This window comes from Ictalurus punctatus, chromosome 13 (genome assembly GCF_001660625.3).
Source record: "Ictalurus punctatus breed USDA103 chromosome 13, Coco_2.0, whole genome shotgun sequence".
Lineage (NCBI taxonomy): Eukaryota > Metazoa > Chordata > Actinopteri > Siluriformes > Ictaluridae > Ictalurus > Ictalurus punctatus.
Window position 1 is genome coordinate 9,411,978 of NC_030428.2, and position 65,523 is coordinate 9,477,500.

A 65,523-nucleotide genomic window follows, 5' to 3' on the forward strand; every position below is an offset into this window, starting at 1 on the left:
TGCAGATTGTGACACACTACTGTGTTTGCATGATGGCCCAGCTGCTCGCATTAGGTCCGCACTCAGCAGCTGTGCTGTCATAATCTGCTGGCTTGTGCAATACTGCACCAGCTATTCATCAGCAGTGCTGATCTCCCAATTGTCTTTATTCAGTATTAATTCCTCCAGATGTAGAGAAAATGAGGCAAGTTTAGCTTCTCAAGTACACTGCTCTGCTCTTTCGAAAGACCTTTGTTTAGCTGAAGGGGTCTGCGACTGTTTGTGGATTAAACAAAATATTTTTAAAAATGATCCAGAACAGCCGCTGCCATCAAGATTTTCAGAGCAGGCGCAAATTTATTAATAATAATAATAAAAAAATTCACTTTAAAACCATCAAAAGAGTCCAAATCCCATACTCAGACTGTTATTAAAAGCCACCTATCAGCCGGATTTAGCCATGCCAGTGAAAGTGCAACTTCACCACGATGGCTTGGCTTGTGCAAGAGCAAAAGTATGTTTTCTAATGAAGAGCCTGCGCGGAGTGGAAGGCATTCAGCGAGTACTGACTCGCAGAACCACAGGAAAACCGCCAGGCAGGAAAAATAAGCTCATGGGGAATGCCAGATGTATTTTGCACAAAAATAGCCAAGACTTTAACAAGGCCAGTAAATCTATCAAGGAGCATTTGAGGCCCAGGGAATATGACATTCATGCTGCAAATTGCTTTTTTTTGGTTTTCCCCTTCTCATAAAAATGATAAATGTTGCCTTTATTTGGCGTTTATGCTACAGTATGTGATAAGACTGACTTTGAACAGGCATTGTGAAATCAAAAGAAATACGCCCGTTGTCTTCTATCGGTGAAGTGTATATTGTAACTGTATATATTTCTGGATATTGCTTGCATATTTTGAAATCACAGCCAATCACACTCTACATCTATTATTATCGGCAGTACTAAGGCCTGTGTTCAGGTTTGTGATACACTCTTGTGGTGTGCTCATCACCAGCATCGCTTCTGTCCTGCATGAGTGCAGTACATAACGTATTTATCCAGATGTTACATGTGCAGGGGGTCTGTGCAGCTGGGCACAGTAGTAAGCCAGATCCCATAACCTTGAGATATCCTAAAAGTCAATACTTTCTGTTCTTCCTGCCTCACTGTGCCAACATAAGTATGTGCTACGTAGTAGAGGTTGGTGTTTATAGAGCTGGGCTGTTGACTCTGTGATGGCGGGGTCTTTCCTTGGGGATGTGACCTCAATCTTCATGAGCTCACTGTTTGGGTCAGACACCAACCTGAGCCTAGCATAGGCAGAGGAGAATGTGATGTATGAACTCATGCTGAACTAGAACAATACCAAAAGGCTTTCTGGTACAAGAAGAAGCAAAACAACCTGGAGGGAAATGAAAGTATCGGTAGCAGAGATCTGCAGATAAACAGAAAAGTGCAGCAGTATGTGTGTATATATAGCTGCTGTACCTGGAAGTGGTAGAACGGTGTAAGAGTGCGCTGTATTTCCTGTGTTAAGAAGCAGAACGTAGCTGTTATGTAAAATGTTTTTTTTGACTGCATGCCAAATGCCCTTATAGCTCCCCTTGATAACTCAGTGTGGTAGAGAATAAGTGTGAGTTCTTGGTCAAGGGCATAGTCAGAGAGTCACTGTGCAGCAAAATAATATTAATAGCCTCCAGTCTCTGACGCCTTGTCCTCGCTTTAATGCAGCAAATTTGCTAACAAAGTACAAACAGATTAGATTTGGCTCACCTTGGTGCAGTAGAAGAAAAAACTAAATCTCGCATACCTTGTCTTCTATCTGTACTCATTTTAGATCCTTATATAGTATTTCTTTCACGTTCTCATTTAAAGCGCACCTATTATGGTTTTGAAACGTGCCTAATTTTGTTTTAAAGGTCTCATACAATAGATTTGCACGCATCCGGGGTCAAAAAACACTTTAACGTGCTCATAATTTAAACTGCAGTGTTACCTTTTTTCCGCCAGTGTCACAAACGACTCCGTTCTAAAGGATTCATTCTAAACTCCACCTTTCAGAGATCATACCCTGCTCTGATTGGTCAGATGTCCTAGTCTGTTGTGATTGGTCTACTGCTGTCAGCGAGCAGCTGATGAAGATCAGAAGTGGGTTTTTTGTTACACACCTACGTAGGTTAGTACAGGAAGTGAGTCTGGAATCACTAACGAATCATTTCAGCTGTTCAGAATCGATTCCTTCTTTTGCGAGTCAATAACTCCGTTTGTCCGACACTTTGATTTTTGAAACTTTGCAGACGTTTTTACATTCACAAGGAGCTCTATAACACACTACATGAAAGGTAATATCTGAAAAATCATAATAGGTGCATTTTAACACAGAGTATTAATTTCAGGTCCAAGGTGTAAGAATTAGCGTACCACTGTGATCATGTAATCATTTGATGAATATTTGGATACGCTACGTTTTCTTTAAAAGCACCTGTGTGTTAATGCTGATGTGTTAATCAGTGCATTAGTACTCCGTTTCAGGAGCTGAGGACAATTAATGTCTGTTAGACAAATATGTGTTTTGGTTTCACACACCGATCACAGGGCACTGAACGCTGTAGATGGGTCAATTGTATTCTGCGTTATTGAACGCAGCTGCATTCAGAGCACGTCTGATTCGTATTATTGCTCCTGCTATATCAGTGCGCACACTCAGAGAGTCATTCTGCACCATTTGATACAGGCAAAGGAAATAATCTCGGTCTAATGCACCAAATTCCATGCCAAATTTACAAACAGATTTGTTAGTAAGTGATACCGCAGTCAGTGTACTGAGGGAAAAAATTCAAAAAGGATCTGATAATAATTGTATAGTATTTACTATATTTAGGGTTTTTTTTTTATTGATACTACATGTCTGCAGTAAATTTACCGATAAAGAGATTACACTCAAGTTGCTAGAAGACATAGATAACTGCAGCATATTTAACATACACAGACGGATATTTACATAACAGGTTCGTTCAAGAATTTAATGTTCCTTGGTCTTGGGCAGTCATTCAAACTGCAGGACCAAGAACACTGTCCGATTTAACCACCCGTAACCACGTTCGCCTCGCACCTCTAGGGTCGGGGGTTCGATTCCCGCAGTGGCCCTCCTCCGGGTACTCTGGTTTCCTCCCCCAGTCCAAAGACGTGCATGTTAGGCTGATTGGCGTGTCCGTAGTATGAATGGGTGTGTGCGTGTGCCCTGTGATGGATTGGCACCCCGTCCAGGGTGTACCCCGCCTTGTGCCCGATGCTCCCTGGGATAGCCTCCAGGTTCCCCGTGACCCTGAAAAGGAGTAAGGATGGATGTATGTCAGAAATCTCATGTACCTTTCTGGGCTGTTTCAAATGCTCTGCTGTTATACTGTAGTATCGCCTTTATCTGTTCGTTTAGCTGTGGACTGTTCAGTGTTCTTTCCAAACACTGCACAAACATGATCTGCATGGAAGAGTCATCAGAAGGAAACCTTACCTGTGAGATCATTACAAAAGTGGACGTCTGATATATGCAAAACAATTTCTTTTGAAACATGCGCTGTGGACTGATTACATAAACAATTGCGTTTATCCTTCCGTTAAGTGAGTCATAACATGTGATGATGTTTGCTTCAGTGTATTACAGTATTTGATTTCAGTGTATTCTTCAAATAAATGCTTATTTGTGGTAAATTATTAAGTAAGTCATTCCTTCTTCTCCTTCTTCTTTTCAACAGAATTTCCTTTGAAGTACAAGTGCTTCAGCTTCCTCTTTCCTCTGTTGCTCCATTTTCTGCTCAATAATTCTGTCTGGATGCACGCTCCTCTACTTCAGCATCCCACATTATGTACCTAATGCTTTTAACAGTTGAGTCATCAAGGAAAAATGGAAAATATCATTTTATATGTTTGTTTTCCCCCCCCGCCTGCTATATGTAGTGTGAGATCGGAATGGTGATATGTGGGATGGGCGGTCCGAATCCCTGCCAAACTGATAAACGGTTTGATAATTCAATCACCGGTGTTGACTCAAGGTGTTGGCAACGAATCTTTTGTAAACGTACCTTTGAATTAAATCTTGACTGGATCAACCAGTGCTTTTGGATACACACACAAACACACACACTAAAAGAATTTAGGCTTATATATTATAATCTTTATTCATCTCAGTCATATAATAAGCACTCATGTGTGTAACCTCAAAGCTTAGAAAGCTAACAGACTGAATGATAAAATGTTAAATAGAGCTATTGAACTGTCTTCAGTACAAGATTCTACCATCTGGTTCCACTTCAGAAATGATATGAAACTACAAATGGGGTGCGAGTGACATTTAAAAGTCAAACACTGCAATGTAACGTGGGAATGGAAGCTGCTTCTAATACAGGTTTACAGACTGCAGCAGGCTGATCGCACCAGATAAAAACGATGTTTCCCCTCCTTACAAGCTGCCCAATCCTTATAAAGTGTATTCCGACGCTCTGTAAAAGAAAAATGTACTGTTGTTGTAAAGTTTTCCATGCAGTAATGTGGACTGACATATGGAACCAATCATGAGGAATCCCAAAGGGCCACTGGGTGGAGGAAGGAGGGGGAGGAGGGAGGAGTGTGTGTGTGTGGGGGGGGCATCTCATAATCTAAAAGACTGAAACAAAGGCACTGTATCGCAGTTCTGGGATGGACTGCGAGGAAACTCGAGACTGGGAAATGTGTTGGAATGGATTGTGGTATTCTGGAAGCATAAATAACGTCACACCCCACTTCTGCTTTTGAAACATTATCCCAAAACCCTCTAAATGCAGCTTTTCGTCAGTCAGGGACGTCCCAATGGAGAACATCGTGAAATTAGAGTCACTGGTCATAAAGGGTATTATAGGCTGTACACACACACACACACACAGTTGACTTATTATCCTTGTGAGAACCTTCTACTGACATAATTATTAATGTAGTTAATTACACCTAAATCTAATCCTAACTATAACCTCAGTAAAAGGAAACATGTGAGCTCTTTTAGTTTTTTTGTTTGTGTGTTTTTAAATAAAAGCTTCAGTTTTTGTCATGGGGACCAGCCACAAGATCAACACTGTCAGATATTCCTATCCCTGGTCCCCTCCATGACACACACACACACACACACACACACAGACAGACACACTGCATAGACTCAGCTGCCTCATTTTCCTGTCTACTGTCATATTATCTAAAACACAGCACTGAATTATCCGAACGTTTCTTGCTGTCAACCCGTCATCTAAATCATTTTAAGTATTACATATTCTGTATGCGCTCTATCAATACATGGCCCATTCTGCAGAGTTATGTCATTCCACTTCACTGCAGTCTGCCAGCATGAACGTAGCGGTAGGATATTAAACACAGCACGCAGCAGTCATGCTGTAAGGCATTGTTCACTATACACTTGCCATTGACAGCATTATTAGACGTAAACATGTGGAACAATTCGAATAAAATGCTCGTATGTGGACTCAGAAGAAGAAGAAGAAAAAAAAGAACAGTGTGCAATTACTGTTATTTGTGTAATTCCCCTTAAGGGCTTGGGCTTTGGCTCTTGGATCTGATGCATGTGGTCTGGAAAGCGTTCTCCGTTCACTCCCTCGAATTCATGGAAAAAAAGTCAAGCAGCCAAAAACACTTATTCTTTGTTATTACCTCGCCTTTCATCCAGGCGTCTGTTTGCCCCCCTCCCCCAACCCCACAAAAAAATTCCCTGTTCTTTATTAGTGACTGCGGGAACAAGGGAAATGATTTACCATTATTTTGTCGGATTTTCAGGTGACCCTGTGCATGAGCTTCACTTTGGTTATTGAGTTTGTTTTGGCTCTCCGGATAATTAGATCAAGCTCTGTTAGACACATGTTTCAAGCTTGGACTATTATTTGTCTTGTGTCGGTGTGTATTATGGCTTGTGGGGCTTGTGGTTCACTGGAAATGAAAACGCCATCATTCCACTTATTAGTATGTATTAGGACTGTTCTTTTTCTCAAATATTTTCAAAGCCGGTGTATGACTGGATTGATTTGTTTTTCTGCTACCCACTCGTATGTATGTGCAGGTAAAGCCGGTCGTTTGAAGTGAGCCAGTAAGCGGAAATGGAAAAAAAAAAAAAAAAACCACACACACACACACACACACACACCCACACACAAAAAAAAAACAACAACATTGAGTCATGGCCCGGCTCTTTTACAAGCTGCTCATTCAGCAGCACCGGACGTGAAGTGTTTTCCCACACTGTACATCACAATGCCATCTATTATCACGCCTCCCTTTGAGCATTGGGTAGATAGACGCACAGACAGCTAAGGTACACCCCCCCCCCCCCCCCCCCCCAACACCACCCCACCACCATCCTTTCTCAATGTTCCTGTACCTTTTAAAGAGGGTCACTTTCAAAGATTTAGATTTCTAAAAACTTTCAGGAGAGTGGCCGTAGTGTCACGTATTCAGCTTCTTTTTTTTTTTTTTTTTTTTTGCTTTTTTTTTTTTAAATAGATTTGAACAGAAAAGAGAGCAGAATGAGAGGGGAAGAAGGTCCTTGTGTACAGTTGAATATAACAGAAATGGCATTGAACAAGGCCTGTTGGAAATGTCATGAATTAATGAATGTGTTGTTAGTTTGTGCTCTTTCATATTGGCTTGGCCGGACATCTGAGGAGGCCGCAGCACCATCTGAGCCTTTCTGTCTTTGCTTACTCCACAATACTGAATGGGTGTTGGAATAAATAGCACTCTTTAGCTCTGTGCACCGATGACCCCCCCCCCCCCCCCCCCCAAACTCATTTTGCCCTCTGCTTCACTCAAAAGCCTTTTTAGATATGATCAGAAGCCTATAGGATGGTAGCAGAAGGTTAAGAGTTCAAACCCCAGGAGTGTCACTATTGAATCCTTGATATTCTTTTCTTCTTCCTAGAATTGGATTCGCTTTTTTTTTTTTTTTTTTTTTAATAATCTGATTGAAATGCCTGATGATGATGATGATAAGACGAGGCCAACCTGATCCAAGCTCCAAGTTTCCAACTTAAATTCCTAAATTGTTCACAAATGTGAACATTTCCTTTCCGCTAAGCACAAACATCTAGCAGATGTTCATCTCCCCAGTGGTATGGCCTGCTCCAATATCACTTAAACGCGCTATCCAAACAGAAAACTTAAGACAGAATCCATGAAACATTATAGCTCTGCGCTCTCTAAATCCATGATTTATTAGACCCTGAAGGCTCACGGCTGTGGGTTTGAGGGCGGTGTTGGTAGGCAGGCTGCGGGTATCTCGTATGGACTCCATCAGGTTCCCACAGTACTTAAACAAACCACAAAGTACAGATATACTCACAGCTCCGTGGACGAGGCGATGGCTTTTCACAGCACCGCCACAGGAATGTCCCACTTTAACACCAGCGATCCCTATTAACGTAAACCGGCTTATTTTAAATCATTTTCTATTGACACTGAGGAAAGTGAATTTGGCAGTTCTTTTGATGATATTACTTGTTAACATGTGCTGTGAGTGTCGACCTATGGATTGATTCTTTCACATTTGTCATTTTAAAGATCCTGTGAATAATACAGTAACCAGGATGTGAAAGTGCGACTGAACAGGTTATGACTCGTGTTCTCGGCTGCCTGGGGTGCGGTGGCATAAATCACTTCATTTCACTGTTCATATAATTAGGATTGAAGCTGTGTTGGCAGGTCACGCTGCCAACGCTGTGTGTCGCATCACTGAACGCGTCATTGCTCAGGCATATGCGGATGGGTGTGTCTCTTATTTAATGCCATTTGACCTACTTACATAATTCACTTACTGACAAAAAAACATCCACAACCTTTTATTATGTTTTGAGCTGCTTCCAATAGTGCATTCAGCGGCATGTTCCAGGATTAGATATTCATATTTACAGTGTTTATGGTACATGACCCATGAACTCAATATAAGAATCATTACTCCTTATGGGAACAGTGAGTGCCTTCTTCTTGGCACTAAAAAAGCTATAAAAAAAAAAGATCTGAGCAATCTGTCGAGGTTAGATAACCAAAACAAGGTGTGTATGGGCTGAATGATAGCATCCTGTTAGCGTTTAACAACTGATTGCAGTCGGATTGTAATAACATGTTTGTAATCTTGTATGAATAAAATGGCTTAAATGATTTGTGATGTGCGATACACACTACCCATGTGGTGAGTGACTCCGGAAAAATGGATTCGATTCAACTCGATTCATGTGTCCTTATGATCAACAACACATTGCCTTCTATGATAAGTTACGTCTGTATATAATCTGATTTATTTTCTCCTCAAATGGCCATAATAATAATAATAATAATAATAATAATAATAATAATAATAATAATAATAATAATAATAATAATAAAGCATTAATTGATATACACAATAACATCTAGATTTTCTTTTTTTTGAACAAACCAGTAGATGTCACTATAAGTACATTAAATTCAGCTAGACATACAGGCAAAGTAAATCAAGTTTTAATTGCAGGCTTAGTACTATTCCATTATGTCCATAGTCCATAGTCTCACAATCTAACATGTCATGTCATGTCATGTCATAGCTACACTCTTACAACCGTAAGGCTGCTTCATTTGCCCCATTATTAGGGGAGTCCTTAAAAGTTATAAATCTGTATAACAGAGTGTTTCAATGTTAGAAATGGAACCAAGGGAAACTAAACGGAAACATTTTTTTGCAAACTAAGCACTATTGGAACCCCCCAAATAAATAAACAAATAAATAAATAAATAAAAATGTAGGGCATTTGGGAATGTTGGGGAAACACTGATCTAAGCATCACCACACTGCTTCTGTTTGGTTGGTCAGTCCTTGTCATGAAGTGCAACACTCAGAAAGCCTTTTATTATTACATTTGTTTTGTTCTTTAAATCTATGGTGCTCAAACTGGGATGCAGAGACCCCCTCCAGGGGTTCATGAAACATAGCCAGGAACCACAGCACAACCGTTCTCAAAGATATTCAACTTTATTAAAGATAATAAACAAATAACATCTGGAATCTAGTGATCATTTTCATCCAAAAAAAAAAAAAAAAAAAAAAAATTCCAAAGAGTCCTTTATGTAGAAAAATCTGCAAACATTTAGATAATATTTTTCCATTTAATAATTAAATGGGAAAATATATGTGCACATACAGTGTGAGTGATGCGGTTGGCTGGAAATGAATTTCAAATATTCGGTGAACTTTTCACCACTGTGAACACATTTCGCACCACTGTGTTTATTATTATTTATTCTTTTTTCTCGTGGACACATTCTAATGACAGTCACCTTATGATCATCACCTGCACTACAACCTCTTTACTTACTTTTGCTGCTACTCTGCATCTTACTTTATTCTTAATGAATTTGTTTCCTAAATATGGGTACTGTAATTTGTGTTCTCTATGCATATGTATTTCCCTTAGGGATCAATAAAGTGCTCTATCTGTCTGTCTGTCTGTCTCTCTATCTGTCTGTCTGTCTACTGAGGGGGTCTATGATTTTTAAGGCGACCCAGACTATTAAAAAAAGTTAGAGAACTGCTGCTTTAAATCATATTAAATACAATCGAAAAATCTTGTCTTGCATCAAACTGATGTACCTATACAGTATGTTGTTTCAGACAAAAGGACAAGTCAACCTTCAGTCCTGAACTGGCAAACCCTTCGAGTGTTATCAGAATGCATGCATTAAACTAAGCTCTAGACTCGACCTGATAAGTGCTGCTGAGGGAGCGATCAGGCTAATGGGACAGTCACCGTGAATAACCTTGATACACAAAGCCTGTGAGCTTATCTGCTGCTCATGAAGGCACAAGGGTGCCGTCTTCTTTTGGTCCATTACTGAGGAGTGGGAGGTGGGAGTGAAACAAAAGGAGACGGTAAAGGTGCCATTATCCTGGTATGGATCGTAGTGAATCCAGAGACTATCCCAGGAAAACTCTGTGTGAGGTGGGAATACATCTTGAATCACAGGACACCATGCAAACACACTCAATTCACACTTAGTCACCAGTCCACCTCTTGGGATGTTTTGGAGAGGTAGAAGGAAACCAGAGAACCCAGACGAAGATAAAGACAAACAAAAAAAGAGAAAAGATTTTGTTCCCACTGTCTTTGATGAACTCTGATATGAGTAGTGACCAAATAAAATAGAACTTGCTTGTATAGGTGTGTTTTCTGTTGCTGTACTGTTACTCATTAGGGTCAATGTGTGTATGAGTGTCATTTAGCAAGTTGGCAAATTCCACAAATGAATCATTGGACTTGAAATGAATCGTATGACTCTTCAAGAATTTACTTTTTTTTTTCTTTTCCTTTTCAGCAAATCATCAATAAGAAGGGTTGCTTAACTTTCACAAAATGCTTTTTTGTTTTTGTTTTGTTTTGTTTTTACCACAGGATTTCAAATCTTGTAACTATTTTCAGGTCATCTTAAATTCTTTATTATATATATATAAAAAAAATATCTGTATTTGTTGCTCTCTAGCAAGACATATACAATATCATGGAATCTTATACTGAAACTGAGTTAAGATTCTAAAACTGTTTTTCCCTCATGTTTTATATTATATTTATATTTGACCTACATTAAAATAAATAAATAAATAAAGATAAAAAAATATAACAATAAAATAACAATACAATTTTTGTATATTGTAATCAATTTTATAACAAGAGAATGAATAAATATAACTAATTCTTGGTATTAATATTAGATTAGGTTCATGGTATAAGGATATTAATGTATAAAATATAGATGGGGCTCTTACCATGAGTACGGTAATAAATGTCATAATTTAATCAAATTCAATAAATATTTTGTTAATAATATTGATATTAGCTCATTTAAATGGACAAAAATGAGTTTAGCAGCCCTACTTTGCAACTATAAAGTTTTCCCTCTTAATAATAATAAATTTGGTAGCATGGTGCCTTGCAATGGACTGGCGTTCCAATCCAGGGTGGATCCAATCCTGCCTTCCTGTCCAGTGTTCCTGGGGTATGCTCCAGATCCACCACAACCCTGACCAGGATAAAGCAGTTGCTGAAGATGAATGGATGAATAAATAAAATGATATGAGGGTTAAACTCTTGAGTCGAGTAAATACTTTCCACAATGGAGATTCTATATAAATACATGGCATGGAATAAGATTACTGATTTGGTCTGTCACGCAAAAAAAGATTCTGAACTTCCTTTTTTATAGCCACTTCCTCTTTATAAAATATTCAGTGCTCATTTTTTGTAAATAGTGTTTTGGAAACATCTTGAGCAGGGTGGGCTGTGTTGTTCACAACGGTGTGACTGTCATGGTTACTGAGGTTACTCTTGTTTATCTCTAATCTCACTGTGCTGATAGACCAGCTGTGTACCTTTAGCTTAAATATAGCAAAGAGAACGTTTGGTGTGTATATTTGTGTTACCAGTTTGAAACAATTTTGCAGTGTGGCAGGGTGCATAATCCTGCTGAAAGAGGCCACTGAAAGAGTACTTGGTCTGCAACAATGTTTAGGTAGGTGGTACGTGTCAAAGTAACATCTACATGAAAGCCCAAAGTTTCACAGTCTCATTTCTGTCATAGACAGCGCTAACCGTTTCAGCTCTTCTGTGAGATTGAACCAGACGAGCTAGCCTTCGCTCCCCATGAGCATCAATAATCCTTGTGCGCATCATGACCCTGTCGCCGGTTCACCTGTTATCCTTCCCTGGACCACTTTTGGTAGGTACTAAGCACTGCATACCGGGAACACCCTACAAGACCTGCCCTTTTGGAGAAGCTCTGATGCAGTCGTCTAGCCATCACAATCTGGCCCTTGTTAAAGTCACTCAGATCCTTACACTTGTCCATTTTTCCTGCTTCCAACACATCAACTTCGAGAACTGACTGTTCACTTGCTGCCTAATCTATCCCGCCTCTTTACAGGTACCACTGTACCATGATAATCAACATTATTCACTTCACCTGTCAGTGGTTTTAATGTTATGGCTGATCGGTGTATCTAACAAAGATAAATCAGCTACTATCACTCACCAGCTTCCCAACCAATTAGAAAACAAATAAATGCCTCAAGTGTTCAGCAAGAAAGTCCTTTTTCCTTTAAGAGTATAATATCGGACTCTTTCACTCCTGTTTGCTGTTCACACCATCATCCTATCACTCTTTCTCTCCGCTTGTGTGATCGCCAGCTTTCGTCTCTTACCATCGAATCAGATTTCTTTCATGATCTACAATTTAGACGGTAACGATTATTGATGTATCTGAACTGGCATATGACGTCTACTCGCAAATTTCCCCCAGTTCTGAAATGACACAGCACTGACTGTGAGTTTCTATTACAGGGGTGTCAGGGGGACTCACCGCAGCTCTGGAACATTGCATTAAATTATAAAGTATTTATTTGTGTCATAAGTTATTTGAATCATTTTAACAACTAATTCTGTGTACTGTACATAACCCAATAACATTTTATTGGAGTCACATCAATAATTTGACAGTACCTAGATTCTAACTACGCAGGGACTAGTTATTCTAAAGTGTCATTTGGTACTGTGCAAAATGTGTGCTTATTATAATATGCTAACACAACAGAATCAACATCCCTCATAATGTAGGTAATCCCACATATCCTGGTCTTATTTGATCAGGGTACACTTAGGAAATGTACTGGTGTTAATGCACACGTCTTTTGTGAGATGCACTGCTGTGAGCAATCTAAAAATGGCATATTCTCAGTAGTTATGTTATAGTTGCATGCATAATTGTTAATGTAACTGCATAGATATTAGAGACATTAATATAAAATAGGATTAAGTGAATTGTTGAATGGAAGACGATTGATGATTGTAATAATAATGCTATTAAAATATTATTACTCTCATTCCTGGGTTATTCGTTTCAGTGTTTTGAAACAAGATAGGCCTACAGTAAGGATAAGGCTCTGGGTTACTGATTAGAAGGTTATACCGTGACACTGCATACTGTCACTGTGAGGGTCTTGAGCAAGACCGTTAACCCTGTGTGCTCCACCGGTATCGCTATCAATCTAATATGTGCAGAGAAATGAATTCCAAATGCATATGTGACAAAAAAAAAAAAGCTGTCTTTTATTTTTCCTACTAAGGAAAGCCAGACTTTTCACTGTGTATAAAAGCTGTCCCATGTCTCAAACATTTCATTCATGCATTCATTCATCTTTATTTAATGCTTTATCGTGGTCAGGGTCATGGTGGATCTGAAGCTAATCCCAGGAACACTGGCCGTGAGGCAGGAATACACCCCGGATGGGATCCCAGTCCATCGCAGGGCACCATGCACGCACACATTAACACCCTCGTTCACACCTCGGAGAAATTTTGTGTAGACAATTCACCTACCTGTGTGTTTCTGGGAGGTGGAGGAAATCGGAAAACCCAGGTTAAACCCAGCCGGGGTACGAGGAGAACATGCACAGAACTCAGGATAGAAAACCCTGGAGCTGTGAGGCGGCAGTGTTGCACCGTTGCACCCCAGTGCCGCCATCTTATGTGTTTCATAGAGCAAAACTCTCTACTTATTAGTCTAACAGTTATTAGAAAATAGTAAACTGCACAGTCATTAACGTCTATGACTTTATAAAAGCATAAAATATAATAAGTGAGAGTTTCTCATTTCTCAAAGGGCTGATTTATAATAGTAAAATAGTATAGACAATAGTATAGGCATATAATAAGTGAATAATCTACTATAATATCTCTGCGGTCTCTCTGTTAATACAAACGTTTGGTAATTCAGAGTTTGGACCAGAAGGTGGCACTACTTGATAACATTATGAATAAAAATTCAGCTGTGCCGCTTCAAATACAAAAGTTTTCAGCACCTATTGCTTTTGCGCTGTACTACACATTGGATAAACTATATTTTAATGCCTTATTAATTACAGTCATTTAAAACAAAATGAATGACAATTTTATACTAAAATATTTAGTGTGCTACATTTCACAGATGTTAATTATTGATGTCATAAATGAAATGCTGAAATCAAATGGTGAAATGTTAAAATGTTGATAATGAAAACAAAAACAAACAAACAAACAATATGATAGATTAAAATCGTGCATTTCTCGTTCTGAAGGTGATATATTCATTCATATAATCTTATAACATGCATGGACAGCCTTTGCCTTTATAGCCACCTGCAAAATGTTTGTATCCCCAGAAAAGCTTTCAATTCTCTCAGCTTTAATGTTTGCTCCCAAATCTCTGCCTTCCTCCAATCAGGTCTGGAGACTGAAAAGGTCATGGAACAACTTTGTTATTTCATTCGTCTTCAGTAACTGCATTCTCCTGGTCCGTGTGACAGTGGGTCCAGGAACACTGGGCACAAGGTGGAGTCACACCAACAATAAGAGTCCAGTCCATCACAGGGCACCACACATACACACACACCTAAGGACAATTTAGAAGCAGTCTTTATTTGTCACATATACTTTACAGCACAGTGAAATTTTCGCATATCCCAGTTTGTTAGGAAGCTGGGGTCAGAGCCCTGATATGGGGCCCCTGGAGCAGGTAGGGGCAAGGGCCTTGCTCAACAGCCCAACAGTGGCAGCTTTGTAGTGCTTGGGCTTGAATCCACAACCTTCTGATCAGTAACCCAGAGAGAGAGCGTTAACCATTGAGCCACCACTCTGTTACACCCCATTTTTCCATTTTACTGCCCACCACTCACTTTACAATGAAACTATCCACCTACAAGCATGTTTTTTTGTAGGAGATGGGAGGAAACTGATTACTTTACCTGAGATTGTGGTCTCTGTTGCCCCCGGCTTATTGAGAACGTGCTTGAGTACCAGCTTCACTAAGTCCTGTTCCAAATGGGACTTCAACCTTCTGCAATGGAATAAATCAGATAAATACTATAAAGCAACAAGCTAGAGAAGGCCCTGTACATCCTACTGAGGTCAGTCTCCCTCATTTGCGAAAACATACATGAAATAAGGTATGTTAATAGACAAGCTCTTGCGTTCTCTACACAGTGTATAGATCTCACATGTTAATGGCAGGCCCCTTAGTTTGTTAGCCTGTCATTAACCTCGCTAGTCCTTCACGGCAGAGTGTGAGCCGAACAAGCAGGCTTACAGATCAGTCGAATTTCCTGCACAAGAGCTCTCTGCAAGGCATACACTGTTCTCAGAACTGTCCTTAACTCCCTTTGAGGGCTCTGTGTCAAGCACACACTCCTACGAAGGCCCATTGTGAGCTCATGTTTTCGGTTAGGAAACCGAACGCACCCATCTCATCTCTGAAGAGGCCCTCAGATAATTAGCACTAGCATGGCTAACTGAAGCCTAGTGAAAAGGACAGGCGTTCATCAAGATCTGGGACAATGTCTGACGTACACACTGATCCTTGAGAGAAGACCAGCAGTATCAAGTCTTCATAGCACTGTGCTAATGAGGCACACGTTTGATGAGCACCTGAATCAACCAGGCAGCTGTAGCTTTGTCTGCCTTTCCAGCTTAGATGGCCAATTAGAGTGGATGTAAATTCTTGTGATCAGTATCCATGGGACTTTTGAGCAGTTGTCACATATACCAGAGCTTATATCACTTTTCAACAGCATTCATTACCAGGGCTGTAATCAGGATCAATATTTTAGTGAGGTTCTCACACTGCAGAAATGTGAGCACTGCAACTGTTCATTTCTAATCTCTGTTATGTTATACGTCCATTCCTCCATAAACTGCTCTGGCTTCATTTTTATTGAGTGAAATACACACATTAAATCATACATTTAAAAGATGCCATGTACATCAGCTAATATTACTGCGATCAGCTAACATTACTGCAGTCAGCTAGCATTACTATGATCAGCTAGCATTGCTATGATCAGCTAGCACTGCTATGATTACCTAACATTACTACAGTCATCTAGCATTACTATGACGAGCTAACATCACAGCAGTCAGCTAGCATTACTGTGATCAGCTAACATTACTGCAGTCAGCTAGCATTACTATGCTCAGCTAACATTACTGCAGTCAGCTAGCATTACTGTGATCAGCTAACATTACTGCAATCAGATAGCATTACTATGCTCAGCTAACATTACTGCAGTCAGCTAGCATTACTGTGATCAGCTAACATTACTGCAATCAGATAGCATTACTATGCTCAGCTAACATTACTGCAGTCAGCTAGCATTACTTTTATCAGCTAGCATTACTATGATGAGCTAACATCACAGCAGTCATCTATCATTACTGCGATCAGCTACATTACTGCGATCAGCTACATTAGTGCAATCACAGGTGATTGCTTTAAGACTACTATCAGAGCAAATTAATCAACAACTTCTGACCAATCAGATTTGAGAAGTCAGCAGCTATACTAAATATACTACCTAAATGTTCTGACTTTTTTTTCTCTCCATAAAATATTACAATCCAAAAACCCAGGAGCTCATATTCTCAACCCGCAATGCCTTCAATCAACTACTGTAACCGCCACAATGTTGACCCCCCCCCCCCCCCCCCCCCAATGCATACAATTCTGCATTTTACTCTAAAAAAAGAAAAAAAAAGAAAGAAAAAAAGCATTAACAATTAATAGATAGTCTGTAATTTGTTCGCTTTAAAACATCTGCTTTGTTTGACCCTGAAAGTGGACTGGCAGTCGCATGGATGTTTCAGTCGTGAGAACTCGGATGATTAAGTGCTGGGATATGGTTCAGTCTAAACAGTTGTAAATACACTTTTTAAATAAAAAAGGAGCCTGTGGGCCTGCAGTCTCTGCTGGCAGCAGTTTCCTGTGTACTTACCCTGGAGGAAAGCCAGTATAGTAAAGTTAAAGCACAGTAAACAGTCAAACAGTTTCATTTTCAGTGTATTTGCATAAAACACATCACTACTGCTATTAACTTGAACTTAAAATGGATTTAATTGTTAAACATTACTAAAAGCTCATTGCAACTCTGCTAAAAACACATTTTCATAATTATTCTCGCTATTTGTTTTGTTTTTTTCTATTGTCACTTACCAAATCCCACTGACTGGCCAGCTCTATTCATACAACAGCTACCAAACAGGAAGGGTTCAAGCTAACAGGGAGACACCTGAAGCCAGCCAGCTACATCTTTTAAAACGGCACACTCAGAGGAAAGAACTGTCTGCCCTCTTCTACATACATGAGCTCACAGACACCCACAATCGCCTAGTGTCACTGTGATTGACACGGGATAGAAGGTATACCATCCCTCTCACCCAGAGACTATGGCCAGTTTTGCTCCCTCGTCTCCCTGCCACGGATGACTGTGGCATTGTTGGGGTTGGAACGATAATGATTCTCTTTCTATTCTTCTTCTTAGCTGGGCTGGACGAATGGATCATGGATGGATCACCTAGCCCTCTGGACAAGTGAAAGCTGCCTAGTCCCATGCTTTGGTTACTTCATTGACTAAGGCTGAGAATGGGAGCGAACATAATGTTATAATGTATTGCAAGCTAGTTAGCATTATACATTTCGGCTATGAGAATGGTCTCCAGTCCGCTCAATGCATTCGAAATGTATTATTTTAATCTGACCGGCATTTTCTCTCAACATGTTTAAACTGCCTGTGCTGATGTCATTTCCGTTGAAAAAGGGAGTCAGGGTGTGACATATCGACTGGCCCCTTCCCCTTTTTTAAATAGCCAATAGCGTTTAGCTTACCTCACAGACAGGACCTATACAACTGTTGGGGACACTTCAGATTCTAGAGAGCATTTGTTTGGACAAAAAGTTGACGAGAAGCTGAAGTGCAGAATGATGTATATATATATATATATATATATATATATATATATATATATATATATATATATATATATATATATATAAAACAGATTTATGCGGCTGTTTATGTTGCTTGGTTTCATCAGTATTTTAAAATGCATGTCTCCATATCATCCATGCATGTTATCTCTTTTTACTAGGAGCCAAAATATAGAATTTCCGCCTATTTTGGAAGTTCCTGTGTTCAGAATTGAATTTATTTGTGATGTCACACTGTATAGTAATGGCTCTAATATTTATTGTCAAAAAAGCTTTTAGCAGTGTTGTCTGTCTTTCTCTCTGTACCAGTGTTGTTGTGGAGAGGTTTGAATTGTTTGCCCAGTGGGGGCTCATTCTCTTCCTTTTTTCCATTACTCTGCTCATCCACCAGCAGCTTGAGTCATGATACTCTACACACAGAAACCCAACAGTGTCCTGATTAATCTTATGACAGACTTGTGGTGATAAAATAATTCAGTGTTTATACTCATTGAAGTCAATTTCCATTCCACCAGAGGAACGGAACCCCAGTGTACTGCAAGAAAGGGCTAATTAATCCACCTACTAAAAACCATTCTCCTGCCAACTGGATCGCACATCAGATAACGTATTGGAATAGGTTTGGGGAATCAGTACATGTAGCACGAGCTATAGTTCAGCATCAAGTTGCATCACACACCATGAAGTGCAATTTCTTTCAAAATACATACTAAATGAAAACTTTTGTTTTGGGAAAGTCAATAAGGATTAGGGTTGTTTTTTTCTTTGTCTAGCTGTTGTGCAAAGAAATAAAAAATAAAAACCCAGACACGAAATCTGCTTGTCCAAGGCACCTGAGCTATTGACTTGTCCAGCCCTGTTTTTGTAACATGCACAGTATAAGACAAAGTGTTATGGAAAATATCTTGCTGCTTTGTTGGCATCAATCAAAGTATTTAAGCTGTTGCTGTGTTATTGTATACAGACTTACAGTACACATATTACAGTTGTATAAGGATGCTCGGACAGTTACATTTAATCACTGTTTACCTTTGAGTGACCATTAATAAACATCCATACTGTATAAACAGCGCAAAGGGATCAAATTGGAGGGTAAAAGTGTTTCAGGGACTTCGCAAAGAGATAGGTTTCTGAGCCAGGGTAAATAAACCGACTGAGATATGAACTGCTTTCCAACACTATGACCTGGAAAGGCCTTGCTCCTTAGTAGAATAGACAGACATAAAAGACAGACAGATCAGAAACGCAAATATTTTCAACATTCATATGAGACATTGCAGCCTTGGTGACACGTAAAAACCAAAACAGCCCCTCTAACTTTTGTGGTTTCTTCGATGTTGGTTTGTAACATTGACCTGAGATCAGTTCCTGTGGCCTAAACTCTCCTGCAGAACTTAGACAGGTGAAAAAGACCTGAGTCCTTTACTGCTGAGGACTCAGTGTACTTGCATGCTGTGTGGGCATCACTGTGACGTTCTGTCTAACACTGAAAAGTTCAAAGCGTAGGAACAACAGTAGAAAGTCGTTTGAGCATTAGAAATCTGCGTGACCATCAACAGGATGCTGAAGGGAAAAAACAAGCTAGGCATGCTAACAGATTCTCTCCACTTCTCTGTTATTAGAACATAATGTCATTCAGGTGATTTCCGTGGTTATTATTGCTTTTTACCATAAATAAAACACTAAGCAACATGATGTGAGAAAGGCAAATAAGTGATTGTGAGGGTGGAAAAATCACTTTGGGGACACCAGAGCATGAACGCATGAGTTCTGAAGCAACTCTGCTTCCTGCATATACCCAGTGGAGCTATCTGTCTCAGCCTGGGACAATGCACTCTCTTACACTGCATGCTAAAATGCACGATATGCATCTTAAACTGACATCCCTGATGATTTTAAAGCATTTTTTTCCCGTTTAGAGATCATTTAAAATTTACTCAAAGAAATATTAAGATAAATATCTCAGTGTCCTCTGCTCAGGTTAGTTTCTGTGTAGAGTTTCTGTGCATGTTCTCCCTGTGTTCACATGGGTTTCCTCCAGGTTTCCAGTTTCTTCCCACTGTCCACATACATGCTAATAGGTGGATTGGTCATGTTAAATTTCCCCTACGTGTGAATGAGTGTGCGAAAGCGGTGCCTCGTGATGGACTGGCTTCCAGTAGGCTCTGGATCCACTGTGACCCTGATCAGGTAAAAGTGTTCACTGAAGATGATGAATTATCCATGCATCCAACCATCCATCCATGCATCCATGCATCCATGTTCCATAGCGCTTATCCTACACAGGGTCACGGGGAGCCTGGAGTCTATCCCTGGGAACTCGGAGCACAAGGCACGGGACACCCTGCACACATATTCACACACCCATTCACACACTATGGACAATTTGGGAATGCAAATCAGCCTACAACACACGTCTTTGGACTGGAGTACCCGGAGGAAACCCCCCGAAGCACGGGGAGAACTTGAAAACTCCGCACATACAGGGCGGAGGTGGGGGAATCGAACCCCCAATCTCGGAGGTGTGAGGCAAACATGCTAAATAATAAGCCACCATTTTATTATTATTATTATTATTATTATTATTATTATTATTGGTCATCATTCATTTTCCACTTGAATTGATTCAAAAGTGTATTTCGAAGTGCTGAAATGTATATTTGCCCACATTACATTGCTGATGCTTGCCTACAAACCCAGAAATAGACGTCAGAGGTAGGATGTAAGTAATGTACAGTTATTTTGTCATTGTCCTTAAGTCTGGTTTTTTAAGTATCTGTACTTTACTTGAGTTTTTAATTCGCCTAATACTTCTGACTTTTAATTTCAAAAGAAAAATCTCTACTCTAATCGTATATTTGTGAAGTCATAAGGTGACTAGCATCAGACAGCATGAAGGAGTCAATCGAACGAATCTAAACTTTAACAGATGTGACAGCAAAGATACCTAACCAATCAAATCTATTATAATAATTACTGTCATCTCTCAGCCCACCTGGCACCAACAACCATGCCACAGTACTGAGATAATATTTTTTCCCATTCTGATGTTGTGAAAAAAAATATGCTGTTAGACAGATATAAGCTGATGTCCCATGGGACATCCCAGGAAGTAACATCAGTGTGTGGTTTGTGTCAGGTGTCCTGTATCAGGTCTTTTTTTTTTATTTTTTTTATAATTTTACTTTCATACTTGTAGTCAGTTTAAGAGTTTATACATTTCTACTTTAACTTTAGTGAAGACTTTGAAACTGTATGTAAGATTCTACTGGAGTATTTATTCAGATGAGTAACTGTACTTTTACTTGATTAAATAACAATAAAGTAAATACCTTGCTGAAAAAAAACAATAGAATCCCTCATAGAAATTGTAATGGTTTTAATGGAAACTGTAATGGTCCCTGTGGGTCTCTGCTGGTAATTTGTTGCCTTCTATTGGTACCAGGTTATGTGTAGTGGATACCATTAAGGATCTACATCCTTAATATGTATTACCATGTAATGGAAACCTTTACCAAAAGGTTAACAGCTGATGGTTTGTAATGGTATTTGTAATGGAAACCATTAGAATTTCTGTGATGGATTATATTGGGTTGCTTTTCAGCAGGGTAATTATAATCATTATTTCAGTTATCACCTCTGCTATACACTGAGCTATACATTTGAGCCATGAGTACAGCTCAGCTTGACACACCATAAAACCCCCCATCTGTCCAAACGATTGAGTCTCATACTGTCTTTGAACATAAAGACCCAGAATAATCATGCATAACATTAAAATAATAATTATTACTATTTATTACTTGTTTCCTTGTGTATCAGGACTGACTTCTCTGTCTGATAGAAGTGAGGATTAGTACACAAACAGACAACAAACCATTTCCAAAACACAATATCAACCAAGTGCCGTAAATATAATTGTAAAAATGAATGGATGTTCAGAGCAGGACATAACATAAACATTCTCCAATCTGTAACTTATAATGTTACCTGAGTTAGCAGTTCTATAACAGCCAGTTTGAATAGAAATTATTGTTATTTTTGTCAGAAGATCACATCTCATTGAGATATATGTCCACTAAGACAGGGAAGGGGCGCTCAAAGAGTCTCAGAAGACTCAAGAAAACAACACTCATACATCAGAAGCATTCTCGGGGGAGGATCAAACCATTTTGTCACGGAAAAGAAAGTCTGTACTCCCCCCCCTCTCTTCACCCACCTCAGCAGTGCTGTAAACTTGCCCTGATGAATTGGGCCACTTTCTCTGTAGTAGCAGTTTGAGGTAGAATGATCACTCATTTCACTATGATGACCAAACTCCATCAGAGACTGGAGTGTACTGAGATGAATCTCAAAGTCGACCTCACAGCGCACAGTTTCCACCTCACTGACCCGGAGCACAGCGTAGCTTTGAATGAAGGCAGGCCAATGCACTAAATGTGGGAAGTTAACATATTACTCTGTACTATTTATAGCTCACATGTCTGTACGGAAGCATTACTACACAGTACTAAGGAAATGTAACAATTCCACGTTATGGTGGGTCTTCAGATCATAATAAAAATCTTGCTTATTTCCCTTTTAGTCATTTATTACTTGCATATTCATTCCAGATAAACCAAAAGAAGTGCTTTATATGGACTTGATGGTGGAAAACTAAGTGATTGGCTTTGTTAAAATGGGTGTACTATATACAACATCATACACCATCCATATATATATATATATATATATATATATATATATATATATATATATATATATATATATATATATATATAGAGGGCCATTTCAAGTGAGGAAAAGAAGTGATCAATTCTGGCTTTACTGGCAGAGTAAGCGTCGTATTGCTTCAATCCTTAAAATTTCAAAGATGGTGGCTCATAAGAACAAGGTCAAGCAGCAGACATTGGGGACGACAAAGCTAAGACCGGCAGAGAGGTCGAAAACGACTCTCCACTGACCAGGGTGTCACTCAACAACCAGGATGACATCAAGTGACCTACAAAAAAAAAATGGCAAACAGCAGCTGGGGTGAAATGAACGGCAAGGACGGTTCGAAATAGGCTCCTAGGGGCAGGGTGGAAGTTGTGCAAAGCTAGAAAAAAAGCCCTTCATCAATGAAAAGCAAAGAAGCACCAGGCTGAGGTTTGCAAAAGACCATAAGGATTGGACTGTAGAGGACTTCTTCTTTGATGAGTCCAATGTTCAGCTTTGCCCAACACCTGGTCATCTAATGGTTAGCCGGAGACCTGGAGAGGCCTACAAGCCACAGTGTCTCGAACACACTGTGACATTTGATGGAGGATCGGTGATGATCTGAGGGTGCTTCAGCAAGGCTGGAATCGGGCAGATTCGTCTTTGTGAAGGACGCATGAATCAAGCCACGTACAAGGTTGTCCTAGAAGAAAACTTGCTTCCTTCTGCTCTGACAATGTTCCCCAACTCTGAGGATTGCTTTTTCCAGCAGGACATTGCTGCATGCCACACAGCCAGGTCAATCAAGGTGTAGATGATGGACCACCAGATCAAGACCCTATCATTGCCAGCCCAATCTCCAGACCTGAACTCCATTGAAAACCTCTGTAATGTGATCAAGAGGAAGATGGATGGTCACAAGCCATCAAATAAAGCCAAGCTGCTTGAATTTTTGCGCCTAGAGTGGCATAAAGTCACTGTGACTGGTGGAGAGCATGCCAAGACACATGAAAGCTGTGATTGAAAATCAGGGTTATCCCCCCCACACACACACACACGCACGCATATATATATCTATATATGGAACATCAGAGGATTATGATACATATGTGAGTATATAAACGCACTGGCCACTTTAATAGTAACACAGAGTGGTGAAAAACTGAAAAACATCCAGTGAGTGGCGTGGCAGTTCTGTGGGTGAAAAGGCCCTGTCCACTATCGTTGTGTTGGCGGTTCGATTCCCGGCCCATATGACTCCATATGCTGACGTGTCCTTAGGCAAGACACTGAACTTCGAGTTGCTCCCGATGGCAAGTTAGTGCCTTGCATGGCAGGTCTGCTACCATTGGTGTGTGTGAATGGGTAACTGAGACGCAGTGTGAATAGCTTTGGAACTGCTAAGGTTTAAAAAACAAAAAAACAAATGCACTATATAAGTGCAGACCATTTACCATCTAATTTACATTGTATGGAATTTGGCAGACGCCCCTTATACAGAGCAACTTACAGTACATTTATCTTATTTTTATACAACTGATTAGTTGAGGGTTAAGGGCCTTGATCAAGGGCCCAGCAGTGGCAGCTTGGCAATTGTGACCTCACGACCTTCTGATCAGAAGTCCAATGTCTTAAGTACTCAGCTACCACTCAATAACCACTCTTTTCAACCATGGCGAGCAGAAAAGCATTTCAGGAAGCACAAGGCAGATGGCCTACAGCCTCAAAAGACCACTTCAGGTTCCAGTCCAGTCAGCCAAGATCAGGAATCTGAGGTGAACCTGAGACCAGGCTCACTGAAATTGGATAGTTGAAGATTGGAAAAAGACCAACTGATGTTTTTCAATTCGTCAAGTATCCCATTTTGCACCATTCTGTGCAAAGTCTAGCGACTGTTATAAATCACGAATATCCCAGGAGAGCTGCGGTTTCTGAAATACTCAAACCAGCCCACCTGGCACGAACAACCATGCCGCAGTAAAAGTCACTGAGATAATATTTTTCCCATTCTGATGTTTGTTGTGAAAAAAACTTGCTGTTTGACAGATATAGGCTAATGTTCCACTGATTTGCTCACCTTTATATTTGCTCACATGTAGCTCTGTAGAGTTATAATATTGCTAGTGGTCAAAAAATGGGACCCACAACAAGCACTAATAGAGACTCACTGGAAGAGGAATCATGCTGCTCCATGCTATGACATATGGAGAAGGAGCAGTGGGCAGGAAGTTTATTGACAGGATTGACAGTTTCATGGTTTCTGCACCAAATTGAGTTTCATTTATAATTGATATTTATTTGCACCAAATTGATATTTCATTTAAAAAATATGTAATAGCAAATAAGTAAATTAATGATAATAATTTCCATAAACTAAGTCAGAATGTATGATGTATCAAACCATTTCTTCTGCAAAGATTTGGAGGGGGAAATGGGGATTATAGAGTGGTTAAGGTCCGTATTATTCTAAATGTATGTGTATTACGGTGACCTTGTTTCTCCACACAAAAGGCTGATGCTTGAAAAAAAATTTTTTGGCATTGATTCAGGTCTTTTTTATGGTTATTAAAATGTACTTGGACTGAAAATTTTCTGGCAACCTTCTGTCCGGCGAAGGAAAACACACCAGCTGTATGAAATACAATCCCAATTCTGAAAAAGCCGGGTCGCTGTGTAAAATGTAAATAAAAACAGAATGCAATGACTTGCACATCTCATAAACCCATATGTTTATTTTCTTACAACAGAACATAGAAAAGATGTCAAATATTTAAACTGAGGAAGTGTACCATTTTAAGGAAAAAATAAGGTAATTTTGAATTTGATGGCCGAAAATAAGGGGCAACAAAAGGCTGGAAAAGTAAGTGTTACTAAAAAGAAACAGCTGGAAGTTAATTGGTAACAGGTCAGTGACATGATTGAGTATAAAAAAAAGTATCTTGGAGAGCCTTAGAGAGTCTTTCAGAAGTGAAGATGAGCAGAGGTTCAGGCATGATTCTGTAATGGAAATCACTGCATGGGCTCAGCAACACCTCCAGAACTCAGTGTCTGTGAACACAGTTTGCCGTGCCATCCACAAATGCTGGGTAAAGCTCTATCATGCAAAGAATAAGCCATATGTGAACATGATCCAGAAACGCTGCCGTCTTCTCAAAGCTCATTTAAAATGGACTGAGGCAAAGTGGAAAACTGTTCTGTGGTCAGACGAATCGAAATTTGAAATTCTTTTTGGAAACCATGGACGCCGCGTCCTCTAAAGTATAGAGGACTAAAGAGGAGAGGGACCATCCGGCTTTTATCAGCATTCAGTTCAAAAGCCTGCATGTCTGATAGTATGGGGGTGCATTAGTGCCTATGAAATGGGCAGCTTGCACATCTGGAAAGGGATCATCAATTCTGAAAGGTCTATACAACTTTTAGAGCAAAATCTGCTTCCATCCAGATTACAAACAGTTGTTTTCAAAGTGGGGGCAACAGCCCCCTTGAGGGCCGCCAGGGGGCGCCCGGGGGGCCTCAACAATTTGGTGTGAAAAATAAATAAATACATGATTTTTTTCATGTGATTAAAGGCACAGGAGGAACTGATTGACATGACAAATTCATGGGATTTAAAAATGAAATTTGAGTCTGTTTTCCTTCCTAACTACTGGCTGCATGTAAGAAAACACTATCCTGCCCTCGCTGAGAGGGCTCTGAAATGTCTTTTCCCTTATGCAACAACTTACTTGTGTGTGTCTGGCTTTTCCACTTAAAACAAAACACAGAGCACGTCTACATGTGGACGATGACATGCGTATGACACTGACAGACATAGAGCCCAGGCTTGACAAACTGTGTCGGAGCTACCAAGCTCATCCCTCCCACTAGTATGTTTTCTCTTTCTCACTCTCAGACAACCACACACACACACACACACACACACACACACACACACACACACACACACACACACACACACACACACACACACAATCAATTCCTAATGTAATGTAATGTAAAGATGTAAGATGTAATTATTAATATAAAAAAAGGGGGATATATTCAGAAGTCTGTATTTTTAATGTGTTTTAAAGACATCTTGCAAAAGGAGGGCCTCGGTCAAATGTTAATGCCATTTGGGGGGCCTTGCCCTGGAAAACTTTCGGAACCCCTGCTTTAAGATACTTTTTTTTATACCCAATCATGGTACTGACCTGTTGCCAATTAACCTCATCAGTTGCAAAATGCTCCTCCAGCTGTTTCTCTTTAGTAACACTTACTTTTCTAACCTTTTGTTGCCCCCATCCCAACTTTTTTGAGACGTGTTGCAATCATCAAATCCTAAATTACCTTATTTTTTCCTTAAAATAGTACATTTCCTCAGTTTAAACATTTAATATGTTTTCTATGTTCTGTTGTGAATAACATATGGGTTTATGAGATCTCCAAATCATTGCATTCTGTTTTGATTTGCCTTTTACACACCGTCCCAACTTTTTTGGAATTGCGTTTGTACAGTTGAACAAAGCAGAACAAAGCAAGAGTGTACGTTAGATGACTGTGTGTCATATGAGATCTTTGGCAACATATTCTCATGAAGAAAAAAGAAGAATGGTTATACAATAAATTAATATAAACATAATCCCCGGTAGTTATGGTAGAGAACCTGTAATATTATATGGGGCTTTTTTTCCCCCACCAAAGACCTTGGAAACTTTTATACTTCTCAGTTATCTCAGAAAGGTTTTTACAGCCACAAAATACAAATGACATATCAGAAGATATATTAAAAATATAACATAATGTTACAATTAAATGCCACATGATGTTACATACTGTCACAATAAAGACACAAATGTAATCTATGTGCCATATATAGATTCCTGTTTTCATTTTAGAAATCATATTCTTTTCATCATGTCTTTTAATTTTACAATAATATTACATTTCCATTGTTTGCTTTGCAATCATGACAGCATTTTTTGCTTTGTTTTTTTTTTTTTTTTTAAACCATGGTGCAGTTAGTCATATTTGTCATAATCATAATTTTAGCAACATGTGCAGCTTCAGAAACAGCCTTAAAAGGGCAGCTTTTGACCTTTTGCGCTGAGAGTTCTGCCTGGCGGGTTTCAGATCCTTGTTTAGAGGCCTGTGGATTCCCCCTGACTGCTACGTGCCCTTCTGCTCTTTACTTGATTCCCTGCCCCCGCATTACCTCTTTGGGGCACTGAAAGATGCACCAAAATCCATGTTTGTATTGGTAGGTATATATATATATATATATATATATATATATATATATATATATATATATATATATATATATATATATATATTCTCTTCTTTACTCTCGTCTCTACTTTCTTTCTCTTTCTTTTTCTACCTGTGCTTTTGTGATCTTTCCCCGGCAATAAGCTCCTGAAAATCTTCTCTTTGATAAACGCTATTGTTGTTGTTGTTGTTTTTGCGCAGCTCCTAACACTTCAGCCTTGATCCGCCTTTTTATGTGATAGGACACTTCCTGTGAATAACTTGAAAGAAGTGAAAAAAGATTCTTTGTGCCACAGACAAAAGTGAAACTGATATGTCTGATTTGAATCTTTCAGGGAAGTAAAGAGCTGCTACAGTTAATATGAAAAGGGAACATAGGGAAAAAAAAAAATTGTGGACTTATGCCAAGTCAATTAAAATGTCAGAGCTTTAAGCAGCCTCATCAATTCAGCATTTAGGGAATTGCTCCATACCTCAGATTTCATCCCAACATTATTGCGTTAACGTTTACATACATCAATAATTTACCATAATTCACTTTTATCTGTATAGCAGTAATTACAGTGCTTTGTGGTTGAATATTATGTTAATATCCTGTTGGGCTTCCATCATACAAGTCATGAAACCTGATCACAGGATGTGCTTGGTGAAATGATGGACAAATTGTTCAGATGATCCTGGGACAATATAGAAGTATAAACCATGACTAATGAGAAGAGAACTAGTCAGTTTCATGTGAGGAGAACATATAAAAGCCAAAAGTGGGTGGCTGGATAGATAGTGCTGAACGGATGGATATGGTATTGCGCAACCAATTTCTCCATTTTTGGTTGTTTTTCTTATTATTGCTCCAGTAGTGGTACAATAAGGAAGTGTAAAAGTAGGGGAAGCTGTTAGAGACAGGTAATGAGCACTAGCTATCTTCTCGTGGACCGTTAGAAAACATTTACCTCACACAATATTAATACACAAACACACACACACACCTCCAGTGACAAAAAAATCAGTCGAATAAGCACATTGCCTACTCTGATATGATGACAGGAAATGATTCATCAGCTCACTGCTTTTCATACATATCTTATTCATGCATTTGTCCTGCCACTATTATATTTTTCTCTCTTTTTCCCTTAGCACACTGTTTGATTAGAGTCACGAAACATAGGAGACTACATTGTTCCAAGTTCGAATCTGGTTTCTGGTAAACATCTATTATTCTTCGACAGTTGCTCACGTTCAGTCTCGCATGAAGGCACTTATTATCACAAAAGCACACATACATGTATGCACAGAGTCTGACATGTTCTGCCTCATCAGTTGAAGGAAGTGAAAGCCCCTCGTGGGCAGCTGTAGCTGTCACTGTGTGCTATGCATCCTGTCGCAAGACTTCCAAACCTGGGATGGGAAAGCAATGCAGGGGAAAATGCCAGGAATGCTTCTGAGTGGCACAGAGGCATCAAGGGCCCACCGGTAGCCCTGTGAGCTGTCACTTACGGTGGCCGTGGATGGAAGGCCACCGGTCAGGGCAGCGTGCCCAGCAGACGGCAGCCGCCAGCTGGATGAGGTCCTTCATACGAAGGGTCCATTTCCATCTTGATCCCTGACAATAACCGGGAGACAGGACAAGGCCATCAGTCTCCATTACGGGGACAGTGTTTTCTCTCGCATCGGCCCTCTCTGTCGTGTTCTCCTCGAGATCTAAAGGAGATGCTGTCTCGTACATCATTTTCCTCACAAAGCTTGAAAGCCCCCTGTAGTGGCGAGATGGCTCCTTCCTGCCCACCAGCCCCTCCCTGCAACGTCGGTCCACCTTGACAGGGGCAGCTTCCGCTGACAAGGGGGAAATTAGCATAGCAATGGGGACCTCCTTAGGCCTGACAGGGACGGACATTGTAAGTGACACTGCAGCCCAGGCCACATCCAACAACAGTCCTTCCATCCAGTCAAGCCTCCACGCAATCAAACAGCCTCTGTAATGGCATCCAGGTACAGATACTTAATACAATCATGTTTATAAATCCTTAAGCATAATTCTTATTTCATAACAGCATTCATCACATAAAACATTACTGGTAGATGTTTGGAGCTACTCGAGTTCCTCAGCTGATGTTTTGCTGTTACGTATTTAATTATGCAACACGTCTGTACCGATATAGTTCAAATAAACCCAGAATGAACCTGCCAAATCTATCAAATTTGGAAATATTAGTGGAATAAAATGTTTTACCTTAGACCCATGTTCACTAAAAACAAAACTCTGGACCTCACATTCTCTCAGTACTTATGGAGGGGGCTGTATCACTCAGCCGTGGCCCAGCCTTAATAGTTGTCGTGGTTCTGCTCTGCAGATTGATTCGATAACATGTCTGTCTTCATCCAAAAATGATCGGTCCACATTGAATCTGGAGGCAAGACATTCACCAAGACTCATCCCTCTCACAGTGCTACTGTCAACACTGTGGCCCACTAAGTGATAAGAAAACCACCTACTACACCTTCCTCAGCTGGCAGATCGTCAGCCCTCATTCTTTTTAATTCAGGCCTGTGTAAGGCCTGTTCCAGTTCAGAGACCAAGCACAAAAGGTTGTAAGATCCTCGTTGGGTGATAGATAGCCGGTTACTGGTGTTGTCAGCGCCTGTTGCTTAAAGCATGTAGTCTTTTACAAGTTCATCATCCATATACATGTCAAGAATCTGGTAGGCATCTGGTTTTCTTTATAGCAAAGGCAGCTGCTCAAGCAAGAGTGTAAAAATCTTGTTCTTATTCATTTTCTCAATACTCAGTAACCAATCCCAGGACTGGCAGAGAGTTGATACTTATAACCCTAAATATTTCAGCTCTGTGCTTAAAATGGCCTAGACAGCAGCATACAATGATACACACAACATGTTATTTATACACGTGTACATCCACATGGCAAAGTAGCTTAAAGTTTAAAGCTTAAAGTTAAGACAAGGAGCCTGCCAAATTAATCTATGTAAATGTGATCATACTATAAAAACAACAACAACAACAACAAAACTTGCCTTTCATTTACCTGAGCAAAAGCGTATTTTCAATTGTACTTATACTGTAAATCAATGGAGATCCAAATTTTCAAAAGTTCAGCAGCATTATACTACGCAAGTTTAATATCTCTGTTGCAGGCTGTAGGAATATCTGGTGTCAAATCCTCTGGGGGAAATAAGGATACTGTCTTTAGAGCTTGAGACTTTCTTGGTGTCTGTTTTCAACATTAAACCCCAATGACGTTTGAAGGTCGTTGGAAGTGAGCAATTTGTGACCCAGATTTCTTTAATGCTGATATAAAAAATGTAGGGAAATGATTCAGAGAGACCAGATATCATTTTATTACACAAAAGATATATCCATATAAATATAAATCTGTTTGGGTCCAAAACACCCTTTTTTAAACAGTGTAATAAAGCAAAAAGTGCTCTTTTTCCCTGACAGGAAGATGGCAAATTAATTAGTTGTATATTTAAATTGGAAACGCAAAAAGCATAAATATACTGTAAGTAGTTTATTAACTATACTGATGAAGTAAAAAACTGGAGACTCTGGGTATGTTCTAGGCTTGCAGAAATGAACACGGAAAATGTGTGAATGTGGGATTTTAGCTGGGATTAATTTAACACATAATCATTATCATTATTTAAAATACCTAAATAGCTTAACTATAGATAAAATCATGTTGGCCCATATGAGTCACGCTGCTAAGTCCTGAACAGAAATGCGGGCTAAGTTCAGATATAGGCTATTTCTGAGTAATAACTAAATATGAATAAAATTATCTTACCATCCAATCGTAGTGTCATGTCATCGTATGTCCGTTACCATACATTATTATTTGCAAATGTATTTAGAACATGGTTGTGTGAAACATTGTCATGATTTGTGATGTTTCAAAAGAAGGCCTGTTGACGTAAATAGTACGTACGTATAGCATTTGAACCAGCTACTTATTCACAAAGTACTCACATCATATAGAAATAACACAGCACCCATTTATGCAAAGAAAAAACATTTTCATTGGACTTTTCCTTTTAGCAATGCAGATATTTTATTCGGCATAATGCCATCTCATACATTTTTATAATCCTTGTTAACTTTTTCCTTTGGTCTCATGGAAGGATCACTGCTGGAGTCATTTGCTTAAGGGAAAATAGTTCCAGCATGGAAATAGTATGAATAAACTAACAATCTTATCAGAACAGCACTACAAAAAGGACGTTGATGACGGGATGTGTGAGCTCTTGGTCTTATTGTCCTCTATGGAGATTGCTTAGAGGGGAAGAATCACTTCACTCATTCAGGCTCCTTAGCTGGAATTTTCTGAGAAGTATGAACTCCAGTCTATCTGACTCCTGCGCTATGTAAGTCATGCACATTTTAAACATCAGAGAATAATGTTGCCTTTATCTGGCCTGGAAAAGCTTGTTTATTGTCAACCAGTGGACACATGCTGGTCTCAGATGTCTCTGATAACAATGGAGGGGACTGTAAAAGAAATGCTGTATACATAACTTACATAAAGCTACACAATGAAATAATGTTATATTGAGTTATGAGCTTATGGGTAAATCAGCTGAGGTCCATGTCGGACATTCCTCCACAGCAATATTAGTCATTAATAGCAGCAATAACGGTAAATATATTTTTTACTGTTTATGAAGCATGTTAAAACCAAAATTAGGTGTACGAAACACACATGTAGCTAAAACACATACACACTATATGAAGACTTATATGAAGCAATATGAAGACTTATAACAGAGCGCTGCTGGATTCTCAATTCTGATCGGCCATTATTCTCAATTCTGAATGCCCATTGTTGATTATTTTTTCTATAAACAGTAAGTAATTCATAGAATTATATTAATCTGCTAATAATACATTAGCCTTTCTATCAACTAACACAGCAACTTGTATGATGGATGCACTACATAAATGGATCAAAATATGATGTATTCTGTAGGCAGACGTTTATTTTGCATTTTCAGTACTTTGTAGAAGTCAAAGTTGTAACCTTGCATTTTCTGACATGGGGAAGTGGTCAGGATTTTGTAATTTCTTGGTATCATGAGTGTAACAAGCTTAATTTTTTGTCTTACTAACTTGAAAAGAGGGAATAAATAGTATTTGGTAAAGGAGGGGGGGGGGGGGCACTGGGTGACTGCTGCTATAACAAGTGATTAGAGGAAGTAACTTTCATAAACATTCCACAACTCTAATGCAACCATAAATGGATAAAAAGCATGGTCATGGTCATCAGTTAATAAAAAAAAAATCATCATTGTTAGTAAATTGTTGACTGAGATGTGCTATTATTGGAAAATTGATTATTCTCCTATAAAACTACACCCCGTTGTGTTTTATTCCTTACATAATACAAGAACAATAATTGACACACTGGTAAAACACCTACACACACTCTTGTAGATAAATTAAACGTTACCAAATGCTGGGTTTCGTCTGAGATTTCTGTGCGAATATGGAAGATTAACATCTAATGCTGAGTGGTAAGCTGCTCTTTTGCCTTTATTGCTTTCGAGCCTCACCCTTGAGATTGATCTGTGACTGTAAAACAAGCCAGAAGAAGCTGATTGGCTGATCTAGGAAATCTCAACTTTGGGTGAAGAGCTTAAGAGAGAGACAGACTTTTCTAAAAACAAATAATAAAAGCTGCACCTGTGCAGCTGTAATCATAAAGACTGCCCTGTGCATATCCCAGGACTCTTATTCACAATATGTCTTTATTTGTCTACACCTCACATCTTGGAGAATCAGGGGACAAGTTGGCTTAGTGGTTAGAACATTTGCCTTGCACCTCCAGGGTTGGGGGTTAAAATCCTCCACCCTGTGTGCATGGAGTTTGCATGTTCTCCTTGTGCTTCAGGGGTTTCCTCCGGGTATTCCGGTTTCCTCCCCCAGTCCAAAGACATGCGTTGTAGGTTGTATGATTTCCATTTCCATAGTGTGTGAATGGGTGTGTTTGAGCCCTGCATTGGGTTTGCACCCTGTCCATGGTGTCCCTGCTATCATGTGTCCCTCCGAGTTCCCGGGGATAGGAACTAGGCTTCCCCACAACCATGTGTAGGATAAGCAGTATGGAAAATGGATGGATGGATTTTAGGGAATCACCTCTGGCTTGCTCATTAGCCATCTAAAGCTGCTGCTATGTGAGAATGTTATTTATTAAAAGTTAAATAAAAAGTATATATATATATATATACAGTTGTGCCCAAAAGTTTGCATACCTTTTTGCAGATTTTGCAGAATCTGTTAAATCTTAATACTGTTAACAAATTAAGAGGAGGGATCATATTTACACCGATCATCCTGTTCAAAAGTTTACACCCCCCGGCTCTTAATGTATCGTGTTACCTTCTTGATCATCAGTGAATGTTTGCACCTTTTGTAATAGTTGTGTATGATGGAGATGGAAAGATGGATGGATGTAAAGATGGATCTCAACATCATATAGACACTGATGGAAAGGAGTCAAATATGCAGAAGATACTGTAAAAGCAAAGAATGTGCAGGACCTGGAGGATTTTTCTGAAGTACATGTGGCAGTTTAACTGCTCAGGACAAACAAGGCACTCATGAACGATTATCACAAAACATAAAAACAGTGGTGGATCATCCAGCTAACAACACACAGTATTAAGAATGAAGGGTATGTAAACTTTTGAACAGGGTAATTTTTATAAATTCAGCTATTATCTTGTTTTGTGGACTATATGCAAACATCTGTTATGTGAAATAGCTTAATCAGGACAGCGCTAAATAAAAAAAACAACAACATGGGATTTTTATCATCCCTCTAATTTTGTTAACAGTATTAAGATTTAGCAGATTCTGCAAGGGGTGTACTTATGGGTATAACTTGAATTGAATTAATTAATGGAGAAATATGATACCAAATAAGTTATATGTTAAGAAAGAAATATTTAACACTCTGTTCTATCATCTTTACACACATATGCTTTTACCTCACAGATCTCCCCATATGTGTCAACTGTAGCTGATTTCCATATCCTGGCTGTGGAGAGAGGGGTAATTGAATTACCCCTGCTGGAAGTGGCATTTAGAAGTGCTTGTGTGTGGAGTAAATGAGCGGGCCTCATTATTTCTCAAGAGGGTGGTCTTTTGTCGTGCCATGCAAAGGTGCACTTCGCCGACTCAGAGAGAGGCGCTCTGTCCAGCCACACTTCCTCACCCCCCCCCCCCCCCCCCCCCCCCTCTCTCTCTCTCTCTTTCTCTCCAAAACGATTGTTTCATGTGATTTGATTAATCAGATCAATAAGATAATAATCAGAGCCGTCCTACATCGTGAAGATGGCTGGGTTCTTCAGGGCTTAATGTGCAGACATTATCATCTGTGTATACTATATCTTGTTATGGCATTGAGTTGCTGTGAAGTGGATTAAAGAATTTATGCCCTTTACTGAAAAATATTCCCAAAATATAATAGCATATGAGAATCAATGATCCACACGAGGTAATTTACTGTTTGCTTTTTGTGTTACTGTTTATGATCTCAGCTGTATTTTATCGAATGGAGCAGATTTTACTTCATGGAAGTAGGACATGTGTCTCTGTATCTTAAATGATGTCAACTAGCAAGGAAGGAGAGGAGGAAAAATACATGTTATGGTCCACATTGGTGATGGGGGAAGGGACAGGGTTGAATGGCCCAACGGTCCTCCCAATACTCCCCCTACTCACCAGAGACTTGAGCTGGGAGATGGGAATTCTGGGTATTGTAGTACAACAATAGTGTGAATTTGTAATCATAGGCCACTTGAATTAAAGGCCCTATAGCATTTTTTTCTTTTACTTTATGCGACACCACCTTTGCGACCAAATGTATTTTAGTAAACGTGTATATTTTCAGACATGGCTGATTTTCAACTGCCTGGATTAATTGTAAATAAACTACAAGTCACATTGTGCTTCACGTTTTGGCGCATGCGCAGTAGACGCGGATATGTAATAGTCTACTGGTAGATATGAGCGGAGATGGGGAAGGAGCCGCTGTGCAGGTTTTAAACCATAATAAATAAAAACTAACTAATCACGCATTCTTTTTTCTTTTTTCTTTTCTTTTTTTAAAATTTTGTAACTTTGTAATCTACCATGTTTGTTGCGGATGTCGGAAATATGGTGGTCTTGCACGATGCAACATCTGGACGCTCATTTTGTCTAGCCAGCTGTTTTGGTTTTGGGCGTTAAAAGAAAAAGAAAAGAAAGGAAGATCCTTGTGTGTGTGTGTGTGTGTGTGTGTGTGTGTGTGTGTGTGTGTGTGTGTGTGTGTCTTTTGCAAAGCGAAAAATGCTACGGGACAGCAGCAAACCTTCACTCATCCAGAAAATCGCAACCCAAGCGCAGGTTACGTTTAAAAACTGCGACGGTAAAGAGTTGTTGGCGAACTTGGCGGATCTGCGCGCGCTGCTGAGCGACATCAGGGCCGCAGACCTCAACATCGCGCCGCCGAAGAAGAAAGGCTCTGGCTCGGGGACGCGAGCGCGCCGCAGAGCTCCAGTCACCTACATGCACATCTGCGAGACCCCGACGTTCAGTATGGGCGTGTTCGCGCTGCGGAGCGGCGTCTCCATCCCTCTGCATGACCACCCTGGAATGAACGGCATCCTCAAGGTGCTCTACGGCAAGGTACGGATCCGCTGCTTCGACAAGCTAGACGGGACCCCTGACCCAGATCCTGACCTTGAGACCGTATCCGGTGCTGGGAGTGAGGCTGTGCAGAAGGACGCGGTGTGCCTGGCCGCGCTGCGCTCCAGCGGTGAGTTCACGCAGCAGAGCGCGCCGTGCGTGCTGAGCCCCCGCACGGACAACCTGCACCAGATCGACGCGCTTGACGGACCCGCTGCCTTCCTGGACATCCTGGCACCGCCGTACGACCCGGATGACGGCAGGGACTGTCACTACTACCGACTGTTACGCACGGCCAGCAAGAACGGGGAAGATAAAAAGGACGAGGAGACCGTCTGGCTTTTAGAGATCCCCCAACCCGAGGAGTTCTGGTGCGGGGGCGAGCCTTACCCTGGCCCAAAAGTTACCCTGTAGGAACTTATTGCCTTATTGAAGTGTTGGGCGTATTTACTTTCTGGGATGAGACATGAAGGCTCAGTTACAATTAGGTTATAGTAAATTAAGAACTGTGATTAGGATAGAACAATAGTGCAAACGATCAGACAACCCGGTGACATTGGATCCGTGATGCACGATATGGACAAAAGTAGGCTACACTTTCAGAGAAAAAGAGTACTAAACTGTACCTTTCCGTGTGGTTGGCGTTGTACACTCACCTTTTGCACCTTGAGTATGAAACTTTTTACCTAAACAGGTGCATGTAGTGTGAAAACTACTCATAGTCATTTAAAATCATTTAAAGGTCTACAAAACATGTCCCCTTGAGCTTAACACCCGAGCAACAATTAACGGTACAGCTTAGTCCTACTTTTTTCTAAGTAGAACCTTTATAGATTTGGGCAAAGTGGCAAATATATATTTGATAAAACATAGAACCACACACACACACACACACACACACACACACATAGATAGATAGATAGATAGATAGAGAGAGAGCGAGAGAAAGATAGAGAGAGAGAGACATCCTGTCCTAGTATTTAGTGTTGCTGTGACTTGCAAAGATGTTTGAAACAGACACAAAACAGTGAACCGTATTTACAGCATTAAACAATTTAATAAGGGATCATTCAATAATGGTTCAAATGTGACATAACCTTTTATCAGTTCAGTTATAACTGTGACGTTGGGGCACGAGCGATCGTTTACAGACTCGATAATCCGTTTAAATCTTTTTCCTTTGTTGTTTTTTTTGTTGTTTTTTTAATGAAATTTGCACTTGGTCAGTGTTTTACACTACAGACAAAAAGCTGGTATTTTCTTGAAAACAAACAAAATCCTGTATCCTGATGCAGTAATCAATAGAGTCTTAAAGGACATATCCTTCACGCCTCATATTGTCATTGAAATCCAAATGAGTGAATTTCGCCGAAATTAAATGGTTGGATTTCATTTAGCTTCACAGTGAATGTTTTTTTTTTTTAAAAGGTGTAAACACTAACTAAACTCTATAACCGTAACCTTTGCATCTTATCATACTACTTGAACAAGAACCTGTTGATTACAGACAATGCCGGAAGGTCATTTGGACCAAAGTTATTTATGTTTGTGGAACAGAAACGCTCATCTGGCGTTTCCAAGTTCAGTCAGAGCACACACCATTTAACTCATTTAACCCTCTGTAATGGTATTCCAAAGGTCAATACTTTCAGTCATACTATAGATAACAACCAGCTTCAATTTCAGAAATAAAGGAACCAAAATGTAGTCTCCTCATCGCTGGTGTGGTCCAATCGAGAGTACATCTTTGTACCATTACTATGCTACTATCATTTACCTGGGAACATGCATGTGGTGTACCTTTTCATTAGCTTTTAGACTCTTACGTGGTTATAAATGTCCAATTATGTATCTTAAAATATTTTAAAGGTATAACGTGTTCTAGTACCGAGATGTATTTCTAAGCATCTGCCCAGTGTTCCTCAGTCCCGATCCCCTACAGTGCTCATTTTATTTTATTTTTCATGCTCTAACATCTGTTTGAACGTGTTAGTAAGATGAATATCTGAGTCAGGTGTATTAGAGCAGGGGGGAAAAAAATCCTAAACTGTCATGCACGGGGAACTTCAGGTCCAAGATTTACAATGTTTCTAAGAAGGTGTTACTCGCAAATTTACAGTACATTCCTGATAATCCCTAAATAATCTCAATGACCATTTATTCGACCTGTGATTTGGTCACTTTTAACTTGGCAAAAAAAAAAAAAAAATAATAATAATCTGTGGCCTTTGTTATGAAATATTGAATGTATTTTTGAAGCCTTAAAAGCATACGCTTGTCTACGTGCACACTACATATGTAGCTTCTGTTATTGACTTATATGCTATAGTTATTTAAGTTTGTACAATCAGTTACGTGTATTCTTCTTCTTATGGTTTTATATTCTGACTTTAAAACACAATGAAATGTTTAGAAGACACTGTATTTGTATCTGGTCTCCAATATTCTTTGTTCAGTGCTGTCGCACGTGAAGAAGAAAAACAAAACAAAACATGGATTATTCACCAACTGTATAGCCTAATTATAACCAGAAAGGGGAAATCCTTGATTACGCCAGGATTTTATTCTGTTTACTTCAAGTAACACTTGCGGTGAGTGCAGTATGTAAATGAGGTTTGCATTTCTCATGCCCGCTATGACATTTTGTGATCATTCTTTTTCATAATTATAGCATTGTGTGTAAGATGACTTCTCCTCCTTACTTTGACGTTGTCATTATGAATTGTCTATGAGCTGTCACGAGTGGCCGGATTATTGCTGACTGCATGCATAGTATATATATATATATATATATATATATATATATATATATATATAATACATTTTTTTTTTCAAAAAAGGGAAGCCAGTTAGTCATGGCATAAATAATATTGAGAAGGAGTCAATCTATAGTAAACTCCTTCTCGTTGAGGCTAGTTCACATAGCTGAGGCTGACTGGCTTGTATATGATCAATCCTGATTTTCTAATATGTCTGTTTTGAATCTGTCATTTATACACTCTGTGCTGAATGGAACGTCATGCCTAGGCCAAATTGTGCTACCTTTAGTAATCTGTATTGACGTATTCTTGATTTGGAATTTGTCCAGTTGTTTGAGTTTCAGTTTTGAGGGTTTTTTTTTTTTTTTTGTCAAGTCATAAAGTAAAAGGTAAAAATTAATGGTACAACTTTTTTCTTTTTTTTTTTTTGTGAAAGGGACAAAAAGGATCGTAATACATCGTGTACATACCTTCACATTTTTAATGCATTTATGTCCTGAGTTTGTACATGCTCTTCTGTGAACTGAATAAAACTTCTTATGTTCTTTGAGACTTGTTTTGTGCTGAGTTTAAGCATGCTACTGTTCAGACCATCTTGGAGTGCGGTAATCTGATTTCAGGCTCTTTTGACAGTAATTGTGTGTAATTGTCAGTCTGAAGATTGCGCCGAGGTTCCTCTGAGTGCTGGCTCCGGTCCATACTGTAGCTCGAGCAAAACAAGGACATTCTGTTAGAATCATATGCTGAATATGTTGTTTTCTTCACTATACTGTGGCTGTCCTACTTTAAAAGCTTGAATGATATGCGGTCCATAGAGACGCAGACACAAATTTGTGTGATTTGCTTGCAGTGATATTCATTCTATATACAGTAGATTGGGTGTTATTCATCCCGAGCTGAGCACGAGCATCTTTACACTGCATTAAGCTTAGATGAATTACAGTATATTTTCTTAAGATCCATATTATAGCTGATGTCCATATTTATTTGTATTTGTACTTTGTGTGAACATATTCTTAACAACTTTTGGGGTTTTTTTTTTTTTAGATATCATGTCATAATAACTTCCAAACAACCTTTTATTCTTGATGATGTTTCTCACCACACATCCTTATATATTTGGATGCCATCAATAATACAACTTCCTGATGTATACCGGGGACTGTCCCCACCTCTGCAGGTGTGATTTTTTTTTTCAACCACAGACAGGTCACGACAATCCCTCTTTCCACTTCTCATGAGCAAAGGAAATCCACAGACAGTTCTTTATAAAGTCATGTTTATTTACATAGAGAGCATTTGCTTCTCTTTTTCTCGCATTTTGTGAAACCTATAGGACTGCCACACTTCATACACTGCCTAAATGGACGGGACAGATAGCGGATTGGGATGTTTACAAAGATTGAAAATAGAAAAAGTCTAATTAAAGTCATAAAAAAAAAAATACACTTGACTTCATGAAAATCTCGGGAAATCTCCGGGATGGTGCTGCATTCAGTTAATCTGAAATCCCTAGAAGTGATTGAAGCCACAGAAAGATAGTAGTATAGATGTTTCATCAGCTTTAAGCAGATCTTGTTCACAATGTTCACAAGGCTTGAAATGTGAAAAAAAATGAGATCTGACACCTCGTCCGTCCCTCCACATGTTAACACGCGACGTTGTTTTCGGAATAATTTAGGAAATATCAGCATGTATTAATATTAATAGCACACATTCTACACACTGTCAGGAACCTACTGAAAAGCCAACTGTGTGTGTGTGTGTGTGTGTGTGTGTGTGTGTGTGTGTGTGTGTGTGTGTGTGTGTGTGTGTGTGTGTGTTGGTATGTTTTATGTCCTTATGGTGACCAAATGTCCCACAAGGATTGGAATATCTGTCACTTTTGACTTTGTGAGGACATTTGGCTGGTCCCCACAAACTAAATGCTGCTTTTGTACTAATAAAGAAATAAACTAAAAGGTATAGGCATGACATTTGTTTTTTTGCATTACACTGACAAGGTTTGTGTATGTGTGTGTGTGTGTGTGTGTGTGTGTGTGTGTGTGTGTGTGTGTGTGTGTGGGTGAGTGTCCTTGTGAGACAGTGAGTCAGACCTGACTGGTGTGAAATTGGGAATTTCCTATTCAGGTGTACATCAATCTTTCCTACTGCTATCAAATATGAAATGTGAATATGAAAATGAATTTTAGTCTCTGCAACAACCATTTCAGACTTTGTGTTTTATTGATTATGTTTTTTTTTTTATTTTAATGATGACAGAAAGTTACTAACCTGCGTTAGTTATTTCATTCCAATTATATTTGACATTCACAAAAAAAAAAAAAAAAACAATGAGATCTATTATTTACATGTACTTTTTTTTAGCCACCATGTAACAATTCAACACCAAACAATGGTACAAAAATAGATTTTTTTTTTTCCACAAAAAAAAAACAAAACTTTTTAAAGGATCCACTGTACACTGTTTAAATGCCTCCGCACATACAGTATGCAGTTATGTACAATAAAAGCACGGACGAAGGCACAATAAACAGAAGGAAAGAGAGTTAAGATTCATCTCACACATTAGATTATCAGTTCCGACTTATTGCAGAGAAAATGGCTCTCACTAAAGCCCACTCTCTCATGTTTCCAACACGGACATCTCACATTGTCAGTAGAATAAAGTACACTCCCACATGCTGTTTAAGGTTATTCCATTAAATTATTTAACCTAAATATACAAACAAAGTGCGTTTGGTCAGTCAACATGTGACTGAGAAAGTCAGAAAAATAAACTGTGCCATTCGAGGACGCGCACTCTTAGTGTCCTTCATCCAAAGTGGTTTCAGGTCATTTCCAGGTTTGTTTGGGTTTTGTTTTTGTTTTTTGGCTTTGAACTGAACACCAGAATTGTTTACACCGGTCCGCGTGCACCTTCAAAGTAAACACTGTATGAAGAGTTAACTCGGTTTGGTGCTGAGGATTTGGCTGCGCGTGCTCGGTTACCATCGCGACGGTTTCCCAGTCTCGGTTGCGCGCCGCGGATCCTCATTGGCTGATTCCGGACGTGGAGTTTGAGCCACCGGCGGGAACCGAGGAGGAAGAGGAGGATGAGGACGCCGTGGCTTTCCTGTCCTTCTGCCTCAGGTGGATCTTGGTGTGCCTTTTTCTTTCGTCGCTGCGCGCGAATTTGCGGCCGCAGTAGTCGCAGGCGAAGGGCTTCTCGCCGGTGTGCGTGCGGATGTGTGTGGTCAGGTGGTCGCTGCGGCTGAAGTTCCGCATGCAGATGCGGCACTGGAATGGCTTGTGGCCCGTGTGGATGCGGATGTGCCGGGTGAGCTCGTCAGAGCGCGAGAAGCGCCGGTCGCAGCCCTCAGCCGGGCATGGATACGGACGCTCGTGCACGGGCGTTTTGCTGGGCCTGTTCGGGTATTTCCGCGGGCGCAGGATGGGCCTCAGTGGCAGGTTCTGCGGGCTGTAAGCTGCGGGTAAGCGCGCTCCCTCGGCCACCGGTGCAGCCAAAGTGAAGTTCCTAATTGTGTTGAGTGGCGTAAGAGGCGGCGGCACCCGGAAAGGCTCAAGAGGGCACGCAAAAGGTTTGCGCTCGGGGATGGACTGCATGTCCCGCTGGCATGGGGGCTGGAAAAAGCCGCTGTAGTCCGGAAGAATGGGGAAGAGGCCGGCATCAGCACTCGGTTTAGGGGAGGAATAGGCCGGCGGCGGGTACGAGGAGATGGGGCACGTGGAGGTGGAGAGGAATGCGGACGGGTCCTGGTAGACCTCCGCGCAGCCCGAATAGGGCGGAGGAGGGGAGTAGATGTGCTGCTGCTCCATGTCCGTCTGGCCCTGAGCCACTGTGCAGCTGAGCGTGCTGGAGAAGTGAGCCGGAGACACCGAGGAAGAAGAGGACGGCGAAGAGGACGCCGAAGAGGCCTGGGTCATGCCCAGAATGCCCGCACTCACGATGTTAATCACGCCCTCTGGGTTCCAGTTGCCCGGATACTGGGAGTCGATGGAGAACTTGCCCATGTAGGTAAACGTCTGACTGCGAGGAACAGCCGGCTGCGCGAAGCTGCTGGAGTAGGGCAGGTCGACGGCGCGCTTGTCCGCGCTCATATCCCCGCCAACCAAGCCATCTGCAAGAAAGGAAAAATAAACAATGTAATCTATTAATATGAGCATGACTTATGCACATACGAGGAATTCGAGCGCGCTGGTGCAGGTTCAACGCAACTTGCATTTTACGCACGAGCAAAACGAGTCGCGATGCAGTTCCAGTCAAAGCCATAAGCACTTACACATCAAAGTCAACAACACAGCAAATACCACCTTTAACTTCTGAAACTTGTTTATAAAACTTGTGTTTTTAAAACCTCTCTAGGAACACGTGACAGGCGAAGACAGGTAGGTGTGTGCGCGCACCCGAAGCTCAAGCTTACCTGCTGAAATTCCATTTATCTGGTCGTAATGTCCTCCTAGATCACAGTTTGGAAAAATTGCCACCGAGGCTGGCAGCGCTGTGGTCTCGTCCAGTGAGTAGATGCCCTCGGACAGAGGGTGCACGAAGCCGCCGAGAGTGACAGGGCTTTTCTCCAAAGTTTTAGCGGTCATCGTTCAGTCGCGAGAGAAGTGTTTGTGTTTGCGCGCGGATGACCCTCTGCTTTTTTCCCCCCCACACTTCTGACACTAAACTGACATCAGCAGGGCTGTCACTTAACCTAGGGAGTGTTTAGCGCGCACTCAGATGTGACCACGGGAAAGCGAGCCTCTCATCAGGCTGTGTGTGTGTTTTTGTTGAATGACAGTCCCTCACGGCGCCTCTTATTGGTACTATGTGTGTATTTATGGGGAGCCGTTCAATGTGCCGTTACGTCACTGACCATATAAGGACCGGACGGCAAAAGACCAGCGGAGCCACGAGATATGATTGGCTCAGAGGCCTGGTGACGACACCAAGCAGATAGTTGTCAATGGAGACTTCGCTGTCTTTTGGTTTCACTGATGGGCCAGCGGTAGGAAAATTGACACAGCCAGCCAGCACTTATTCCGGGTTGAAAAGAAAAAACGTTTGCATGCAAACAAAATGCTTTTCATGTTCATTTTCTCATGCGCAAAAAAAAACCGTATTCACTCCCAGAATCCATATAGAACAAAAGTGACAAATATATAGTTTCCTAAATGAAATCGACAGGGTCGGGTGCATCTATCAGTCTGAATCAGGAATTCCGGTTTATCTTCAACCCCATACATGGTTTTTTATCCGGTGAATGAAACAACGCCCCTGCGTACATATATGGGACTTATTCCGGAACATGAGCATCGGAAACTGACGAGTCCTACCGAGCAAAAAGGAGCCGATCTGAAAACCACAAACAAATGAGACGCACAATCACGGAATTTCTAGCTTTGCTGTCTTACTGTCGGAAAGTGTGTTAGATCTATTTGAATAGCCAGTGGTGTGTTGTTGGAAAGAGGGAAACACGTTTTTAGTAACTCTAATCTATATTTAGTGTTCAGCTGGAACATTGAGCTTTATTGATCTTAAGATTCACCATTTGTTGCCATGTACATCACATTATTTATAATTTATTACACATGATGCCTTTTCTTATGTTAGTATTATTATTATTATTATTATTATTATTATTATTGTTATTATTATTGTTGTTGTTGTTGTTGTTGTTGTTGTTGTTTGTATACTTTTAGCTGATTGCCCTCTAGTGGTTTGTTATAGAAACTCCCAAACTAATTAGATTAAAGAATATTCCAAAGAAATACTCTCATGCTTATGGGTCAGCTATCGCTGATCGTCCACGTTTGTTTTTCTTTGCTTGCATCTCATGGTTTGTTCCACAACTAGGCTACACCGACCACAATTTTCCGAACTGGCCCCAAATTGACCATGGGTCTAAATATAGGCTAAAGAGAAACGTTCCGTTGTTGTAAGGTTATAAGATGCGACTCGAACAGACACACTGTGTTTGGGGTGAAATTTCCCCTCGTGGGTTTAGAAACTTATCTGGAGGAGGAAGGACACGGGGGAGGAATTGAAGCCCATGACAAGACCAGCACAGAAAACATGACACACATAAACGAATAAAGGAACCAGACATGTTCACCATGTACAGACACAATGTGTAGCCTACACTACAGGCCTACTGCAATACATGAGAATGAGTGTACTTATAGAGTGATATATATACTGCATTATAGGTATGTATTCTCTGTTTCACACATGTAGTCTTAATGCAAGGCAGAGGTTATCAGGGTGTCATGTTAACCACGTGTATACAGTGAGTTTTAAGGGTTGTGCAGGGTTTTCTTTTACGCAGGGCTGTTTATTGATGAACCGAGGTGTGAATACTGTATATAGTGCACTGTAAGGTGTGCTAAACTGAATTTCAGTTTATAAACAGATCATCCTGGTAATAAAAATGGGAATAAGTTGCCCAAATGCCAGTGCGCATTATGCGCATTTGTAGACTCATCCACGCACAGCGCGTCATACAGGTCTAACGAAGGCTTTAAATTCACCCTTTATTTCATCCACTTTGTCCTAAATAACCCTAACAGACGCTGGAATAAAAGCAGAATGCACAGATATGGCTGGTTGCATTTTGTTCTTTTGGGCACAGCAATTAAGCTAATAATACTTATATAATAGTAATAATAATAATAATAATAATAATAATAATAATAATAATAATAATAAATAGGCTGAACAAATCCGCTTTTTAGAAAATAAAGTCTATTGTGGCTATTGAATGGCGCTTTCACATAATAATAGAATGTTATTAGCGTTAATCAACAACAACCTGTAATCAAAGCGATAAACAGTCATTTCTAAATGATCTTATGTGATCTACCATTGTAAGAAAAATAAGTAATCAACTGTATTTCTCTCTGTCGCACTCATGGTACATTTCTGTACATTTAATATGCATCCTTCAGCTTTAAAAAATGATTGACCTTTTAGAGTACAGCTTTATATACACTTTTCTATGTGTACACTTGATAGTACCACCCCAGCGTCAAGGAAATGTACACTCTAGTAGTCTTTGCTGTATAGACAAACTTGCATATGGTGGACTACATAGTGAAAGTTATTCAGAGCAAAATCTAAAAGTCTGAAAGTGAATATAGGAAATAAATGAATAAATGATCCCAGAAAGAGAAGAGCAGTGAAAATAAGATTCTTAATAACATCTTAATCAACAGTGCTGACTCTGCAGTCCACAAAAGTCCACCAATAAATACTGTAGGTGATTCACCACTTTAAGACCGTGTAACATTGTTGTGCATTTTCCTATAAAGAAAACACAAGGACATTTCTCATGACAGGATTAAATCCTGGACATGTCATGTAGGGGAAATAATGCAGACCCCTGAATTTCCTCACTAGGGGGCAGTGTACTCCATTTGCACTCTGCCCAGCCTCTGGGACCTCAGAAAGTTATGGCATACCTTGGGTTGTGGTTGAAGTTGCCCTTTTGCACTCTTGCTTGTGGTTTTGTTTTATAATGGTTCAGGTTTGGATAGAGGTAGGAGATGCCGACTTGCAACTCAGGGCACGTGGACGTAGACGCAGATTAAATGTGGGGAAGATAACCACATGCTTAGGAAGAGTAAATTGGCGAAACTGAGATAGACGAAATTTATGCATGACGTTTATGTCTTTGTTTGACGTTTTAGTCTTTATTGTATATATTTTTAGATATACATTGTATATCTTGTATATATTGGTGTATATATTTATACAAGCCACAAGAAATCCGTTTAACACCTGGAGCAGCTAAGTTTCTGGTTCTGTTCACAATGTGTAATCATTCATTCATGTACGTACAGCAGTGACTCAAATGTAGAGGTATTAGCCAAGGTTATAGCCTAGTAGGCAAAATTTTCCAGGCAGACAAAAACGAATTATGGGACGCTTTGCATAATATCAGTATTACAGCTCTTAACATTTTTTATTTGTCATTGCTCATAACATCACTTTGCTGAAATAGGCATGAAACATTTACCATTCTCTGGTATTTGAAGTAACAAAAAATTTATATTTGTTTTATGTGTTCATTAAAAACAAAAAAGTAATCTGTGCAAATACCAGTAACCTATAGTACGAATTTATGCAAATGCCAATAAACTCCAGCCACCACACATTTCTAAAGGTCTTCACTCTGATGTGGGGTCAGCTCTCCACTCATCACACAATCCTGTTTTTTAATATATAAAAGGCAAACGCTGACCCTGGATCAGTCATGCTCTGAGTAGTTTGATGTGTATGACCTCAGCTCTAATAGTATGAATGTCACTTCTGTGCTTAGTCAGTGGCCGATTTCACTTTCATGCTCACTTTTAAGCAACATTAAAGGAATGGAACTGGGACAATGAAACGGGACGGTTAAATTTATGTCCAACATTGCCTGACCAGAAATGTAAGGGAAATAAAGTCAGAATTGTGGGTTTACTTCAAGGAAGCCTATGGTGTGTTGCATCTAACCGACTTTAATATTTTCTCTGATTAAAAATTCTTGATTTACGATATCGTTTAAGAAATGGTTTGAAATCAGATCAGAGTATTTCTTTGAAGTCCTGCTATATGGATAGTATTTAAACAGGTTCAATGGGGGGGGGGGGGGGGGGGGGGATTTTTTATAGTGCTTTGGTTCATCATGTGCAAGTTCCTGTAGAGTTGTTTTGTTTTGTTGTTCTGTAAGTACATGAGTTATCTAACACATCAGCGGAACCCTGAATATGTTTAGAACACAGGAAACCTCAGAGTTTTATTTCAGCCAAAATATCATCAGCCATCCTGTTTGATATTGCTCAGTCACATGTATTTTTGTCATCACCCGTACAAGCAAAGGTTATTTTTGTAGGGGTGTTGCTGTCATCATCAACAGCCATCACTGATGAACAGTTCATGGTTCTTAATACAGCTCAGGACACCATGGCGTCATAATGAATTTTTAACCATGATAAAGTACAAATGGAGCCATCTGTTGTCACTGCATCGACTCTGCGCTCGTGGGTTGGTGTTGCTCAGATGGTATCGAATACTATCAGAGCCAAAAAACAGCCTGCTTGGTGTCTTGCTTTGCTCTTGGTGTAGGCGTTTTTGAATGAAACAAGGGAAAAGCCCAGCAGAGTATATATGTATGTACATATCAGTATATGGAAAGTCTGATCAATTCTACTCTGACCACGGTTGAGTTGAGAAGAAAAGACATGTGTGTCTAATTATGTTTACAAAGTTGCCACAATTTCTACAGTAAATCTGAACCGAGAAATTTGCCTCCTACTGCTGTGCTTAAGCCTGTGATTTACCATCATTTCTATCCTTTTCCTGTCTGAGTTCTCCTCCAGCCTGCACTGCACTGAGCTGCATTTTTTCATCACCTCTGTCGCTAGGCCCAGCGATTAGTTAAGAGGTCGTGTTCACCACGTCGTCATAATGACACCTTGCTGGATATCGACTGGAGAGCGGCTTCGCAAATCACCCTTGCCGCTCGATAGCGAGCCTGAGCCACTGACATGTCACATTTACATCCTCTCCCAGAGACGTTTAGAACCAAAGAGGCATTTTTCAGCCCAGGCGAGGCGCGTGTGAATAAACGGTAATGTGACAGGCGGGTGACAGAGCGGCACTGGACAGGCCGATTAGGGCCACGCGTCAGCCGTTGTTAATGGGGGAAGTCCTCTAAACGTTGGCCCAGTACCTGAACCTCCATAATGAGGGGGGTAGGTAATGAAGCCAGGCTCGTTTTTAAAGCCTGTATTAATTGCAAAGCGTCACGCAGGGCACCAGCCATAGATAAGCCTCAAACGGTCAGGACAGCGCTGGGTTGAGCGAGAATTTGAGTTTTATATGTAAACGATTCTTGCTTTATGAGCTACAACAAGATTGGCCATCTATAATGCGAGTGAGTGGTGGGTTATGCAGGTGCATAATGAATGCGGAATAAATCCAGCCTACTGAGCAAGAGATCAAGATGCTGTTATCAGTCATCGGCACGGGCCATGAAGCGACCCTTTCACATTTTACAGCTGCTATAATTACAAACTCCATTGTAAGACCCACAGCGCCGTTTGTTCTCAATGGATAATTGTGACTATATGACAACTTGAAGAGACACAAAAGCTCTCAAGTCAGCCCAGAACAGCGACGATCTTTTGCCATTAATTGTTGAAGCAGAATGTTTCACATTTTTAGGGATTCTTGCATCCTCCCCCACAGAGGAAAGAAGGAAGCTTCTTGAGATGCTCTTGTCCTTTGTTAAACACCCACAGATGCAAAAATGTTTGCACACATTGCAGAAGTGGTGCAGCTCGGCGCAGCGGGCCGATCCAGCCTAGCGTCCACTGGCTGCTGTGATATGGTCGACCCTGGCGGGAATGATGGGACTCAGCGTGCTGGCCGCCCACGTCGAGCAGCCGCTGAATTCAGGAGCTTTCACTCCTGTATATGCTCAGGGTCACACGGGGTCAAACGACCCCTGCATATGAGGATATACCGAATGACCTTTTCTCCCTCGCGCCTGTTTTTTCCTTGTTTTGTTCATTCTCTCTTATCCATTTCCATTTATCTCGGTTGTCATAACAGGCACACTGACTACGATGGCCTTGAATGCGATAACTCATCAGCACACCTGCATCCGACATCAGTATGTCCTCCTCATGTGTCTGTCAATGATGAGCGCTCTTGTACAGTGTGTGACTTTTATGCTATTCAGAAAAGAATTCACAAAAAAGCTCTTTGTTTCGTAGTGTTCTCCTAGAAATCCAGTTAGAAAAAAAAAAAAAAAAAAAAAAAACGAACAATTTGGTTATTTTGTGTTGTGAATCATCACACTGAGTCAACACAAAAACCTCTGCGCTGATACACAAAGGAGGTCACGAGCATTATTTCTACATGAGAAAGGAGAGCAGGCCGAGATGGGAAAGAGAAAACCGCAATGGGAGCGGAATGCCGCGCACAGCCGCCTGAAACGCCGGTCAGGCATATGACAAGACGGCATAAAGCAACCTGTCAAGTTCCACCCACAATATTCAGATGAGCTCCGTCAAAGAAGACTGAATGGACACCAACCTGCTCCAGCACCGGCTAAGATCTAAAGACAAGCCGTGGGAGAGTCCGCAACAACACGAATTGTTCTCTCTTTATCGAGTGGGAGGCTGTTTTTCTTACTGAGTTTGCGTAGGTGTTACTTTTCTATAGATGCTCACCATCAAAGGACTCAGCAGTTTGCGTTAGTGGTATGTGGGGTGAGAAATTCCCTCTTTAGCTTTTAAGTTGCATTATTTAGTGTTGCCTCTAAACAATATGACCTATTTATACACACAATTCTGTACTGAGATTTCAAGAAGATTTTTTTTATTATTTTTTTTAAATATATAGTAATGACGAGTAATTCTTTAAATGATCTATCATCAAGGATTGGAGAATACTCAATTGACTTTGGTTAACTTTTTTTTTTTTTTTTTGCTTTATTTAAATTCTCAGATTAAATATTTCTTTTTCTCAAAGCATGTAATTGAAATAGTCTGTACGTATTCGTTTCGTCCTCCTGTTTTGCCTACTCAGGTGCTGTTAATTGCAATAAATCATAGCGTCCCGTCAAAATCGCTTGAAGTGCAAAGAAGAAACTAATCGCATGCAAAACGGCCGTCAGCTACTCTGAATACAGCATTGGTAGAAAAGGAAAGCTCTTTTTCCCCCTCTGCTCTCGTAATATATTCACTTTCCACATTACCTACATTATCTAAATGAAGAGGGCTGTGCTCTCAGTGCAGAGTGCAGCACATCTAACAGACACCACATCATGCAGTTCTACAGGACCTAAAAGCACTCACACACTCGCTCACTCTCTCTCTCTCTCTCTCTCTCGCTCACTCTCGCTCACTCTATCTCTATCTCTCGCTCTCTCTCTTACACACACACTAAAACCCACGAAGAAGAAGTGTTGCCCGGTGGCCCGCGCTATACTCACATTATCAGGGCTTGGAGAGAAGTGGCTCTTTGTGAATCCCATCATATGAGTGGGCTCCTCCAAGAGCATTACACTGATCCAGTAGCAACACACTCACACAAACACTATCCGGCATGCACACACGTACACGCGTACCAACACACACGCTCTTGGGATAGCTTGGGCTCCTCATCCGATCGGATCGCTCTCCAAACTGATTATCTATAATCTACCAAGGGGCTATATGAGGAGTTCTCTCATTCTCTCTCCCTCTCTCTCTCTCTCTCTTTAAGGGGGTGTAACAAAAAAAAAATCAAGGAAACTCAAGACAATAGCACTGTTCCTTGTGCACGCCACATCTTTGACATTGAAATTATCATGGTAATGTTGAGTGAGAGGTGTGGGAGCTGGGATAATTTGATGGAAGGACCTGTAGGTGTTGGTGTCACTCACGTGTCACATGTAGCAGCGTGCACCTCCCCGTTCTAACTCCGACTTTTAACATAATAGCAGTTTTAACATAATGTTAGCCACTACAGAGCGGAGCATCTACATTTGAGGCTTAAACAGTGTTATTTTTGGTTATTATTCGACGCTGATTGCTAACAGACGTTATATTGGCATATTTGTGAGCTTATTTGTTCTTTAATAAGAGATATAGACTTGACTGGAGAAGAAGGACCCTAACATAATGAGAAACACTTGCATTTATGTCTTAGTAAATATGACTGGTGGCAGATGTTTACAACGCACAGACCAACCCACACACACACACACACACACACACACACGTACACATACAAGGGCTTGCCAGGCCTCTCTCTCTGAGCAGAGGCACGTGGCCAAGGGGCCGTGGGTCGGACCCGGGCAATGTCTCCCTCATTACTGAGCGCTCGCTCCATCATTGACTTTTGGCTCCTCATTCAGCATCAGAAGCCATTAACACTAATGTTCTACTCGGCAGTAAAGACACAAGACCCTGGTTTTCACCTAGAGCAGAAGAGGCAGTGAAGTCGGACTGCAACGTTTTTTGACTTGAGGATCCTCAAGGGTTCACTTTCATTAAGTTCTGAGAGACTTGCAAACTCTCAGAGGCTTTCTCTCTGAATATGAATATAAATCACGGCATATTCGTTCAGAATTTAAACAAGGGAATATTGGGATGCTTTGACGGTTTCTTAATCTTGCCTTTTTTTTTTCCTCACAAGTGTTTCTGACAAATAATCTCAAATATAAAGAATTACAAAAATGAATGAATTGTTAAGTAATGTACAAGAGATTAAAGAGCTTGGCTCTTTATCAGAAACATTAAATATTCCAGAAAGCGTAAGGGCAGAAAATCAGCTCTACCAAACACAGGCCTTGATGAGGAAAATCTACGCAGCAGAACATTAAGCAAATGGCGCCATTAAAGGCGTTAATCTTTACCTGTGAAGGGTGCAGGAATGATGGGGCCTCTGTTTCTTCCGAGGACTCAATGGAAAGGGTTGTGTGTCAAACTGCACTAATAAATGGCACAGCCAAATCACCCATTAATTTGGCACCACTGTTTTGGAAAGGTGGACCCTTGTTACAGCCGTAGCGTCGTGCAGACCCAGTCAAAGTTTAGCCATTAGGAAGCAGATCCATCATGTCTCGATGTGGCCAGTAATGAATTGTGTGCATCAGTGTCATTAGGTCTTTATGAACCGAAGGCTTAGAAATATTAAACGCTGTCATTAAAGAGCCTCTTAATGATGTGTTCAGGTTAATGGGGGGAAATAGACTCTAGTGGCCTACTGGGGGGGAAATGTGTTGATTTTGATTCATTACAGAAATGAAGAGAGAAATGTTTATCGAAGAGAATGTTTTTGTAATTGAACTGCAGTTAAGAGCAAAAGACTTTTGGCATGGTAATCACACACACACACACACACACACACACACACACACACACACACACACACACACACACACACAAAGTCAAGTCTTTATTTATATAGTGCTTTTAAGGATAAGTGTCAAATGTAAAATACACATAAAAAAATCAATAAATTAATACAGCAATAAAAAAAATGAAGAGGCATTAAGAGGCACTGATAAAAAACACTCTCACACACATAGTTCATTTCTTTTTATTTGTACACCTATGTCAGTATTTTTTAAACACATGTTTTTGTTGTCCCACATACTAGGAGTCCAAACCCCTCCTACATAGTGATGTGGTTCACAGTGGTCAAATTCTGAAATATTTCCAAGGGGGTGGTCGGTCTATTTATATGACAGGGGCTGGGGGTGGATGATGATTTGTTTTCTTGTTTAGCTCAGACCAAAAAAACATATATATTGTCATTCGAGTTTTGTCTTCTATACCAATTCATGTTAGTATAACGGCCATGATTTGCTACAAAAGTTTCCTATACGCTTATATTAAATAATAAACACAAAATGCTGCTTACTGTTGCATTTTTTCTGTGTTTATTTTTATTTAATTTTTAAAAGCCTCAAAAAAAAAAAAAACAATTTCACAAAAAAGAAGAAAGTGTATTTACAGGTCCACTTACATTTTACAATTATACTTACAGGTGCCAAAAAGACAACTAATGTGTTAGTGTAATTCATTTGTAAGAAAATTATATCTACAACAAATACTGTGTATGTAGTAATTACAAACTACTAGTACTACTTCAATTCAATTCAGTTCAGCTTTATTTGTATAGCGCTTTCAACAATGGACATTGTCCCAAAGCAGCTTTACAGAAATATATAAATTCAGAATATGAATTTTACATTCAGGAATTTGTCATTAATGAGCAAGCCAGAAGCGACGGTGGCGAGGAAAAACTCCCTGAGATTATACAAGGAAGAAACCTTGAGAGGAACCGGATTGAAACGTCTTCTTCACAACGTGCAATTAACTTAAAGGACAACTATCAGGTCATGACACGGTGTGCAATAATTTCTCAGATATTTTGCACTTACATGACACAATATGGTCATACTGAACATCCTTTCAACACATGTTTGACCTTATAGTATACAGCTGTGGACTCATACTTGCACAGTCTGGTGTCACTCATAAGAGAATGAGCTCCCTATGAGTCTGGTTCCTCTTAAAGATTTATTCCTCATAGCCTCCCAAGGAATTTTCCTTGCCGCTGTCACCACTGGATTATTCGTTAGGGATATCAAATGGTAAATGGCGCACTTATATAGCACTTTTATCCAAAGTGCTTTACACTGTGTCTCATTCACCCATTCACACACACCAATGGTAGCAGAGTTGCCATGCACGGCGCTAACTTGCCATCGGGAGCAACTTGGGGTTCAGTGTCTCGCCCAAGGACACTTCGGCATGTGGAGTCACGTGGGCCGGGAATCGAACCGCCAACCCTAAGATTAGTGGATAACCCGCTCTTCCACCTGAGCCACAGCTGCCCTGTATATCAATATACATTAAATCTATAGGTGTATTTCTGTAAAGCTGCTTTGTGACAATATATGTTACAGTAAAAGCACTGTAGTAATAACATTGAAATTGAACACATACATAACACATAGTAATTAATATGGACAAAATACAGACAGTATACTGTGGGGGCGTGGTCGTTAGCACATTTGCCTCCACCTCCAGTATTGGGGGTTTGAATCCCGCCTCCACCCTGCATGTACTTTGGGGGTTTCCTCTGGGTACTCCGGTTTCCTCCCCGCAGTCCAAAGACATGCATTGTAGGCTGATTGGCATTTCCAAATTGTCTGGTGTGTGTCCTGTCTAGGATGTCCCCCCGTGTATGGAGGGGCATCCAATTATGTTTAACCTAATTGTTACTCGTATTTACCTACTCTTTATAGTTAGATATGAATGCTTTTACTGAAGAAGTCAGAAGAAGGTAGTACTTTCAATGTAGTAAACGCCTGATATACGCCTGGTGTTTTTCCCATTAGTTACTAAGTAATTACAGATCTCCAGATACTGTATGTAAGTATGCACCAAGTTATACTTGCGTTCAATGTTACTATAAATCATTATTAATTATTTCTTTCTGGCACTCATAACAACAATCCTGGAAGTTTATATAAAGTATATATTTTAGAATCCTTAATACACGCAAATCTCACATACTTAGGTTTATTAGCTACTGATGGTGCTGTGATATAAAGTCCCCCGAGGTCAAGGGTTTAAACCCCGCCTCTGCCTTGTGTTCTCCCCATGCTTCGGGGTTTTCTCCAGGTACTCCGGTTTCCTCCCATCAGTCCAGACATGCTTTGTAGGCTGATTGGCATTTCCAAATTTTTATAGCATGTGAATGTGTGTGTGATTGTGCCCTGTGATGAGGTGGTACCCCGTCCTTTGTGTCCCCGCCTTGTGCCCCGAGTTCCATGGGATAGGCTCCACAGCGACCCTGTGACCTTGTGTAGGATAAGTGGTGCTGAAAATGGATGGTTGGATGGATGGATGGATTAAACTCACTGGTTAATGCTGGGTATCATAAGTGTTTCTGTAGATGCTGTTGTGCTCACTTTAGTGCTCGGTTTGACATGAAGAACTCGCGCTACATTGAAGGCAATCTGATGTGTCAAATATACATAGAATTAAAATAATGCTAATAGGTAAGTGAGAAGTGATGTCACGTAATAAAGTTAGTCCTAAGGGGATGTTAAAGAGGGTGGCAGTTTTACAAAGTGGATGATTTGGTTTAGTTGAGGATACACACACACACACACACACACACACACACACACACACACACACACACACACACACACACACACACACACACACACACAGAGCTATAATTAACCCTGGTAGTTCACCTACGTAGTGAAACCAAACACTGTTTTGACTTCAATTTGATGGCCTTCTTCCAGGTCATCTCTCTCTCTCTCTCTTTCTCTCTCTCTTTCTCTCTCTCTTTCTCTCTCTCTCTCTCTCTCTCTCTCTCTCTCTCTCTCTCTCTTTCAACCTCTCCCTCTCTCACCCTCTCTCACTCTCTCCGGCTCTGGGAGCAGCGTTGCATCCTAGCAGCAGTGCAGTGCTCCAGGGGAGAGGGCACAATGGCCCAGCAGCAGGGCCCTTTCTCCCCCAGAGCCACTAGCACCTCCTGCACAGCCCGCCGGCACTCTGTAAATGATGATTAATCACTGGGGGCTGGGTGGGGGCCTCGCACCCTGACACAGCCATAATGGCGGTCAGCAGGGCCGTGATAGGCCTGCAGGATCAGTGGGTGCAAACGCTCCTGCACGAGTGGGTGGATGTCTAAGGAAGATGGACGACCTCTGTGAGGGCCCGGTGGTTTGGAGTCCTGTCATTAGCAAGAGAAAAACAGACAACAAAAAGGAGGGCAACTCTCTCTCTCTCTCACTCTCTCTCACTCTCTCTCATTCTCTCTCTCTCTCTCTCTCTCTCTCTCTCACTCTCTCTCTCTCTCTCTTTCTGTGTGTGAGTGTGCGTTTGTGTTGTCTGCTTAACAAGCAGCCCAAATGGCATTTTTGAATGTTATTAAGCATCACGACAAAGCCATAACAGAACAAAACCAATCCCAGGAACCAGCTCAAGTTACAGCTGTACCCAATCTCGCTCACTTGGTCGCCGTGCACCTTCAGCGGGGAGCGCCGAGCTTCACTGACAGTTACAAATGAAGCCCCGATTCATTATTTTCCAGGGAATTCTGAGCACTCCACATGATGATGGAGATGCAGCTATAGCGCGTGTCTGTGCCCATTTGGATGAAGATGCATCACGGAGCCTGAACCGAGACTCCAGGCCGACAATTACATCAAGGCAGCTATCGGACTCTCCTCTTCTCCTTACGGACGGATCCGGTGCAGAGCAAGCGGATAATAATGCTCGCGTAGAAGCCCATTAAGAGCAGTCTCAGAAGAGAAGCTCATTAGCATGTTGAAACCCCCCCCATCCACACACACACACACACACACACACACACATTTGTGTAATTCTATAAGCTGTTATTGCTTCCACAGTCCTATTCTTTAATGACACTATTAATGCAGAAAGTTTATCAGCAAATGAGTGTGTGTTGGCCTCACCGGCTTAGATTTGTTTTAATCTGGGGTTCAGTTACCTCATTCGCCATCCCCCTAATGAGCCATCTCTGTTAATTAAACAAAAGAGGAGAAGAGGCGCTGTGCAGTTCTCCTTTGTGCTCAGGCCCAGCACCCCGTTTAGGCTTCCTGACGTTGATTTGAATTTAAAGACATAGAAAGTATTCCATAATGGCCCACACTCTTTAGTGTATGCTTACATTAACAACAAATAAACAACCAGTAGATGTCATTCATTTTCTTGTACATGCTCTACTGTACACTTGCATTATTATCATATAAATATCGTGCTTAAGCTTTGGATATGTTTAATTAATGGCCTAAATTTGCATAAAGAATATTTGTCATTTTTAAGGATCATGTCATTGATGTTATATTTTCACGATAATGCATGTTTCCGGTTGTGTATTAATATAACATCAATAATTCATCTTCTATTATTCTTATCTAGATCAATAATCGACAGAAATGTATAAGAAAACGAAACGATTCGTTAGAGACCCACAAAAAATTCTACACTACATCCAGTGCAACATCACTGGATGATGGCAGGCTTTGGGGACAGGAGATGAAAGGAGTACTGACTAAACCCCCACCCTGGTCTCATTGTCAACATCTTGTTGCAGTTTCCTGCTGAAACCACCGACACGGTACACTCACGTCTCCATCAGCAGAAATTCATTCTCCAGAGCTGGGAGACAAAAGCAGGAGTTCTCCTCCAGCTCGGCCTGGCACTGGGGGCCCGGTTTGACACTTCCTGCCTGGCTCAGAGGCTTTCAGCGCAGCACAGGGATGGAGGGTTTGATGATTAGCTGACTCAGACTGGACCACAGGCCGCATGACGCCTTGTCGTCCAATCAAGGCCTCCTCCATCATGGTCGGTGCGAGTGGCTCTCTGCCATCAACAGTGTGTAGGGATGAAGATGGAGCACCCCGCAAGCTAATTGGACATGGCACGTTACAAGCAGAGAACAAGCTAAGTGGAGCTGGCCGTCAGAGGAGACTGATTAGTCTGCGGTTGGGGTGGAGTTCTTCCACTACATAAGCACAACGTCAGTTCCTGCTCCTGGTCAAACATTAACATGCAGGCTAAGGCTCCTCCAGCAGATCCATGTGGAGATCAAGCCTGCTAGAGGAAGTGACCACTTTGAATATAGCGGTGTCTGTCAGGGGCCTGTGTGGCCACACAAAACCATCAATCACAGTCTCTTTGTTTTAATGAGCACAACAAGATGCCAGTGAATGTCAACGAAAATTGCCTGGTTTGTACTTTTTTTTTACTGTATGAGGGACACTGGTGCACTGGTTAGAGAATGAGAAGGTAGAGGAAGTGGCAGGAAGCTGTACGAAGAAAGAAAAATCCTCAGAGTGGATACATGGTCCTGCTGACAAATGAATAAATTACCAATTGAATAAGGGGATTTTTTTTCCCCTCTGGCTCTCGAGCTGATGTTTAAAGAAAAGTTGAGAAAAATGCTATAATTAAACCCTACAAAATAAAAATTGTGATTTCTACCTCACAATAACTCAGATGAGCCGTCTATTTTCTCTAGGGTCTCTTCATCCCTGGTAGCCTGACCCACGAAATTAGCCCTGCCATATGCAAAGAGTAAAATGGCTCTCTCAGGTGTGTGTAGAACACATATGCTCTAACTACCTTAAAAGACCCAGATGGGACCAGATATGATCAATGAAGACCTGGAGTCAAGAGATGCAATCAACAGAAGAATATTTTTACTGTAGAATAGTTTGCAGTTTCATCAGTAGAATTCAGCTTCAGTACTCAGCAAGGAGTTCGTCAAGGTTGGAATTGGTCGGGAAGGAAACTTCCCCAAAACATACTGATTAGATAACTAAGAATAGTCAGTAGGCACTTATAAGCTTGAACAAGCCATTCAAATCATTTGATATTTTGAAAGATTAATGTTGATTAATAACTCATTACAAATCACTCAATTTTGTCTCTTCACCCTATCATGGACATGCCAGATACTAAAAATTCCGGGGCTCTCCAACCTCCTACTCACAACAGGGCGTTGATTTAGTCTTTTCCAGCTGGTGGTGCAGGCTGTTCCCCAACTTCAGCAGTCGCATCTCTACCTGACCAGGGTTCACAGTTCTGCAAGCAGACTTAACAACCATGTTTACATTCATGCACTGGATCACAATCTGGTTCTATAGCATGTACCACTTTATGAGCTGAACATCTACCCAAGGTCAAAGCTGACCTCTGCTGACGAAAGCGCAATCCACCCTCCAAATTTAACATATACTGGTCCAATCCAATTAAGGCCACAATTTAATCTTTCGGGATCGTCCCCGATGCATCCCTGGCAATTTAACCCTATTTCTATTTTTGTCTTATTTAACTAAAGGCTAAAACTCTATTCCTGACGACTTGAATCACTAAGCTCGGGAATCTCCTATCTGGAATGAAAGAGACTGAGAGTCAGGTTCGAGATTTTACACTAGAACTTATCGGGCGTCTAGTGTCTGTTCACTTTCAGAGGTGGTAAACCTTACCCTCACCCACTTTTAAAAATAGAGCACTGTCGCAGCACACAACGTCGGGTTTTTATGTTTTAAACTTTACAGGGGTAGGTAATCCTATGTGCTGTCCGCTCCTCACCTCTTCCCAGAGAGTGTGTACTTATGCGCTACTGGCGCTGGCATATAGCGTCTCCCATTTCGCCAGCCCACTCCAAGCTGATGCCGCACCCCTATATGTGAGTGTGCCTATCCCGCCCCTTTCTCTCAACCTCTTGCACCCAGACAGCCCTAACCAACAAAAAATAAATAAAATCTGCCTGATTAGCCAGGGATGTTACCGAAGAATGATTACCCACATTTTCCACCTTAAACTGTTGGGGAATTTACAGTTAAAGACCCAGATGGGACCAGATATGATCAATGAAGACCAAGAGTCAAGAGATGCAATCAACAGAAGAATATTCTTACTGAAGAATACTTTGCAGTTTCATCAGCAGAATTCAGCTTCAACACTCAGCAAGGAGTTCGTAGGCCGCTCTTCGTACACACTCAATTATAGCCACAATTATACTTTCACACAATCACTAAGCTAGACATTACGTCAGGTTGAATGATTCTGATTGGTTAAGGCATAGATAAACTTAGGAAACTTCCACATTTGGGCTGTGAGTCAGAAGAATTTCATCATCGATTATCTGGACATCCAGTTGTCTCGTCACATGGTCAGATCACCTCCGAACACACACACACACACACACACACACACACACACACAGATACACAGCTCTTCAAGTTTGAATCTGCTCGAGCCGGAAACTTTCCCAAAACATTTGTAAATCTTGTAAATCTCATAAGCTTGAAGAAACCATTCAAATCATTTGATATTTTTAAAACATTAATGTTGATTTATAACTCATTACATTTATAAGCTAAATATATATATAGGTTACACCTGAGAATGTCCACTTCTCAGTTTGTCCTCAACACTTGGCCCAGTCTTTTTGAATTTGTTAAAACGTTTGGCAGTTTAACCAGGTTGTGTGTGAAGTGCTTACCATGTTTCCTGTTATAGTCCATCACAACCTTCCCAATCCAGCCCTGACAATGATTTCAATATGTTCTTATTTTGTCTAAGGTATTCTTAAAGGCTATCTGAATGAAATTATATCAACTAGTATGAAAAAGTCCAAATATAAATAGTAAAGTCCTTTGTAATGTATAGCAACTGGGACTGCAAAATAAACCATATTGTGTTTTGTTTTAATTATGGTAATTTACCAGCAACTATTATCTTGTGTTTTCTGGGCAATCATTGCCTTATGGCACCAAGTACTATTATAGAAACTGATTTCTTTTGCATAAGTTATTATTTACTTAAATATCTAATGAAGTGCTATTTGGTATGTACATGACAATTCCTGGAATGACCACATACATACCAGATATTTACTATAACGTTTGCTATTAAATATAAGCAAAGAACCATATTCTAACCTACTGTATTACATACTAGCTACTTTCCAAATAGTTACTTATTATTACTGCCTAATTACTATGTACTTCCCTATTAATTACCAGTTACTTACCATATAATACAATTCAGTACTACTGAATATCATTATTTCTTTATTTTATATTTAAACCTCTACACCTGAAATGCCCAATACATCTTAACACCTATGCTATGTTGGCACAGAAAATCATTATAAAGCATACGTAAAAATATATACTTTTAAAATTAACATGAACTATGAAAAAGGCCTTTTAAAAGCTCAGGTTCTCTCTAATGGAGAATAACAAGAGAAAGGAATGTGTTAAAATGGATTCTAAAAGAGCAATTTTTTTTTTTACAGAGCCGCTGATGTGGCATGAGGGTTATTTTTTAAATAAAGTGTGGCGTGAAATTAATATACTGAGTCAAGCTTCTTGTGGCCACGAGTTAATTAAGGCCATGAGTTTCTCAAAATCTATTTTGTGACCACGAAATACTTAACTTGTGACAGCTATTGTATTTTAAAATGAGTGAGACACAGAGTAATCAATAGAATTAGACGAGTGCGCTCACAGGAACCTAAGAATGGAGATGATTGATTATATTCCACATTATGGAATGATGCATACAAACATACTGGAGTCAGTGGCGTTGCTATGTGGATTATACCGTTAGCCTGCATCACCTTAAATATATTCCCAAAGCAAATAGAGTTTTTCACACGTTTAAGCCAAATAATTCACTCGAGGTCATGTATTAAGGATAACGTTCTGACAGCATATTAAACCATGGGCACAAGTTATATAATTTATGATCACAATTTTGGTATCACATAGTCTTGAAATATTAATTTGTGGCTCCATTATTATATTCATTCGTGGCCATGCTTTACTTAAAAAATGTTTAAAAAAAAAAAAAACAAGCACCATGTCACTTCAGCTCTGTAGGTCTTTGTAAAATATAGAACAAAAGAATCTATTTTAGTCACTGTCACAAAACCTTCATCCCTTATTTACACTCCCACATGTGCACACACACACACACACAACCTCCATCAGAAGGTTTTGTGAGTCTGTTTGCACAAATTGTTTACATTGCTAATAATTAAGGTGATGAATTGTATTGGGTATTTTCTTCAAATAGATTTTACAGTTGCTTTGCTAATAACAATCTAAACAGACTCAATGGGGCGTCTGTTGTTGTGAACAGAGCATGAGGATCGTACATTTCTAATATGTAGAAATCATCTCTGGCTTAATCTTTGATCCTTAAGCACTAACATGCTTCCTGTTAACCTAGATTCAGGTGACTTTACTGATGTATTTTGTCTTTGCATGCCTTTAAAAAAAATTACAACAGTAAAATACTGAAATCTGCTGCGTAGACCTTTTTCAAATGGCTGGATGAACTCCTTAGTCACAGCTCACTGTTTAATTATTCATCCTATAGCATACTGTTTAGTAGCTAACATGCTGTGGTGGAAAGAGTACAGAACACTACTGCCACTGTAATAATTAAATCATAAGTATGTAAATAAGTCAACTTTACAAATGAAATTTTGACATGTCTAAAATCACAGCTAATCTGAAAATCTTCTCTATGCATTTTTGAACAATTATGTTATCTAATCAAGTGAGATATGTTAAGGCAAGTGAACACTACGTCTATACATTCACTTGCTAAGTTTATTCGCTAATTCGTACATGTTACTAACTACATAGCTAGCTGCACATTACCCTGACGATTACCTTTCAGCACTTTAACGCATCCGAAAATCAAAGTGACATCTTATGTGTAACGCACGGCTTTCATACTGTAAAACATCAAAAGATTTGGTTAGTCTAGCTCACTCAGCCTTCCAGTGACATATACCTGTACATGTTTTCTCTGGGTTAGATTTTGCACCGTGAGACGCAGATATCTCCACGTGTTTTGGTTTGTGTGATTTGCAGATTATTATCACACTGTTTCCGTTGAAGTGTTTAAAACTGAAAGCTGATAAATTGGGACAGAGAAGCTCTTCCGTCTTCACCGTCGCAGAGTTTGCTGCTGCTGACTAGACATTTAACTCCTGTGTAGACTTTCAGCAGGAAACTGCTTTATTTTTTAATCGGGTCTTGAAAGTGAATAATTTGAAATTTGCACACTGTGTTTTTTTAATTGGCTTACAGTCTCCTGGGGTTAAATGAATTTTTTTTTTTTTTTTTTTTTTTTTTACTCTGTAATTGTGATCAAAAAAATTATGCATTAAAGTTGATTTTCTTTTTTTTTTTAAAAATCCAATTGAAACCATTACAGAGAAATATGTACTCAAGTACATGTAGTTTATTGATGTCCAACCCTGATTATATGAATTATTCACAAAATACAGCAACACTAATAAAGAGTGTATGATGTTTAGCAAGTAGTGTATGTAGGTCTGGAGCTGCTGATGATTCATTTATAGTTGAAAGAGTTTTAATAAATAAAGATTTAGCTTATAAGAGTTGGTAAAACATTGCTGATCTGTACACTGCCGATATTTACATGATATTTACCATATAAAAGAATTTCATATAAACTTACAATATGAATATTTTCTGTTAAACAAGTAAGCAATAAAACACAATGTGCCATGCTCTTATAGGAAAATAATCAGTGGCGGGTTGGTATGATGTGCCCTGACACAAAGCAGAGTTGATTTTTTTTCCAATTAAAAGCATTGAAAGAATTTGAAGCATTTAAATTCTAAATAAATAAATAAATAATTTTTTTTTTTACGATGTTGTGGAATGTCCGCGAGACATGTTCATTCTTGTTATTGATTTTGTTATAGCAGCTATAAACAGTCGTTCTCACTTTCTGTTGAAATTAATTAGACAACAAAAAAGTCCTGAAGACTTAACCTTTACAACATGACCCCTCACGGTTACAAAGCACACTGACACTAGAGACTCTTTCCATACATTTTTTAATAAATCTTCTTTTTTTTAAAAAAAAAAATAAATAATAATAATAATAATAATAATAATAAAAGCTTTACCATATCCATGCTTATAATGCTTATATGCTTTTCTTTGATAAAAAGACATTTAGAATCTGTTTAATATTAGCCTTAGACCATGCAGAGCAATCCGTCATACACGTTCCTGTGAATTAGCTATTACTAAAGCAAAAATAACATAGTAGAAAGAGCGTATTTATTTATATAGCTGCTCTTATAGATAAATGAATCAGTTCGACCAATCACAATTGAGGCTAGGGCTGCGCTATAAAATGCACTGATGTTACTGGGAATTCATATGTGGAAAAGATGGTTAGCACCTGTGAGGAAGTTTGTTCCCTCTTCTTTTTCCTTGTTTTCCATGGTCGGAGTCAGCACAGCCACGTCGGACGTAAATCAGAGCAAAGGAGAGAAAGCTTCTGACAGTATCAATGGAGAAATAAAATATATTTAGGACAGCTGAACGACTCGAGGAGAAAATATTGCTGGGATGGATTAATGTGCAAAAAGTTAGCATTGCATTGAGCTTAAATAGGATTAGGTCTACTACAATTGCCCGTATTGCAACATCTATAAAGATGTCAGTGATTGGGAGGATCGTTACAAGCGTAAATTGCCTGCCAGGGATATGAGAATAGGCACTGGGCCATTTATTACCCCCAGGCCTGCTGCAGAGTGATCGAGCTGTGCCTGCTTTGCTTGGGAAAAGCATTAGTACTGCTCTCTTATAGATGGGGCCAAATTCACTGCTTTTGCTAAGCGGAGAAGACAGTTGATATTCTCTGCAGTAGATAATGAATAACTCAAGTGGAAAATTAGATCAATATCAGTCTAATGATAGACCTGCTTTTAGAGTTTGAAGAAGAATTCCTCATCGGTTTGGCACTTGCAGATTAAAATTAACGGACGGCTATAAAACGAGCATGCTTTTGTTACCGCTGAAAAGCCATTCATCATATCTTTATGCCATAGTTAGAATTTGGACGCGTACCGTATACGGCTGAGCAGCGCTTAACTTTGTGGAAAAGCAGGATACACCAACAATCTTCCACAAATGCAAAATGAGGCAATAAAGCGTGTAATAAAATCAGTAATACCCTGATGTGGAAGTTTATCCTGTAATCATGTTTTGGCCTCAGACTTCTATTTCTCACCAATTAAAACAGTTAAAGAGAACTCAGCCAGCTGTATCATATTTCTCAGAGCAAATGATGGGAATTCAGCCTGTTCTCTGGTGACAGCAAATCTAATAAATAGCACAGTCCTCTCTTTTTTCTTTCTTTCTTTCTTTCTTTTTTTGATTAATAGGACGCAGGTGCTGGCTAACTGTTGTTTTAATCTAATATGATTTGATCTCT

The 65,523-nt window shown here is 40.1% G+C and overlaps 2 protein-coding genes across 2 annotated transcripts; one reads left to right on the top strand and one right to left on the bottom strand.

Annotated features, from left to right (window-relative positions):
* Positions 1–35,672: 35,672 nt before the first annotated feature.
* adoa (2-aminoethanethiol (cysteamine) dioxygenase a) lies at positions 35,673–39,754 on the top strand. The gene has a single exon (XM_017482575.3). It carries the CDS (start codon positions 36,107–36,109, stop codon positions 36,857–36,859), a length of 753 nt encoding a protein of 250 aa, XP_017338064.1. The 5' UTR covers positions 35,673–36,106; the 3' UTR covers positions 36,860–39,754.
* A 1,875-nt stretch (positions 39,755–41,629) lies between these two features.
* Positions 41,630–44,028, bottom strand: egr2b (early growth response 2b). Its single transcript, XM_017482632.3, has 2 exons — positions 43,629–44,028; positions 41,630–43,325 (listed from the first exon to the last, which is right to left on the bottom strand). Exons 1-2 carry the CDS (start codon positions 43,798–43,800, stop codon positions 42,238–42,240), a joined length of 1,260 nt encoding a protein of 419 aa, XP_017338121.1. The 5' UTR covers positions 43,801–44,028; the 3' UTR covers positions 41,630–42,237.
* Between the last annotated feature and the right edge of the window lie 21,495 nt (positions 44,029–65,523).

Coding starts and splice junctions, on each gene's coding strand:
- adoa (XM_017482575.3), top strand. CDS start 36,107: ATGCTACGGGACAGCAGCAAACCTTCACTCATCCAGAAAATCGCAACC.
- egr2b (XM_017482632.3), bottom strand. CDS start 43,800: ATGACCGCTAAAACTTTGGAGAAAAGCCCTGTCACTCTCGGCGGCTTC. Junction 43,326..43,628: donor GATAAATGGAATTTCAGCAG/GTAAGCTTGAGC, acceptor CCTTTCTTGCAG/ATGGCTTGGTTGGCGGGGAT.